We start from the raw sequence: 72,089 nt of genomic DNA, 5'->3' as shown, positions 1-72,089 counted from the left end.
CACACGTGCTGGTGGAGCAAGGAAGGGAAGAATCTTTCCATGCACACATGCAGGCAAAGCAATGTAGGGAGTTGCTGTGGGCCTGGGGGAAGATGTACTGTGGGGAGAGAGTGGGTGGGCTGGTGCATGACTGTGTGGGCCACCCTGCTGGAGCTCTCTGCAGGTAAGTCATGGCCTGCCAGTGCTAGAGCTATGATGCTGGCCCCCAGGGTGCCAGAGGCTGTCCTGCAAGTAGGTGTGGCCAGGTGTGGCCAGGCTGGGGCCCCAGGAGAGGCCAGCAGACCAATGGGAGCTCAGGTCCAACAGCTCATCTGATGGACAAGACATCCCTGCAGAGTTCAGGCCTGACAGTTCCCCTAGGGCTAAAGTCTCCTATGGGAGAAAGTCAAGCCTGGGGAGATAGGCTTCTTTGGCGGTGCTCCACTATGGAGGCTCCCACACCAAACCCTCTGGGCTCCACATCAGCTGGTGTGCTGCCCCTACCGCTTCTGCAAGCAGCTCTTCCTGCCAACTCAAGTGTTTGTGGTGGTCAAGGGGTCTTCTCCTGCTGTGATTCCAGAGGCCCATGGTGAGAATGGGTTTCTTGTTGACAGTTCAACTTACTGGTTCTCCCAAAATTGCTGGGGGCCAAGAATGAGTCCTGGTGCGTGGTAGCCCCATGTAGCATTCCTAGTTCCTTCCACTAAAGCCCAGCTTCTGTGTGTTTCCTCTGTCTGCTGTTGGTGCCTTCCCTCTGAAGATCTATTAGGAATGCGCCAGTCGCCTTGGTCTCTAGGTGGCAGCTCTTCCACTGGGCTGCATCTAGTTGGCCATTTTGCCCTCTCTCTTTTATATTTTTATTATCATCTAGTATGAAATAGTTTCTAATTTGCCTTGTGATTTGTTCTTTGATTAGGAGTTAAGAGATGTTTAACTATTTTTTCCAATAAATTGGAGATTTTGTAGATATTTGTATTATATTGATCTATTGATTTATTTTGAGATGGAGTTTCCCTTCTGTTGCCCAGGGTGGAGTGCAGTGGCTCAATCTCGGCTCACTGCAATCTCTGCCTCCAGGTTCTAGCAATTCTCCTACATCAGCCTCCCAAGAGGCTGGGATTACACAAAACCCGCCACCGTGCCTGGCTAATTTATTTATTTATTTATTTATTTTTAGTAGAGATGGGGTTTCATGTTGATCAGGCATGTCTGGAACTCCTGACCTCAGGTGATCCACCCACCTCAGCCTCCCAAAGTGCTGGGATTACAGATGTGAGCTACTGCACTCGGCCTGTTATTGATTTGAATTCAGTTGAATAGTGATCTAGTCAGAGAATATACTCTGTGAAATGACTTTTTAAAAATATTTTTGATGCTTGTGTTATAATCTACCACATGGGAGATCCTGGTTAATATTCCCATGTGCACTTGAGAGAATGTGTATTCTGTGGCTATTTAGTGTAGTCTTATGCAAATTTAAATTAGATTAAATCGGTTGATAGAGTATTCAAATCTTCTGTATCCTTATTGATTTTTTTTCTTTTCTTTCTTTTGAGATGGAGTCTCGCTCTGTCGCCCAGGCTGGAGTGCAGTGGCGCAATCTCGGCTCACTGCAAGCTCTGCCTCCCGGGTTCACGCCATTCTCCTGCCTCAGCCTCCTGGGTAGCTGGGACTACAGGCACCCGCCACCACGCCCGGCTAATTTTTTTTGTATTTTTAGTAGAAACGGGGTTTCACTATGTTAGCCAGGATGGTCTTGATCTCCTGACCTTGTGATCCACCCACCTTGGCCTCCCAAAGTGCTGGGATTACAGGCATGAACCACCGCACCCTGCCTATTCTTATTGATTTTTAATACACTTATATCAAATATGTAGAGATGTATGTTAAAATCTCCAATTCTAATCGTTAATTTGTCTATTTCTCAGTTTTTGTCAATTTTTAGTTCATGTTCTTGAAACTCTGATAATAAGGGCATACACATTTTGAAGTGTTATCTTTTCTTGTTGAATTAACTATGTTGATATTATGAAGTAGTCTTTTTGATGACAACTTTTATTGTAATATACTTTATCTTATTTTAAAATAACTACATCGACATTCTTATTCTTAAGTGTTTTCACATGTTTTTCTGTACTTTTACATTCTGCATATCCTTTTATACTTAAAATATTTTTCATGTAAATAGCATATAATTGGGTCTTGCTTCAGCTCCACTGGCTGAGGGAATGTTCTACACCCTTTTTGGTAGCTCTGACGGGGGTGCTAATCAGTACCAGTCAGGATGTGATCTGGTTTGGGGTGGTGTTTTGAATTTGATCTCTCTATTAAGGCCATTAAAAAACCCAAAAGTCCAAGGTGATTTTACTTCTTTTCATTCCAAACCCAACCTCCTTGCTGCCATTAGACTGAGATAATTGGTTTTATCAGAAGTTATATTGGGATTTTGGTTGCAGATTTGGCTCATTGTCATTAAATGCTTTGAAGGTGATTCAGGGTTCACCCTTTAGAAGTTCCCTGGGACCAAACATTGAGAGCCTGTTTCACCTTAAAACTAAACTATGAAACCTTAAGATTGTTAGACTCAGGTTTTGCTAGATGGTGAGGCTTTGATACTGTGAAGCCATGAGAACTCAGAACCGTAAGACTGAATTCAGGAAACTTCTTTTGCTTTCCAGCCCTACCCTTAGCCTTTGCTTACTTTGAAAAATCCCCATGTGAGAAAATTACTGGATAGAAAAGATTGTATCTGGGGCTCCTCTATTTTCAAATCTGGCATGCCAGCCCACAGGGTTGTCAAAAGCTGGACTACTTTCTTCTCAAAGTGATGTGTGCAACATGTGTGTCATATCCTTAAAAGAAAGCTTGCAGGCTTCTTTCTCCTTTGTTCTTAATGGCTAGGAATTAGTGACAACCAGAGCAACTGTCTAGGACCCAGAACAAAAGTTAAATTTAAGACTGGCAGAACTTCATTCCTGAGTCCCCTTGAGGAGCAGAGCTGCTAGCCCCTTAAACTACCAACCTGTAGGACTGTTTTGTGATAATGAATGAAATTTCATCTTCCTTATCCCACTGTAACTTGGCATCTCTTTGTTACAGCACTTCAGCCTGTACCCTGTGTGATACAGAGTATTATATAGATGATATGTCTTGCCTAACATATTGTACTTTGTATTATCTAGAGATTCATGACTTTAATTAAAATCTGATTAGGCCAGGTGCTCATGCCTTTAATCCCAGCACTTTGGGAGGCCGAGATGGGAGGATCACTTGAGCCCAGGAGTTCAAGACCAGCCTGGGCAATGTAATGGGACCCCATCTCTACAGATGTGTGCCTGTAGTCCCAGGAACTCCCAGCTACTTGGGAGGCTGAGGTGGGAGGATTGCTTGAGCCTGGGAGGTGGAGCCTGAAATGTACTGTGATTGCACCACTGCACTCCAGCCTGGACAACAGAGAGAGACTGTCTCAAAATAAAATAAAAAAGTAAAATAAAATAAAATAATAAATCCAACTAGTCCTGGAAAGTTCTAGGGCATTATCTCTTCACATACTGCACTTTCTTAACTCTTTCTGTTCTGTCTTTCTGGAACTCTGATTAGAAATCAGGCATTTTAATTCTATATTTGGTATTTCTCGACTTCTCTTCTGTATTTTCCATGTTAGTTTCTTGTGCTACATTCAGTATATCTTCTTGAGATCTATCTTTTAATTCACTTCTGTTATGTCTATTTCGCTCTTTTATCCATGTACGTAGTTCTATATTTAAACAACTGTTATTTCATTCCTAAAAGTTGTCTTTGTTGTTTTCCAAATCTGTGGGCTTATTATTTTGCTCTTTGACTAATTTTTATCTTAGCTTTATTTAAACTGTCTATACCTAGCTATTTTATATTGTGTGTCTGACAGTTCTAATATTTATAGTAGTAAAGTATCAAAATTGTATTTGTTGCTTCTAATGACTTTCACTCATGGTGGCTTATCTTATGTGTTTGGAGATCTTTGAGTATAAGCTCAGATACGGTTGGTTTTAATTTGTGGGGATTCTCAGAATCTAAGCTAAGGATACTTTCTTCCAGAGAAGATGTGTATTTGCTTTTATTTGAAGGCAGAGGTTGCTCTTAACTTTGGGTGACTATCCGTAAGGCAATTTCAGCTTTTGCCTTTACTTACTTATCTCTCAACCAGTTTGAGGTTATTCTTCATTTTTCTTCATTGTTTTTTTAAAAGAGAGCTTGAAGATCACCTTTTCTTCCTCCATTTAGAAGGTATATTTTTATGCAGTATTAATTTTTTTGTAGAAAATAGGCTTCCAGTCATGAAAATTTATGCCTTGTCCTTTTAAGTTTGTTTTTATATACTCTTCCTAAAGTTCCCTTTCTCTCCCCTAAGCTTGGCCAACTGTCATAGACTCAACCCAGTTGTGCCCAGATTCCTTCTTTGCTGCCATATACATAATAAAAGAACACCGTAGATGTTCTTCCATTGTATTAATTACTTCTTAAAAATGTAAGAAGTTATTTATCTTTTTTACCTTAATGTATGAATGGACTAATGGTGGATACATATCACTGTAACCCAAGGTCCCCAAGTTTATTGGGTACAACTGTGAAAAAGTAACCACGTGTAACTGTTGCACCTTGAGTTCTTGTTGTTTCAAAAAGTTCCAGGAAGAAACTCAGCCCCAGAAAAACAAAAACCAATGGGATCCAGACATGCCTGAATTGGAGATGAATTTTGGCGAACTCATTACCCTACTAAAAACCCTGCCCAAGGAGGAGCTTGTTCACTATTTTCTATACGTGCAACACATGTAGAAGAATGATCAGTGACTGCACTTGAGCTCCCTTGACTCCACCTCTACATACAATGACTCAGCCAGCCAGCCTCACAACAGCCCTGTTTTCACCATTGTTCCAGGAGGCATTGCTTTGGGGAACTATCTGTGGTGTCCTCCTTCCTTACTGCAAATAATAAAATCCCCTTGTTAAACCCTTCTTGGTCATGGTCATTGGGCTGTCACCTGCCAGGCAATTGAATCTACCCGTTGTGTGGGTAACACCACCTCTTACTTTTCCTGTACGTTTACCCTCCAGTACAGGGCCTGGTGCCCAATAAATGCTGGTTGAAAATTTTCTATCTTCCATATTTTCTGTGGCTTGCACATAATTGGAGACTTGGAGATAATGTGATAAATGAAGAAATCGCTAGAGTCACAAGAGAAACAAGAAGTTCAGTTTCTTCTTTGGAAATATTCCAAATACAATTATTTGTGGAAGGATTTCTGAGTGGTATGAAGAATGGAGATAAGGGGCAGGAAATTTACATTTTAATTTGCTTGGAAAAGTAAAAAAAATGGCTAAGCAAATGTAGATATAAAGAGCTTTTTGTTTTCAAAACTAGTTTTTGCCCTAAGATGATAAATCACTTGAATGTGTAAAAAGAAATATATGCAACTATAATGCTCCCTAGTGGTCACTTTCTGCCAGAGCAAAGAACAAAATTGAGGTGGTATTCAACAAATAGGTGTGTTGGGTATTCTGAAATGCAGAGACTGTGGTTTTTTTGAAGTCAAAGTTGCCCATGCAGAAATCTAAGAAAGTTTCCCTTTCCCCAGAAAACATTCCAATCACTCATAAATGTACATAATATTGGCCAAAGAAATAAAACCTACTTCATTATAAAAGACCACATACGTACTAAAATTTTTCTTTTTTTCCACCAACATATTGACATTTGCTGTCTGATAGAGAGGTTAATTACTCATGACTTATGCTCCCAAAGTGCTCAGAATATTATGGGGTTTACAACATCATCCACAAAAATTACTACCCACTGGGATGAATTCAATAATATGAGTTTGCATAAAATTAAAAGAAAGGAGAGAGGGCAGGTCAAGGATGGTATAAAGAGGAACTGGCCTTTGATTTATGCTATAAAGGGTGACTATACATCTATTAGGTAGAGCAGTAGAAGATGGGAATTCCAGGTGGATGAGGTGCACGGAGAAGCGAGAGACATGGCTTATTCAGGGACTTGGCAGTAGTGGCCTGAGCATCAGCTACATGTGGGGCGTTGACAGAAAATATTGGAAGGAGATGGCTACAGGAGTCAGACAATGTGAAGACACGGATGTAATACTAAGGAGTTTTGGTTTGTGTTGGAAATGGGGGTTACAGTAGATTTTAATCTGGAAAGTGATTAAAATTTGGTTTTAGTGAAGGATCCCTGGTGTTAGCATGGAGTGGGGACTAAAGGAGGGAATCGCTAATATAAGTCTGATGTGCTAATCCAGGAAGAAAACAATCAAGTGCCTATTCAGAATGTTGCAGGAGATGGAGAACAGGAGACAAATTCCAGAGAGCCTTTGTAATACACTTGGATTACATGTAATACACTTGAATGGACATGGAGACCAACTGAACGTAGGAGAGGGGAAAACAATGGGAGGTGACAATACTTAGAACTTATCTGCTTGGATAAAAATCCTATTAACATAGAGAAAGAATATAAGGGGAGGAGCAGACCGGAGCAAGGAGGGATAATGATCAAAGATAGTCTGTTTTGGGATGAGGTCGGTACGAAACATCTACAACAAACGTTGAGAAGGATTTTACTACATAGTTGAAATTATAAGTTTGGAGCTCAACAAAGAGGTCTAAGGTGATGCCACCTATGTGAGGGACGTTGGATGGGAGTTGAAAATATGGCATTATTGAGAGTGCCCAGGGAGAATACATGGAGCAGGGACTTCCAAAGTATGGATCAGGAAGCCCCAAAGTGATTAATGGATGGGTTTTAGGGGGTCTTTTAATTCCCCCAAATTATACACTCACCTATATGTTGTGGGTTTGTGCATTTTAAAGATAATTTCTTCCATCTTCTCAAAGCAACCTGTAATCTAAAAAGGACACGACAGGCTGATACAGGGCAAGAAGAGAATGGAGCCAAGGGCAGAATGATAAGAGGTTATTCACAGCTGGTCATGGTGGCTCACACCTGTAATCTGAGCACTTTGGGAGGTCGAGGTGGGCGGATCACCTGAGGTTCAGGAGTTTGAGACCAGCCTGGTCAACATGGCGAAATCATGTTTTTTTTTTTTTTTTTGTAAAATTTTGTAAAAATACAAAAATTAGCCAGGCGTGGTGGTGCACGCCTGAAGTCCCAGATACTTGGGAGGCTGAGGCAGGAGAATTACGTGAACCTGGGAAGTGGAGGTTGCAGTGAGCTGAGATCTTGCCACTGCACTCCAGCCCGGGCGACAGAGCAAGACTGTTTCAAAAAAAAAGAAAGAAAAAAAGGCTTATTTACATTTAAGACAGACGGAAAAGCAAGACTGAATGGAAAGGGGCACAGAGATACTGGGACATTAGGATAGGGTGATGCGAAGTTTCTTGTTCCAGTAGAAATTTGTGGGAAGAAGGAAGTAGTCAATATGTTAAAATTCTGTAGGAGGTTCAAGCAGAAAAGGGGCTTAAAGTTTGCATGCTCCACCACTGCACTCCCCAGACACTACTGTCTCTTTAATCTAAAAGGATGATGAGCATAGCCAATTCTGTTGGTCAATTTACTAAGGGCCACTCTCTTCACTTCTTCCCTACAGGCAGAGTCTCCCGCTGGGATAGAGTCTTAAATTGCTTTTGTGGTTTTCTTTGTTAGTAGAGATGGCCATGTGATTTAAATCTGATCAAGGGGAACTACAGAAAGACTGCTAGGGAACATTTTCTCACAGATGAAAAGAAAGAGGGCTGGGTATGGTGGCTCATGCCATAATCCCAGCACTTTGGGAGGCCGAGGCAGGCAGATCACGAGGTCAGGAGATCGAGACCATCCTGGCCAACATGGTGAAACCCCGTCTCTACTAAAATACAAGAAAATTAGCCAGGCGTGGTGTCGTGTGCCTGTAGTCCCAGCTACTCGGGAGGCTGAGGCAGGGGAATCACTTGAACCCATGAAGCAGAGGTTGCAGTGAGCTGAGATCGTGCCACTGCACTCCTGCCTGGTGGCAGAGCAAGACTCTGTCTGAAAAAAAAAAAAAAAGAGAACAATGATTAAGAAGAGCCGTCTTCCTTGTCTCCTGTTCCTCCTGTCTATGGAAGTAGTTGTGTGAGGATGTGATCCCTGGAGATGCTCTTAAAGACAAGAGGACACCATCTGAGGATGAGGGAATCAAAGAAAGGAATGAACTTACATATCTGAAGATATTATTGTGCATTAAACCAGTGCTGGAGGCCACCTATCTCCTAGCTTATTATGCGAGTCAATAGAATCCAATTTGTTTGGGGAAATTTTTAGTTGAGTAGTCTGTTTCCTGCAGCCATAAGTAAGATACAACAACAAAGTAGAGAAGGGAGCATAGACTATTCTTTCAAGAAGCCTTAGTGTGACTGGAAAGCAAGAAATGTGATATAGTTTGGATATTTGTCCCTGCCCAAATCTCATGTTAAATTGTAATCCCCAGTACTGGAGTTGGGGCCTGGTAGGAGGTGTTTGGGTCATGGGGGTAGATCCCTCATAGCTTGGTGCTGTCTTTGTGGTTCCGAGCTGGTTCTTGCAAGATCTGGTCATTTAAAAGTATGTGGCAATTTCCCCCACCCAACCCTACTTGTTCCTGCTTTGGCCTCATGACATGCCTGCTTCCCGCTCACCTTCTGCCATTATTCTGAAAGTTCCCTGAGGCCTCCTCAGAAGCTGAGTGATGTCAGTGTAGAGTCTGCATAACCATGAGCCAACCAAATCTCTTTTCTTTATGAATTACCCAGTGTCAGGGCTTTTTATTTTTATTTTATTTTTTTTGACACAGTCCCACTCTATTGCCCAAGCTGGAATGCAGTGGCACCATCTCGGCTCACTGCAACCTCCACCTCCAGGTGCAAGCAATTCTCCTGCCTCAGCTTCCTGAGTAGGTGGGACTACATGTGTGCGTCACCATGCCTGGCTAAATTTTTTTGTATTTTTAGTAAAGACGGGGCTTTGCCATGTTGGCCAGGCTGATCTCAAACTGACTTCAAGTGATCCACCCGCCTCGACCTCCCAAAGTGCTGGGATTACAGCTGTGAGCCACCATGCCTGGCCTCCACTGATTTATTTATAGTGTTTTTTGGTGCATATCTTTGTATAATTTTCTTAGCGGTTGCTCTGGATATTATAATATACATATGTGACTTATTGCAGTCAATGTATCAATACTTTATTACTTCAAGTAAAGCATGGAAAACTTACTTCCATTTAGGTTCCTTTTGCCTTTTCCACTTTTAAATATCATTGTCTTGAGTATCAGGAGGTGTTATAAGTCTTGTTTCAATGATGAAATATTATTTATAAAACTCATGAGGAGAGGAATAGATCATTGTATGTAGTTATATTTCTGTCCCTCTTCTTCCCCTATTAACTGGCAGAAGTGCTAATTTATATTAATGAATTAGCTTATAGTTATGCTTACATTAAAAATACACTCATAAAGATTTATTGGAATATGTCCCCAGTAACTCTATCCAGGATCAAAAATATTTCTGTTGAGTGGAATCAGGGGTTTTCAATGTCCTTACCTATAAAATAAAAAGGGGTGGAACTGATATCCATTCTAACTTCTAATCACATAGTTATTGGGCACATTTCTTCTGTGAAACAGAAATCGTAGCTTTGGGGAGAAATTTATAGTAATCTTATAATACTTCAAGCTGTGAGTTCCTCCAAATTTTGACTAAGGGTTTGCTAGTTTCATTGTTCTTTATTTGGGGTAAAGTTATTCTAATGGAGAAATTTTTCCCAACATCATTATTCTCTAGATGAAAGACAGGATGATTTAAAAGTTAAAATAAAACTGAGAGGCAGTCAGCACCACTAATCCTCACTTCCATACCTCTCTTCTCTTTTCATGGCTATTTTCTCCCTTTCGCTACCTGATAGTGGGAGTGTATGAAAAGAAACTGATCTGTCATTCATTCCAAATCTTTTGAATCCAATGGGAAAATTCTGATAACTAGAGTTTTAATAGTTACTTGGTCATTCTTACCTTCTTTGGGATAATTACAATTTCAAATGAAACCCTAAATTCATACAAAGTATCTCCTTTCCAATTTTATTTTATAGTTAATTTTGTACCCCAGCCATCTTTAGTAAATTCCGGGAGTTCCCTTTCTCTCCTTCTCCCGGGTGATGGGGCATCGGGGTCTTGACCTCCAACCAGTATAATCTACCAGATAGGGGGCAGTTCCTAGTAGTTTCCATTTCCAAATTCTCTGAGAATTGCTTCCAATAGGAGCCTCACATTGTTCTGAGTTACTGAGTAACAAAAGCAACTGATAAGTTTACTCTCTACTACAGAGCTATTCAAGTTGCAATGGTTATTTCTATGTTGTGTAAATTTCACCTCAATTTAAGAAAAAAGCAGCAACTCATGACTTTCCCTTTTAATCTTTCCTTTCTCTGAGCAGAAATAGTGTTAGTTGAACCAGATGAAAAATTTACAGCTGGCCAGGCATGGTGACTCATGCCTGTTATCCCAGCACTTTGGGAGGCTGAAGTGGGTGGATCACGGGTGGTCAGGAGTTCAAGACCAGCCTGGCTAACATGGTGAAACCCTGTCTCTACTAAAAACACAAAAATTAGCCAGGCATTGTGGCGCTTGCCTGTAATCCCGGCTACTCGAGAGGCTGAGGCAGGATAATAGCTTGAACCCAGCAGACAGAGGTTGCAGTGAGCCGAGATCACACCATTGCACTCCAGCCTGGGCAACAGAGTGAGACTCCGTCTCAAAAAAAAAAAAAGAAGAAGAACTTAAAGCTGCTTTTCAGAAACTGCACATGTAATTTACATTCATATTTCATTGGCCAAAGAAAGTTGCATGACACATCTAACTTCAATAGGGCAGGAATGTGTAATCCTCACATTGGATGAGGAAGTGAATATTTTGAAAAAAGAAAAAGTGAATATTTTGAAAAAGAAAAAATATATATACACTCTATAACACATGGACTCTAGCCTCAAGGAGCTAATTAATATGAGAGACAGATATTAAACAAATAAATAATGTATAATTCTAATTTATAAGTGCCATAGAATAAGGGAATGGTATGCTTAAGGTAGAGACCTATTTAATTAGAATGGCCAGACCAATCTTTTCTGAGGAGTTAGTAATTTAGCCAAGTCCCAATGGGTGATAGGAGTCAGCCATGTGATGCTAGGAGGCAACAGCAGAGACAGAAGCACCTGGAAAGACTCTGAGAACTTGGGATGCTCATGTAACTTAACTGAAGGACACTGTTGTAACTTGGGTTAGATGGTTCAAGGAAAGAGGTCTGAGAGTAGGGATGGGCTGGTTAATGCCAGGCCTTGTAAGCCATAAGTGTAAGTGAGGGTAGGCTAAACTGCTGTTAACAATTAGACCTCAAAATAAAGACTCAAACACAAAAGGATTCTATTTCTCATTCAAGTTCATATCCAAAGTGTCTGGTAGTTGGGAAGCTCCCTTCAATATATTGATGCAGAAACCTATGGCCCTGCAGTCATCATTTGGCTTTGCCATTTCCTGGGTCTAGTCACAGTTTTGCACCCTGCCAATGAAAGCAGAACTAGAGTATGAAAGAAGCCACTTGCTTCTTAAAAGAGTTGACCCAGGAGTAGTAAAACTCACCTCTGCTCACATTCTATTGGGAAAACCGGTCACAGGTGTGGCAGTTTAAAATATGTCCATGACTTTTTCTTAACAATCTCTTTAAAAGGTGGAGCCAAATTTTGCACCTGTTCAGTGTGAGTTTGATTTAATGATTCACTTCTAATGAATAGAAAAGAGAGGGGGGGAATGGTCTTTTGTGACTTCAGAGGCTGGGTTATAAAAGACACTATGAATTCCTGCTAGCTTTCTCTCTTGTGTCACTTGCTCTGGGGGAAGCCAGCTGCCATGTTATGAGTATACTCACCTATAAAGGGATCCACATAGAAAAGAAGTAAATCCTCTGGCCATCAGACAGCAAGAAACTGAAGCCTTCTGCCAATAGCTACATTAGTGAGGCTGGAGGATCTTTTAGCTCCAATCAAATCTTCAGATGACTGCAGTCTTGTCCAACATCTTGACTGCAAACTCATAAAAGACCTTCAGCCAGAATCACTCAACTAAGCTGCCTCTGAATTTATGCTCCACAGAAACTCCACAATAATAAGTTTTAATTGTTTTAGGCTACTATGTTCCAGGGTGACTTGTTATGTAGCAATAGATAACTAACACACAGATGGCATGTAGCCACAGAAAGGGCTGTAGCCCTGGCTTGGCAGCTGCTTCTCTGACACAACTCCATTTCTATGGTAGAAGAGATTAAGAGATTTTAGTAAATTGTGAGTTATCTTCTCCACCTTGTAATGAATTTGGGTTTTGATAAAAAAAAAAACAACAGTAACCTGCTGAATGATTTTAAAGACAGAAATGGACAATACACATGCTTTGTTGTGAAAACGATAGAACATGGTTAGAAAGGAAATGGGAAGACTAGGTAGAAAGCTCCTGAAATGGTCCAGGCAAGAATTGTTTGTGCCTTGAACCAGCATGGAAGCAATGGGGAGAAAGACATGTGCACAGTTAAACTATATTTTGAGAGTACTGTGGTAAAGATAAGAGAACTAAAGAAGGGATTAGAATTTTCACCACTTCCAAAAAGTGTGGGGGGAAAAGCCTTCTCAAGGCAAAGAGAAAGACCAAAGTACGAAGCCAAACAAAACAAAGACCTTTTGAAGCCAGGATGTGAAATGGTTTTAAATGAATGGAAGGAACACTGGCCCAAAGTGATTCTCAAATATTCCTATAGATCTCTGGAATTGTTCTTGATGTGGTTCTTGAGTTGGCATGCTGGATGTATTTAAAACGACAAAATGCTGCAGATGTAATAAACATTTTTATCCGCAGAGTCAAATCAGAGTCTGGAACCTAGGTGAGGATAAAAACTGCTGGATTTCCATCCAGGTTCCAATATTACACAGATTATCTCATATAATTCTCATAGCAACTCCACAAAAGAGATCTATTATAATTCTTATTTTACAAAAAAGTAAACTGAGGCCCAGAGAGAATAAGGGACCCAACCAAGATCACAAAACTTGTAAGTGGCAGAGTATTACTTGAACCAGGAATGTCTGACACCAGAGTCCTTACTTTTAACCACTAAGCTTCACTGTTATATGAAGCAGGTGGTCAATTAATGTTGAATGAATGAATGAGTCTGAGGATTCTAATTTTGCTCCCTCTCCTCACCTCTGCCTGGAACCCAGCACATCTCTGACACTTGAAACTGGATGAGCTTTGGCAGCGTCCTGAGACAGCTCCCTTGTATATTATACTGGCATTCTTAAGGTGGGTTGTTAACAATGACAATGAGAAGTCTGTCTAAAGCAATGTTAGGGACCAGTATTGACTCAGGGAAATCAGAACCTGATAGAAATACTATAGAAGATTTTCAAATGGTGTCAATAGCTAACAGACTGAATTGTGAGCATATGTGAATGTTTTGGAGCATTCTCAAAATCCTTGAGGGAAGGATTGTGTGTGTGTGTGTGTGTGTGTGTGTGAGAGAGAGAGAGAGAGAGAGAGAGAGAGAAATCCTAAAGATGCAGTTAGCAGTCAAGAGCAGAAATTTTGGTTATAGATGTAAAGGTCACTTCATTTGTGTCTGGAGACAGGAAGGATATGGTGACTTTGAATTACTGCACTGTTGGATTCAGGGAGAAATTTGTGCAGAACTGATAAGTCATTGATCTGAATAAACCTGAGTAGACTTGTATATAGAAACTTAGAATTGGAAGGACTTTAGCCCTGTTACTTAAATGTGGAATTCTTCTCTAGGTAGAAATAATAGTCATTTCTGTCATACTGTCTTCCGAGTGATTTTAAAATATGTATATATTCTGTGTTTAATTAAAAATTTAGCTTTCCTGCAGGATGCAAATGTATTATAAACGTATCTCATTCATTTATCTGATATTAACTGCAATTTGAAGTCAAAGACTTGGCCTATAGACAGTGGCCAAATATTTTGAAAGCATAATAATAATAATGTAATTATTATATAACAGCAACAAAATTAGGTGATCTTTTCAATTCAAAAGACCTTATTGAAAACAGTACTTAGTGTTTGTACATATGCTATCTCATTCAACCCTCATGGTGAGGCAGGTATTATGAACTGCATTTTGTATATTAGCATACAGAGGCTCAAAGAAGTTAAGGAACTTGTTCAAAGTTACACAGATAATAAATGAAAAAGCCAGGGCCAGAATTTATGGCCTATTGGCTGGGTGTGGTGGCTCATGCCTGTAATCCCAGCACTTTGGAAGGTTGAGGCAGGTGGATCACTTGTCAGGAGTTTGAGACCAGCCTGGCCACCATGGTGAAAACCTGTCTCTGCAAAAATACAAGAATTAGCTGGGCATGGTAGCGCACACCTGTAATCCCAGCTACTTGGGAGGCTGAGGCAGGGGAATTGCTTTAACCCCGGAGGCAGAGGTTGCAGTGAGCCGAGATTGTGCTACTGCACTCCAGCCTGGGTGACAGAGCAAGATGTTTTTTCAAAAAACAAACCAAAAAGCAAACCAAAACAAAACAAAACCCACCAAAACTTATGGCCTATTGAGCTTGCCTTCCCAGTATTCATTCCACCATCATCTAATATTTCTTCAATTTCAGATTTTCCTTGGGAAATCAGTGCTCCCCCACACATAGTCCATGACCAGCTTGGGTTGGGTTGATCACACCCCCAATGCCAATAGATTGTGCCCTATCCAATCCAACTAGCCTTAGTGCTGCCCACAAGTTCTCCTGTTTTACCCCTAGTCTATCTACTCCACCTCTAGCTCCTCCTCCCTCTTCTTCTCTCCGCCTCACTCTCATCAGGGTGAGAAATGTTAAGCAACAAGAGAAGTTCTGCAAGTTCTCCCCACATTATTTATCCATCCACCTGAATCTGTGCTTATTTTCTCTGCCTTGCCTCCAGTTATTATGGAGAGAATGTCTATATGCTTATATAAGGCCAACCCTTCTGTTTGTGCCCAAGATCCCATGACTTCAGCAATTCTCTTTCCCATCTTCCCACCCCTAATTCAGGTAATTTTTTTCTTCTTTGCCTATTTAATTCCAGTCAGCATACAGACATTCTATAATGTACTTCGTTATTGAAAAAAGAACAATAACTCCAAACCAACCCTCTCTATCCCATATCATTCTTTAAAATTTTTTGTTTAAAATTATTATTTCTAGTTTACACATAATAATTGTACGTATTTATGGGGTATAGTATGATATTTCAATACATATATACAATATATAATGATGAAATTAGGGTAATTAGTATGCTCCATCACTCAAACATTATTTATGTCTAGAACATTCAAAATCTGCTTTTCTAGCTATTTGAAAATAATATTTGGACACGGTGGCTCATGCCTATAATCCCAGCACTTTGGGACTTAAATGTGGAATTCTTCTCCAGGTAGGAAAAATAGTCATTTAGGTCACACTGTTTTCAGAATGATCTAAAAATATGTACATATTTTGTGTTTACTTAAAAATTCAGCTTTTCTACAGAAAACACAAATGTATTATGAACATTTCTCATTCATTTATCTGATATTAACTGGAATTTGAGTTCAAAGACGTGGGCTCTAGACAGTGGCCAAATAGAAAAACAGAGAAAAATTGCCTGAGCCAGGCGTGGTGGCTCATGCCTGTAATCCCAGCACTTTGGGAGGTTGAGGTGGGCGGATCACTTGAGGTCAGGAGTTCAAGACCAGCCTGGCCAACATGATGAAACCCCATCTCTAATAAAAAAACAAATATTAGCCGCGTGTGGTGGCACATGCCTGTAATCCCAGCTACTTGGGAGGCTAAGGCAGGAGAATAGCTTGAACCTGGGAGGCGGAGGTTGCAGTGAGCCGAGACTGCGCCACTGCCCTCCGACAGAGTGAAACTCTGTCTCAATTAAAAAAGAAAAGAAAAGAAAAGAAAAGAAAAAAGAAAAAAAATTGCCTGGGGGTAGGGAGATGGAAAAGAGAATTGCTGGATTCATGAGATATAGAGCACAAACAGAAGGGTTGGCCTTATATAAGCATATAGACATTTTATCCATAATAACTGGAGGAAAGGCAGAAAATAAGCACAGATTCAGGCAGATGGATAGATGATGTGGTAGGAACTTGCAGAACTTCTCTTCTTGTGGCTTGAAAGTTTTTACTCTGATGAGGCTGAGGCAGGCAAATTCCTAGAGCTCAGGGGTTCAAGACCAGCCTGGGCAACATGGTGAAACTCTGTCTCTACAAAAAACACAAAAATTAGCTGGGTGTGGTGGTGTGCCCCTGTAGTCCCACCTACTTGGGAGGCTGAGGTGGGAGGATTGCTTGGGCCTGGGAGATTGAGGCTGCAGTGAGCTGTGATGGTGCCACTGCACTCCAGGCTGGGCGACAGAGTGAGACTCTGTCTCAAACAAACAAAAAACCAACCAACCAAACCAAACCAACGAAAAAGAAAACACACAATAAATTGTTGTTTATTATAGTCACTCTGTAGTGCTAAAAACATTATAACTTGTTTCTCCTCTCTAGCTATACTTTTGAATCTGCTAACCAACCTCTGTCTATGTCATTCTCTTTACTTTCCTTGAAATGTTATCTGCAGTCACTGTCCCCTGTTTCTCTCCATCCATTCTCCATAGAATCTAATTCATTCAGTCAAATATCCTATCACACCCATGAAACTGCTCTTATCAATATTTTCATGACAAGGGTGACTGTACATCTTAATTTGTACAGAAAATACTGGCCCCTGCCTATTCTCTAGGAGTAATTTTTCAATTATTATTATTGAAATAATAATTTTTCAATTATTATTATTGAAATAATAATTTTCAATTGTTATTATTGAAATAATAATTTGAATATTATTGAAATAATAATAATTGAAATAATTATTTTAAAGTGACTTGATTTGGATGATAAATTATATGTTCAAGACTATTTATGAGCTCCACACTGATAAATCCAGCAGTCAGCTCTCAGTTCTGATTATAAGCACTTATGTATTTCCTATGTGTTAAGCTACTAGTATTTAACACACATTTTCATGTCTGTCTTTCTCTTGGCTTCAGGACCTCATGATCTCTTGGTTTTCCTACCTTTCTAGCAGTTTCTTATCTTCTTAACTGGCTCATTTCTCTTTGTAGACTTAATAGTGAAGGTTGCAGTCCTCCAGGGCTCAATCAATTAAATACTTTTCTTCTCTACCCCATCTATACTAATTTCCTTGTTAACTTCATCTGGTCTCATGGCTTTAAACATCATTTATGCACAATTGGCTCTCCATATGCATGGATTTCACATCTGTGGATTCAGCCAATAGTAGATAAAAAATATTTTAAAAATTGTGTCTGTATTCAACATGTACAGACTTTTTTTCTTGTATTATTCCCTAAGCAATACAGTTTAACAACTATTTACATACAATTCACATTGTTATATGTATTATACATGATCTAGAGGTGATTTAAAGTACAGTACATGGGAGGATGTGTGTAGGTTATATGCCAATACCACATAATTTTACATAAGGGACTTGAGTATCTACAGATTTTGGTACGTAAGGGGGGTCCTAGAGCAAATCCTTCACAAATACTGAGGACCACCTGTACTAATTATAACCTACATTTAAAATCTTCACCCTAGAACTTTCTCCCGAACTCCAGACCCAGAGATCTAACTATTTATCTAATAACATCCCTATCATAACACGCTCAAAAGTGAACTCTTGACACACCCCTACGAGGAAATCTGCTCTTATCCCAGTCTTCCTCATCACAAGTTCAAACTACAGTTTGCCTGAAGCAAAAACCTTGAATTCATCCTTGATCTTCACTTTTCCTCACACCTCATATCTAATATGTCAGTAGATCCTCTTCTAACAACAAATCCTACACCTCTCACCACCTCCACTATTACCCCTTGCATCTCTCACCTGGATAATTGCAGTATCCTCATAATAGGTCTTTCTACTTCCATCTTTGCTCCTACTTCCATCTTTGCTTCTATGGGATATATTCTCAATAGGACAGCCAGAACAATGCTTTTCATAAACGTCATATGACATGTCACTCTTCTACTCAAAATTCTTTAATATCATATTTCACTCAGCATAAAAGCCAAATTCCATGCAGTATCCCACAGGACATTTGTCATCTTGTTCCATTTATCTCTCTGATTTACTACTCTCCTTTCTCCCTGTGGCTCACTTTGCCCCATGCACAAGAACACCCTTGTGATCCTCCTGCCTCAGGGCCTTAAACCTTGCTGTTTCCTCTGCTTTGATTACTGTCACACGCATCCCTGAGTTGCTCCTTCACCCTCTCACTGAAGCCCTTTCTTTGCCATCATTTTAACAGTAACAGTTCTCTCTGTTTCTGTATTAGTTTCTTAGGGCTGTCTTAACACAGTACCACAAACTATGTGGCTTAAAACAACGGAAATTTATTCCCTAATAGTTCTGGAGGCAACCCAGCTGACATCAAGGTGTCATCAGGACCATGGCCCTCTGAGAATCATTTCTTTCCTCTTCCCAGCTTGAATATGGCCAGCAATCTTTGTCATTCCTTGGCTTGCAGCTGCATCACTCCAGTATCTTTCTCTGTCATCAGAGGGGGCTCTCCCAGGGTCTGTCTTCATGTGGCATTTCATCTTCTTATGAGGACACAAGTCATACCGGATTAGGGCCTACCTAATGACTTCTTCCTAACTTGCTTACATCTTCAAAGATCATATTTCCAAATAATATTACATTAACAGGTACAAGGAATTAGTTCTTCAATATTTTTGGGGGGAAATGCAATCCAATCTATAACATTTTTTAACTCATTATTCCCTGTCCCACTTCTGCCTTGAAATATTCTAACAGTAGTTACTATCATTTGACTTCCAAGACCTATTATTTATATATTATATTACTAACTGTAAATATAAGCTCCACAAAGACAGAGAGGTCTTTAACTGCTGTCTTAGTTTGGGCTGCTGTGACAGAATATCAGATACTGGGTTGCTTAAACAACAAACATTTATTTTGCACAAACTGGAGGCTGGGAAGGCAGGGTGCTGGCAGTCTGGTGTCTTTTGAGGGCCCTCTTGCTGCTTTGTAGATATCCGGCTTCTTGTTGTAATCTTACATGGTAGAAGGATGGAGATGAAGCAAGTTCCAGCCTGTCTCTTCTTAGGCACTAATTCCATCCTGAGGACTCTTTATTATCTCAATACCTTTTTATCTCCCAAAGTCTCCATCTCCAAATGCCATCCCACTAGGGATTAGAATTTCAACATTTCAACATTAAATTTCGAGGGGATACAGCACTTGGTCCAGAGTAACTGTCTTGTACATTGCTGTGACTGTGGCACTTAGAACAGTGTCTGGAACATGCTAAATAGTTGTATTAATTTAGTGACTGAATATTGATGTGTCTTTTTGCAGTGATTCTTCCAGTTGCCTTAAAATTTGGGGGAGGGAAATGGGCAGTTGCATGTACAGATTGAAAGAGCACATACATTCTATCTTCTCTTGCAGGGGTTAGGAAACTGTTGCCTATGGGCTGAATTTGGCTTGCTGTCTGCTTTTGTAAGTACAATTTTATTGGAATGCAGCCATTCTCATTTGTTTACATATTGTTTAATGATGCTTTTGTGCTATAATGGAAGAATTGAATAGTTTCAACAGAGACCATATGGCCCGCAAAGCCTAAAATATTTACTGTCTGGGCCTTTACAGAAAAAGTAAGTGTGCCAACTTGTGTTCTTTTCTGCTTTCATAAGTTTAACTATGGGGATTGTTGATGATTAACAGAAGATCAGATTTAAAAATTAATAAACATTTCTGAAGTGAAAATAAAATTAAGCAGGCTTTCAGCAACTCAGTTAATTTAGACCACTGGGTGTCTCTCTTCCCTAAACTTTACAAGTTGATGTTCAACCAGCCATCAGCCAACTGGGGCTGTGACATACCAGACAAATATTGACAGTTGCTAAGGCAACTGGGATAAAGTATTGGCTAGAGGATAATATAGGCGCCAGTCGTGCATGCCATGTTTCTCACATAGGGGAGACACAAAGAGAGAAAATGAATGAAAAATATATTTCAAGATCTCTCTTCAACTGTAGAGTAAGAACAACTCACAGTGGATGTTTAACTTAACCCCTCCTCTTTCAATTTTTCTGGAAATTATCACTTTGGGGACTTGGAGGCTCTTAAGTCAGCCAACATGCATCACAACAAGGAAATCTGTCTGGGCATCAACTCTTTTTTCCAGTTGTCTCTGGCATTTACTTTTCCAAATTGTATTGTAAGACCCAACTGGAAGACCATTTTTTTTTTTTTTTTGGCTTGGTTGATTGTGTCACAGAAGTGGTCTCTTTTCAGAGATTTCTTATTCACCACTGAAATGATTATACTGCTTTCTTTCTCTGCTTCCTGCAACATGGTATGAGGGAATTTTCATCTGTGGTTAAAATTGAGCTTTGGCCATTGGTTAAACTTGGGTTTTTGCCATTTTGCTAGTGCAAGGCTTTCCAACCATGGCATTATTGAGATTTGGGGGCAGATAATTTCTTGCTGTGGAGGGCTGTCTTGTGTAGGATATTTAGAATTATCCCTAGCCTTTACCTATCAGATGCCAGTGGCAGTCCTCCCTCAGTTTGCTATGATCAAAAATGTCTCCAGATATTACTAAATGTTGTCTGGGGACTAAAATTATCTCTGGTTGAGAACACTATACTAGTGAATTCTAAAGCTCCTATTCTTCAGATTATCCTTAAAATATCCTCAAGTAGAGCTAGGGTTTCAAAACACCAGTGGGAGAAGCTGAAAACATTAGACTTGTTCAAATTGTAAAGGAGAACCTCAGTTTTTCACAAAGTTGAGCAGTCCAGAAATTAAAGATATTGATTAATTCAGAGATATCAGTTAACAGAAACTGCTTTCATTAAGTGAGATATAAAAGAAGATCTCCCAGAGGATATTTTGGTGTCATCTTCTGCATGGAACGTTTAGAAATCCTGCTACTTGAAATCTCTTGGATAGTGAGAAGTCACTCACTATTGTCTCTGAACATGCCCATGCTTTGCTGTTCCAAAGCTTTTTCAGTGAATGACTTTGGCTCTCTGAGTTTGGAGCAGATGGGACTGATTATGGCATGGCATCTAGGAAACTTCTACATCTGACATTTTTCTTCTAGAAAACCATCAGCCTATTCACAGCCCTTGTGAACTGCCCAGTCCTTAAGTCTCCCCTTGAAGTCTGAGTAATTCCACTTTCCCCACTGGACAGGAGGGGCTGGCTGAGGTCATTATGACGATTTATAAGCAGCATGTTGGGCTGTAACTCCCAAAGGAACTTGAAATATTGATTTTATGCATGTCATGCTAAAGATTGAGCAGTTGTAATCTTGCTTTGTATATTACTTCTTGAAGACTTTAAACAAGATGGCTTTGCCACCAGCATAGCTGACACATTCTAATTAATCTTTGTAAAAAGAGTTTGACATGTTTAAATGAGCTCATCCAAAAAGCATCAGTTATCCTTCTGGATATTGAGAATAAATTGAAATGAAACATGATTTAGAGAGAATAGAACGCTCACCCTCATTTCTTAATTTTTCTTGGGTAGGTCAGTCATCTGCAAAGTGGGTTATCTTTTATAAAGTCTGTGAAAGTGTGTTATATAACATGTTTTCTATGCCTTATAATACAGAGAAACAGGTATACTCTCAGTCCATGATGACAATTGATGTCTATTTAATGAATATTGTATTCTATAAGTTATCCAATGAAGACTGCTTAAGAGCTTTCTAGAAAAGGGCAAATGCCACACAACCAGAAGGATGCCTTTCTATTCCTTTGAAAAAGTAAGACAGTTAAAGGTTTAAGTTGTTTGTGGGAAACATGACTGATGGTTCAAATGAACTTATTATATGTTATCTCTTTTGAGCTTACAGATTGCATATTTTTCTCTCAAATGCCAGAATCATTAACTAAAATGTAAGCATTTTTAAGGTACCTTAACAAATAAAATGGGCAGAAATATACATGCCTCAGTGGGTAGTTTTGAACATTGAATGAGACAAAGTATGTAAAAATGCTCGAAATGGAACTTAACCTAGTTAGAACTAGAGCTACCCTATCAAAAGGGAGGAGAGTCAATCAGGCCTAAGAAAGGGTCACATGCTCCTCCTTCAATAATTCTAGGATCCTTGTTTCCGCAAAAGGAGAGGTCAAAGTCATGCTGAAAGGAGACATCTCATTTTTCATTATACCAGAATAGCAGATTGTATTTTTTGGTTTCGGTTTGTTTTTCGAGGAAAATCTTGCCCTGGGGTGCTCTCTCTTTTTAGGTAAACTTTTGAAATCAGCTGACCCTCTCGAAGACAAAATATGAAACTCAAAACATTTACTTTCTGCTTCATCCACAGGAATCTGCTCTAGCCCTGTCCGCATAAGTCAAACAGAACCAAGTAGAGTGGAACCTTCATTAACTCAGCCCAATGCCTGAGGCACCTGAGTTTGTAGAGGTTAAGGCTTTATGGGGAAGGCAGAGTTATCTGAGAAAACGGATTGGACATTGGAGTGGAGGACTTGAAAGAGGGTTGTGTGAATCAAATAAAAGAATATTAAAGAAATATATAGAATTCATATAGGACACCTTTCTTTTAAGGATTTCCTTTCCTAGTGAACCACAAAGGAATGAGTAAGTTGGATAAAATTAACCTCTCCTCCTATTACCACATACTGTTCTTTTGAGATCTACCCTGCTTTATCCTTCACTTGTTCCCATCATAGTCCAGGAGATATTTGGCATGAGGAAGAAAGATAAGGTTGTTCTCAAGGGGGAGGTATAGTGTGTTATGTCACTCTTGTGGTGATAGAATTGGGAGTGCTAAGTTCCCCTATTTTCTCTTTCACTCCACTGTAAATTGCCAAATGAAGATATCACAAGTATTGGGGTAATGGCGGTAGGTTAGAGACCCAGAAGCTGATAATGGCAGCAGAGGAGTTCTTTCTAGTCTGGAGGAAAAATATAATTGAATTCTTCCAATATCCTTCAGAATTTAACAATGACTATCTTCTGTGATAGGAAAGGAGGATGTTGTCATATTTGAGTTTCAAAATTGCTCCGTAATGTTAGGTTATTAATTCTCAGATGATATACTACATCTTCATGGAATTAAGTATGAGGATCTTAGACATCAAGATCCTTGGGCATTTTGCATATCACCTTTATGGGAATAACCTTACACATGCTGGTTGCTTAAGAAATATTGTCTTTTAAAATTAAATCAGGATAGAGAGAAGTTTGCCCATAGAAACTTTTACCTTATTAGCATCATAAAGAATACTTGTAAGAGGAGTTACTCTCTGAAACATTTGATATGATCTACAAAGAACAGAAACATATCCAAAACTAAGATAATTGTCTTATCAGCTACTTGTCATTTTTTCTTTAATTAAATGATTCATATTGCTTGCTCATTTTTGCATATGGTCAAATTTTTAAAAATCTAGCTATAATATTTTAGTCTCTGCATCACAGTTAGGGTACTTAAGCATTATAGAGAAAACGTCTACAAGATAACAAATATTGACTCTTCCTGATTATTGCTTCTTTAATCATTCAGGGGGTTAGGTCTAGAATGCCAAATGGGCTTTTTCAAATAGCAACCATCTGGATGATCAAAATTTTAAATTTATATTCAAACATCTTAGGGTTGTGTAGACAGCTTGTGACCCCAAATAGTAACTTACTTCAGGTGAGGATTTAGAATTTGCAAACTGCTTTTACAACACTTTCCCCTAGAGTTTAAGAGGTTACTACCTTCCTTAAATTACTATGGGTTTAATCCTGAGCAAAATTAAAAATCTGATGGCAAAGACAGACCTATAATTCACAATGATGTGAGAGTCCTTTGTTATTCAGGCAAAGGCAAAGAGAATAAACAGTATCAATTAGAATAATGCTGGTCTTAAGTTTAACAACTCAAGTAAATGATCCAATTCTCACAACTTGATGGACAAGTTGGAAGAAAGAGGGTCAACCTAGCTAGCCAAGCTCACAAAGACGGAAGGGGCAAACTGGGAAGATCATGGCTGGAAGATATATATCAGAAATTGTGCCAGGGTAAGGCTAGGAATAGGAATCAATAGAAACAATGTACATTGAGGCACATAACTAAAAGGAGAAGTGCTGAGAACCAGGAAAGGGAACGTGGAGTCCTTGATGGGAGGAAGTATGAGCTCTGTACAGATTTCTGAGATGATTGTTAATGGAACTTTTTACAAAAGCATTTTTTTTTAGAAAAAGGAGGAAATAATAGTCATAAAGTTCTAGTTCTCATTTGTTCATCTAATTAATACCTTTATCCACCCTTCTAATTTCTCCATTTAACATCCTTCTAGTTTTTCATCAATTTATACCTCTTTTTAATCTGACATTTGTTGAGTGCTCATTTTGTGCAGAATATTGTTTGACATTTTGTAGAGATGCGAAGGGTTAAACACACTCCATACGGTATTATCTGTGACCTATAATGATGACTATGATAATTTCAGATCGAGCATGAAGCTGCTTGATGTACTCTATTATTGATGGATCAAGGTTCTTTCTTAGTTGTCCTTATCTAGAGATTTCTCCTATGTTTGCCTTCTACCTCTCAAGTTTAAGGATGATCCCAAAGATGATTTTCTAAGCTTGATGAAGGCAGTTGTGATGGTTTATCCTAGAAAAGAGGCCATCAGGGAGTACACAGAGCAAGTTCAATGTCATCCAGTGGACCAATGGCCTGGGGAGTGCCTACGCTTTCGAAAAACTTTTGAGAAAAAGAAAGCAAGGCATTGATACGTTGGAGAGAGAGAAGAGAGGGGAAGGCAAACATGAAAATCTTGGAAACAAAGAAACACCTTTTTAATATTAATCTAGGTGGTCCATGGTGAGTTGTATTGTTACCAGCCCTTTAAAACATTCTCATGTAGCTAGCCGGGAAATCTGAATAGGCTTTTATTCTTTAGAAGATACAAATCCTGAGCAATTTAGAATTTGGCCAAGTGCCTATAAAAATCTCTAGATGACTAATAAAAGCACATTTCATTTATAGGTTTACTAGAAGCCCATGTACGAAATGCTATATACACCTAGCTAGCCAATGTGGGGTTGAGGGCTCGTAGCAGAAATCAGGGGGCCTTGGCTGTTACTATATTATTTAGAGTGAAACTGTAAAGTCCAGGGACATCCAAGTCAAACAATGCCATTTTCCCCCCCTCAGAATACAATAGAATACCTTCTCTGCACTTTTGCAAAGTTAGTCTTCAAATAAGAGAAAACACGGAACTAACAAGTAGATGGAAAATGAAGAAAAAGGTGTGTGACTCTTATGAGATTTGAGGATCTTGTAAATTCACAGGCCACTTATATAGAATTGAAGAAATGTATAAATCAATACAAAGTTTTGTGAGAAGAAAAATGCCCGTTAAAAGGTAGGGCTTTGTGTCATTAAGGAGGACCATAGAAAATAATTCTTGGACCTTGTGTTTAGTCTGACCTTGAGCAGTCTGTATTGCATTAACCATCTTGGTGTGTGCTGAAGTTCAACTGTTTTGTTAAAGAATCTGTGTCCAACATTGTAGGAATTTACCTGTGGTGGCCAATCCAATAATGACAAGAGGTGTGTGGTCAGACTTTGGACATGCCCAAGTTTTAATTGAGTGAAGGTATTAACTAATTAATATATTTTTCTCAGGTACATTGTACAGATTGATTTAAAAAATGTTAGTGAGGCTTTACCAAATGGATGAATTGTTTTTAATAGATCAAATGGGCAATAACTAGTTAGTAACTTGGGTTACAAACAAATTGTTTGACTGAAACGACCCATTTCAAAAAATAATCTGACCAATTCAATGAATCAGTCTATGCTTTATATTTCTAGATGCACCTCGATATCTCATCTGAGCAGACTGCCAAAGCAAATGGTCCCATAGAAAGACAAATAAAATTGTTGATTGGATTTCTTTATTCTTTTCTTTTCTTTTCTTTTCTTTCTTTTTTTTTTTTTTTTGAGACAAAGTCTCGCTCTATTGCCCAGGCTGGAGTGCAGTGGCGTGATCTCGGCTCACTGAAGTCCCCACCTCCTGGATTCAAGCAATTCTCATTCCTCAGCCTCCTGAGTAGCTCAGATTACAGGTGCATGCCACCACGCCCAGCTAATTTTTGTATTTTTGGTAGAGACGGGCTTTCACCATTTTGGCCAGGCTGGTCTTGAACTCCTGGCCTCAAATGATCTGCCCCCATCAGCCTCCCAAAGCATTGGGATTAGAGGAGTGAGCCACCGCACCTGGCTGGACATGGTTGTAACAGCTGGTTTCATAGTTGGCTTTTCTACATCTCTACCATTATCTGGGATGTTGTGTAGATACAATTTTAATTAATATTTTCATTGCTGATTTTGTCACTCCTTGCCTAGAGAGACCAGGATGAATCTGAAGGCTATGGTGGTTATTTTCTAATCCAAAAACCAGAAGCAGTACTATTACAATGAGATGAGCCTTTAGAATGATCATTATAATAAAAGAGAAAAAGAGGAGGAAGGGCACCACAAGCTCTTGGTGGCTGTGGTGTGTCATGCTGCTAAGAGTCTGGGCTGTAGAGTCAGGCACCCCTGGGTTGGACTCTGTTCCAGTCTCATCAATAAATGAGGCAATAGTACTCATCTTGTACTTGTAGGAAAAATAAGTTTATAAAAATGATATGACACATAGTAGATACCCTATAAATGTTAATATAGATGGGACCACAGAAGTTGCTGAATTCACTATCCTCATTTTGTGGACATAGAAGCCCAGAAGCTAGGCAACTAGGACATGGCTTGGTTTTTTGATCCCAAGTTCAGTGTTTGCCAATATGTTCCACTACCACGTTTTGCCTTGGTTGAAGAGGTAGGGTGGGAATTGGGAAAAACTTAGTAAATATAAATAGCATTTTATGGTGGGTGGGTCTTGAACAATAAAAATGATTTCAAAAGATGACGTTAAAGGAAGGAGGACACTCCAGGTAGATAATATAGCACCAAGAAGGGTATGGGCACAATATAACTTGAGCCTTTCTGTCAAAGGGATAAAGAGCACTACATGATGTTTCTGAATACACTATTGAACATAGGCTTGGGGATTAGATGGTTCTCCTAATGAATGAGGTCTTACAGGGGAGATCTCTGAAACCCCTAACTTTCTATATACTTCTGGAATTGTCCAGGTGTGTATTTAGTAGGTACAAGAGATCCTCCTTTCCCATGGTTGTTGCAGAGAGAACTACGTAATTATCTGATCTTCACATGAGAAATTGGCATCTGAGGAGGCTTCAGCTGAGGAGCTGGCTTACAGGGAGGAGTCTGAAATGTTTCAGACTCAGCTCTAGGGATCTTCTCTGGAATTTGGGAGGAACCAATCGTGGGGCTCAGTTCTAAGGAGTCCACTCCTATGAGCATAAAGTGGTAAGCAGAAAAGGAAAGGCAAACCAACCAACCAACCAACAAACAAACAAATCTAGATAATTTAGTCCAGGGAATCAGGGTTTAAAGAAGAACTCATACAACCCACAAGACTATAAGCTTTAGGAGGGCAAGGACTGTATTCGCCTTGTTCACTGCTTTATTCCCAGTTCCAGCAAATGACTTGGAATATGGTAGATGATCACTACGCTTTTGTTGAATTGATCAATTATTTAATTAATACAGAAAAGAAAGACCACTACCTTAATTTCAGGGGCCAGTGAAAAGCTCGGGACCGTATTCCTAACAGTTCTTGGTCACAAAATTGTTGGCCAAAGTCAACGGTTTTCCTTGGCAAAGATCTGCATATGGCCCCCATGCATCCTGTTGGGGAAGTTCCTCAGGTGGTGACCAATATCCAGGCACAAATCCTTTATAGCTTAGTAGCTGGTCACTCATTCATTCATTCTTTCAAGTTTCTTGTGCAACCGTTACTTGTTTCTCCAAATGGAGTACATGAAACCCAGAATATAGGCAATAAGGCAGAGTAAATACATACATTTTGGATTCAGAATGTGAGGATTCAGATTCTGGCTTTACCACATAATAGGTTTATGGTGCCATGCAAGCTATTTTTCTTTCTAAAGCTTCATTTTCCTCATCTGTAATTTTGAAATAAAATAGTACTGACCTCAAAAGTCTGTTGTAAGAATTAAAGCAAATAATCTATGTAAAGCACTTTGCTTAGTGTCTAGAACCTAATAAGCTTGATAAATGTCAGTTTCTTCCTCTTCCTCCACTTCCTCTTTTTCATCTTTTTTTCTAAATTTCATATATTCTAAAATAAATGTTGGATTTTTTTTCATTTCTGAAAGTGATATGAGCGTTCCAATTGATGATGTGTCCTGGGTTAATTGACAGAATTTTAAAATTTCTTTTTGATAGGTACATTAATAGTATACCTTACAATCGATGGCACCTAAATTGAGATAGAATTTGGAATCTTTTTTTTATTATTACTGCTAATTTGACTACATGAAATATGCAAGAAGATGCAAGAGACCTCAGTGTAAACATTGTTCATTTTTCTGGAGCATCAATTTTACTTGAAGATTAAGGAGAAGTCAAAACTTACTTGCATTTTTAGAAGAAAATGTGAGAAGCTATGGAAACTTTGGCCTGAAATGTTGGGTTTTTGCTGCTAGATGGTTAGATAATAAGTGTTCAGTCTGTTCAGCTGTTTGGAATACTGTGCTGAACAACCTTAAGAAGCACTGTGTAAAACAATGGTGAGGAAACCAGACAAGGTCCTTGCTCTCATGGAGCTTAGGGTTTAGTGGGAAACACACATGCAAACAAGTAACAGAGATAGGGTGTTTCAGCTGCTATGATAGTAGTTGTTACAAAGAGCAGTTGGGCACAAAAGAGGGTGGGTCAGGCCCATTGTAGCCAAAAGGGTGCTGGTGAAGAAGGCTTTTTAGAGAAGGTGAACTTAGAGTGGATTCTTGAACCATGAAATGGATTTTGGGGAGATAACATGGCACACTTAACAGGATCCTTGTGGTCTTTATCCTCTTTTCTGGGGCTGTGATTTTCTACAAATTATTGGGGAAGATTCTCACTGCTCAACTTTCAGAGGAGCTAGAATGCCCACTTACTGGTATCTCCTGTATCAAAGTCCTCCCAGGATCTTGTAGGTGGCCTTGCTTCAGCAGGACAAACCTGGGTCAGCTTGGAGCATACTGACCCATATTTAACCCAAGCTAAGAACTTTATAACTTCTTCCAAACTTCTGATTCTATGCTACAAGCAGAGTCTGGTTCTCGGATTTTGCTAATAAAAGTCCAAGCCACATTTTCTGCTTGGATTATAAAATATTTGTTGCCAAGTTCCTTCCAGTAGGACCTGTGGGCTGTTCATTCTGTGAAACCTTGTCATTTGAATGGAATTGTATACTGGGCTGAAATTCACACCATTTTTTTTTTTGTCCTAAGGAGAAAGACACACATTCTTTAGGAAGACTGGTACAACATTGCCATCTTTACCCTTTGCACCTCCTGATTATCCCCAGAACAGCTGGCTTAATGTAACAGTAATTCACGGTCCTCAGCTGGAAGGCTGCAGATAATCCTTCATTATTCAGAGTTCAGCAAGTGCCAGCGGCATTATTGAAGTAGTAATTGAATTTTGTGAACCCTCTGTGGTCCAGACAGCATAAGAATGCCTGCAAGAACTGTGCAGTGTGGTTAAGATGAATACATTTCCAACAATATTGGATCGTCAAACTAAGCCCTATAGCCCATAGCCAAAAGGACATACTGTTTTGATGATTTGACTTGTGATGTTAAACATTTTGGAGTGAAACCCATTTGGAAGGATGACAACATGTACCTACAAGGAAGACATTGTGAGAGAAATCTAGTACTGCCCAGAAATCTCCACCAAAGCTTCATTGATAATCTCATCAAATACAGATATGTATGTAACAAATTAGCTCTTTGTATAGTTAAAGATGTTCTTACCTCATTGTTGAATTGAATCTTTGTGTGGAAAAAGGAAAGAAAAATCCCCAAATAATTTTCAATGAAATGTGAGTTATCACTACACCAGCAATTAAGTGCTTTCCAAATGTGACATTCACAGAATGATCTCAACAGTCTCACTACTTTGCAATGCTGTTACTAAAAGAGAACATTTATAGTTTGGGAAAATAGCACAAAAATGAAACTGTTGGAATTGTTTTGGTTGCTGAAAATATACTTGGCCTCAGCGTCTGTGGCACTGTGTAAAGGAAAGAGCTTTGGCTCTGAGCTCAGACAGACCCTGAGTTTGAATCCTAGCTCCTTCATTTACTGTGTCCTTAATAGGTCATTAACTTCTTTGAGTTTCTTCATCTTTCCATGTAAAAATGAGGTCAATAATGTCTACCTTTGAACATTAAATGTGTAGAATAAGGGGCAATGCTTGGCTCTACTAAACACTTATATCAGCAGCTGCCATTTGCAGACCTACTATGTGCCAGGCACAGTCAAGCGCATATGAATATATATTATAATACTATGAGGTTGATATTTAGGGTGACCAACTTCTCCCAGTTTGCCTGGGACTGTCCTGATTTTATAACTGAAAAGTCCTGACTCCTAAAACGAGATAAACTGGAGCAGTTGGTCACCCTATCCATACATGGTCTCATCTTACAGATGTGAAAACTGAGCTCCAGAGGCTGTGCAGAGTGCCCGGTATCCCATAACTGGGAAAGAGTAGGCCTGGCATTCAGACCCAGGCTTGGATAATTCTCAAGTCTGTGCTGTTTCTGCAGCCCTAAACTCTGCTCAGTCGATGTTTCTTGCCTTGCTGTATTACTAGAATGTTCCAAAATTTGCAAATATTTGTACATCATATCACATTTTCTGACTGCCTTTAATTATAACTTCGGGAATGCATTCATGTGTGTTTATGTATGTTGGAGAGCTCTCCAGGTGATAGTGATAATGAAAATGATAGCCTAACATTTATTTCAAAGAACATTCTGCCTTCTGCCAATGCAGAGACCATTCATTCATATATTTATTCATTCATTCGACAGGTATGCTCAGTGAGGTCTTACTGTGTGTCATGGACTTGGGCAGGTACAGAGGACTAAAATGCTGGCCTCAAGATACTCATAATGGTGGTATAGAGAATTGGTTGTAAAATACTGTGAGAACTTTGATGATAGAGGCAAGTCCTGATACTCTTGCCCCTGCAAACACGTTATCTCCCACCTCTCCTTCCATTCTGTACTCTGGCCTCATGGATCTTCCTTAATACTCCCTGATACTTTTTTTGTTTTGTTTTGTTTTGTTTCACAATAGGTGTTACCTCTCACTGAAAGATTCTTTCTCTTTGTCATTCTGGTGAAATGTCACCTCTTTAGAAAGAATTTCTTTTCCTCAAGCTAAATTAGCCACCCAGAAGTTTTCTGTGTTATCACCGTGTTTTGATGATCTTCACAGATTTATTTATGCATTATTTGAAATTCACCTTCTTTGTTTGCTGCTTTTTTGCCTGCCTTTCCCAACAGCATTATGTAAATTTCAGGAAGAAGAGATAACGTGTTTATATTGTTTATTTTACTCATGGCTGTGTTCCCAGGATCTAAAACAATGCTAGGCACATAGAAGCAATCAGTAAGTAGTTTTTGAATGAACAAAGTGAATCACTTAACAAATGCTTCAGCTACTGGAAGGAGCAGCTATCTCTATATGAGTAAGTAGAAGTGCAAGGAGAACTATGCCAGAAGGGACATAAGTCAGCCTTAATTTTTGTTTTTCTGGTGATAAAGGTAGTATATTCTCAGTTTAAAAAAAAAGTTGGTAAAGAAATGACAGAAAAGAACAAAAATGAGATTAGCCTGATGTTAGTCTAAATCACTAATGAGATTTTGTTACATATTCTGTCCTAGGTCTCTTTTGATTCATGTTCATAGATACTTTTGAACAAAACCAAATCACTTTTTTCCTAGTTTCATGCCATTCTGGGGTATATTTTTGGATATCTTTTCTTATATTCTCAGTTTGAAGGTTGCTTTGTTTTTCATCCTGACGGGTATACTATAATTAATGTAGCCAAATCTACACTGTGGAATCTTTGTTTCTATTTTTTTTTTTTTTTTTTTGCCATTATGAACAACACATGGTAGAACAGTCTCAAGATAGATCATCTTTGTCAGGAACCATGTGTTAGCAAGTAGAAAGTAAAAGGACTTTGGTTTGAATTCTAGATCGACCAGTTTTTTTTAACATTTTTTTTTTTTTTTTTTTGTTTCCTCATCCATAACATAGGTACATGAAGAATGCCTACTTCATAGGACTATTGTGCCAGTTAAACAATATAATGCAAGTACAGCTCTCAGCACAATGTTGTTGTGCAATAAATATTTGCTGTCCTTGATAATTTCATGTGAATAAACTCCTAGAAGGCAAAGTTGCTTTCTAATCCGTCTTAAAGGACAAACAGAAACTAGCTAAAGAGAGGAGCAGGAAGGAGGGGGCAGACCCAGGAAGTGAAGTTGGTAATAGTAAAACTCTTTCGAAAAGATTTTTCCTTACAAATTATAGAACTTGAGAGCCACACTGCATCAGCAAGAAGCTTCCAAACACAAAACTTCTGTTAACTGTGACTCTGCCCACTGTGCAGCCCAGTTTGTCATGCAGTTCCCCATGATCAATGGAAATATGCTTTTCCGGGTACTTGGCAAGATAATACTGATCAAGAAAGTGCTGGCCATTTAAGCTGTGCAATTGGGAGGATGGGATGCCCTTTGATTAGATAAGGAAGCCACAGAGCTGAATTTCGTTTGGTCAGATAACAAGTTTAAATTTCAATATACAGAGGTATCTAGTGGGCCATCCAGAAAAAAAAAGATCAGAGCTTGAGATGAGGGTCTGAGTAAGTAGTGTGGAGGCTAGTTGAGGCTGTGATGGAGAGGAACGTCTAACTCAGTAATACTGAGTTGTCTTTTGTTTCCCTTCTGATAAGAAGTTGTAAGCTCATCCAGAGATACTCATTTTGCTTTCAATAGATGCTATTGATTGATGTCTCATTTAATTCATAAATTTTAATTTTATTTTCAGTAAACAACAATGTTCAACTTTTATGCACCAAAGTAATACAGAGTCACACAGCAATAAAGTCGTGTTTATTTAGTGATATCTGACAAGTAGAGAAATCAAACATAATATTTTACAAAATGTACAATTTATATTTTTATAAATACGTTAAAAGAGAGAAGCGGAACATGTGTGGTGGCATTAAAAGAATGTCTAGATTTAATTTTGCAGCCTACCTTGTAGCCTGACAAACCAGATACACGTATGTATACACATATATCTTGATCATGAATTTTCATAATTATGGCCCAAGGATAAGTTTTGGGCATGTCTACAATAATTCCAAACTCTCATAAAATATGTGGTTTCTCACCACCAGTCATGTTGATTTTGCTCTTTTTTTCTCAAAATTCCACAAAATGCATATTAGAAACAGCTATCAGAGGATGTAAGCAAGTGCTTTGGGCCTCAGTTTACTCATCAGTTAGATGAGAGAATCCCTGCTAATATGCTCTGTTTCTGCTTAATTAAAAAACTTGGGGGCCTCAGCAGCATCCAATATATAAATGTCTGAGGGCTATGAGGGACCAGTCATCTTTGTATTGGGAGTTTTCTGTTTAGCTTCTATTGGAAAGGAGTCAATGTGTCTTAAATGGAGAAAGTTTATGACACCAGTCCACTTAGCAAACATTTCATTACTGTAGATACAACACGTTTCCTAGTGTAAAACTAAACAGAAAAGTAATAGTCATCTCTGGACGTCATGTTGAAGAGCTGCATGTTTCCTTGGATTTGGAGCTTGGAAGTTCAGAGCTGGTTTACCCAAAAAGGGAGCCAATAGAGAATCTTCCCATTAAACCTCAATATATGGTTGAAATACTTGTACAACGAAATGTTCAGTATGATTCTAGACTTCACTGACTCATTACAGTGACATTTTCTTAGAATTGCACTAGTGCACAACAAAATATGATGAGTGCAATGTGATACAGTCTACAAAGTAAATTATATACCTGTTTTCTTAAATTTATAGAAATTTGCATTTGTAATAAAATCACAGGAAAGTAAGTCATTCCTAAGCCATATCCTGAGCTTACCTTGATTCCAGATTTACAGTTAATTACATTTTTTGTTAAATAAAAGACAGATATAAAGGTCCTCATATGATCACATTAGGAAAATACATAGGATTCAAGGATGAAATAGTGATTCTTCATTACTTTTCTCATATTCCTTTGATGGTGGGTGGTGCAGCAGCTACAGGTGCCCTGTAGGTGTGCTTCTTGAGTGACAGTTACATTTTCCCTCTGGTAGTCTTCAGCTCCAGCTCCTGGAGGAAGGCCTCATTATTCTTAGGACAGTTGGTGTGACAGGTGCAGGTCCCAATGACCATCACTGGCTTCTTGACTATTTGCCCTGGGGAGCACTGAAACTCTGCCTGGATGGTTTTGGTATTGTGGGGAGTGCAGCAGCGGCCATCACTGCAGACCCCACAGAACCTGGGCTTGTAGGTGTGCAGGCTGGTGCAGTTCTTGAACTGCAGGTGGATGGCTTTGAGTGACTTCTTGGTGCGGAGACACTTTTTTCCTTTCTAAGAAAGAAAAAAGAAGTGATGTATTGAATGGCTACCATTCCCCTGAGGGACAATTTTAGAGTATGGAATTACCTGCTAGTTGCCCACCCAATATCTATTGGTCTTTCTTCTTTGCTATCAGAGCATTAATTTTGCTTGAGCAATGTAGTCAGCTAAAAGCATTTGCTTCCACAGACTATCTGGGACTTGGGATAACCTTGTGGCAAAGTTCTGGCCAAGGATACATAAGCCAAGGCAATCTGGGAAATCCTTTGCCCTTTGAGTAGGTACAATTCTTTATTGTTCCTATATTCATTTTCCTTTCTTCCTGGAATGTGAACACCTTGCCTAATCGTACATAATGGTCTTTTGACATTGAGGAGATGAGCACGAAGGTGAAAGCATATGTATAATAACAAAACCTATCTTTTAAGACCCTGTAACATGCTTTGGTGTCATTTTTAGCCAAATGGATTTTTACACGTGATACAGTTTGGTTCTCTGTGTTCACATCCAATCTCATTTCAGATTGTAGTCACCACATGTCAGAGGAGGGGCCTGGTGCGAGGTAATTAGATCATGGGGGAGGATTTTTCCCTTGCTGTTCTCGTGATAGTGAGTTCTCACAAGATCTGATGGTTTAAAAGTGTGGCACTTTCCCTCTCACTCTCTCTCTCTCTCTCTCTCTCTCGCTGCTTTTCTCTCTTTCTCTCTCTCTCTCTCTCTCCTGCTGCCACGTAAGATGTGCTTTGTTTCCCCTTCACCTACTGCCATGATTGTAAGTTTCCTGAGGTTTCCCCAGCCATGTGTAACTGTAAGGCAATTAAACATCTTTTCTTTATGAATTACTCAGCCTCGGGTAGTTCTTCATAGCAGTGTGAAAATGGACTAATACAACATGTTATAAAAAGAATGTGTATAAATCTGGCATTATTTTATGTTTCAAATACTCTTCAGACATTAACTCAACCTTATTAACAGTATTCATTCATACAAGAAATAATCATTCATAGAAAGAACAATTGCCCAAGTTTTACAGATGAAGAAACTGAGTCTCAAACACATAAAGGGATCAGAAAACATCTAATATTTGAATTTGTCTGATACAAAGCCCATTCTTTCTATTACATGATGACCCCAGGAAATTCCAAGACATGGAATTTGCATGAAGGCAAATAAAGTGGAGAATGTATTCAAGATTGTATTAGTAATGATAAATGAAGAGGCCCAATATTGATAATTCAGCAAAGAATTGACTATATTTTATTTCTTACTTATATTTCTTCATCTACTAATTTCCTGTAGTTATCCACTGTTCACCTTCATAGGCATGACCCACAGCTTGTCGGGTGATTAGACTTGGAATTATCTTAAATCAGTGGCTCTCAAACTTCAGTGCACATCAAAATCATCTAGAGGATTTCTTAAAACAAGTTGTTGGACCTCACACCCTGAGTTTTGGATTCAGTACATCTGATGTGGGACCCACACCACAAATTTGCATTTTAACAACTTCTTAGATGCTGCTGCTGGTTTGGGGACCACCCTTTAAGAACCACTGTTGGCCGGGCGCGGTGGCTCACGCCTGTAATCCCAGCACTTTGGGAGGCCGAGGCGGGCGGATCACAAGGTCAGGAGATCAAGACCATCCTGGCTAACATGGTGAAACCCCGTCTCTACTAAAAAATACAAAAAAATGGTGGTGGGTGCCTGTAATCCCAGCTACTGAGGAGGCTGAGGCAGGAGAATGGCGTGAACCCGGGAGGCGGAGCTTGCAGTGAGCCAAGATTGCACCACTGCACTCCAGCTTGGGCGACAGAGCAAGACTCCGTCTCAAAAGAACCACTGTCTTAGATTTAAGAATCTCTTGGAGACAAGGAAGTAATGATTGTTATACTAGTACAACTTTTATAAAATGTATACTATAAATAAACATCTTTAAAATAACATATCCAAATATTAAAGAAGATTCAAGTTACAAGAAAAAATACAAATTTTGCAAAATGACACAATAGAAAAAGCCACATCTTAGAGGCATTAAATGGAAATAACTTGTTTAATAAAGAAGTTGCTGTGCTATTGAAAATATTTAAGGACTTCTTTTTTAATTTAATATTTAGCATGTATTCTTGTCAACACCCACAAAATGGTACAGGATAACAACATTCCTATGTGTGTATGTGTTTGTATGTGAGACTGCTTATGTGGGTGAACCTATATGACCATGTTAGATATATGTTTGAATTCCCCTGAGTGTGAGGAAGTGCATCTCCTAGGATATAATTTTAGGGATAAGGTGTTTCTAGGTGTTCTTTCTAAACTGGTGGAAGAAACATAAAGTTAGGATGGACCTCAAAAAATTATATAGCTAAGCAGCCATATAACTAATGCAACTACTAGGGACTCTTATTTTATCAGTAAATAGAAATCATAAGTAATGGTGGCTACTGTTAACAGAGTACTTAATCTATACCCAGCATTTTGCAAATTCATTTTATTTAATCACCATGACAAGTTAAGGTAGGTACTTTCAGCAGCCCCATTATGTGGGAGAAGGAATTGAGGCTGAGAAGTTAAGAAAGTTGCCCAAGATTACATAGCTGGTTCATGCGGAAAGACAGAATTTGAAGCCAAGCTGTCTGGCTCTACAGTTGACCTCTTGCGCATTAGATGATATGGCGTCAGTGTCAAGATATGTAAATCTTGAATTGCTAAGGGCTGTTTTAGTTTAGTCTTAGGTTTGTATAAAGATCCATATAATGGTTCAAATTGGGTATTGCATTTTTCTAATACAGGGCTCTGGTAACAAGGCCTGTGATGTCATCAGCAACCAATCAGAGCTTCTGATCTGCACGTCTCACATTCAGTGTTAACATACTGAGTTGATATAATTCCAACAACCAAAAAATAAAAAGATACGTGCTGTTTTATTTGGCCCATATTGCTTTATGCTGGCAGATGTATTATTTCCACTAGGTTTTTAAAAATACCAACAATAATTCCCAGACAGTCACTCGCTTATTTATCAATAGTTGTTTATCACGCATATAATATGTGCCAGGTAGAGAGCTGAGGACTGAGAGGTAAGACCCACATAGCCTCTACCCATACATAGAGAACCTGACGAGTAAAGAGAACTGAGGTCAGAACTGACCTCTCTAGAATCAGCTGCGCTTGACAGCTGTAGCCAGTTTTCTCCAGAAATGGAATGGGATTTGCTAGACCGTTCTCTATTGGGAAAAGCATTATAGTTTTCCGGCCCCTCTCCGTCTTTACCTGAGTGTAAAGCAACTGTGAGTTGCTTAGAGTATTTCAATATGTTAAAGAGAAAAAAGAAGATAAGCTGGCTTCAGGAACCCCACTGCCTTTTCTCTGGGGTTAACTCCCAGCTATAGCTGCTCTCTCCGTCACAGAGTGACACACTGACTTTCTGAAGCCCGGGCTCCAAAGAGACAGGGCCATTACCTTCAGGATGAGAGGTTTCCATCAGGCTCCTACCTTATCTGTTGGCTGCTCTGGCTCTTGTTCACAGGGCCGCACCATGCAGAGCCGAGTCTGTTTCAGCATCTCACATTGACGGTTCCTATTGGTGACCCGGGTGGAGAACCCCATACCACAGCTCTTGGAGCATGCTGTCCACTCTGTGGTCTGTTCAATGCAGTTGACACTTGAGTCAGAGACTTCTACTCCTAGGGTGGCTTCTGGCCTGTAAGCTATGGGATGTATAAATAAAGACAGCCATATTGGGTAAAATGTGAGGATTGGAAAGTGGTCCTTTTCAGCCATTATTAGAAAGTGGGTCTCATTTAACTCCGTACCTACTAAACACCCATGCTTCCAGGACACAGAACTGAATTTATTTATTTATTTATTTCTGGCATGGCTGATAATGTCTGCCCTCAGAAACAGTATACAATTCTGGATACTGCTAATATAAGTAATCTGGCTAATTAATGGCTTCTAAAATAATCCTCTACTGTCTCTTGAGATTTTTTATTTAAACTATTTCATTGATAAGAGAAAACAAAAAGAAGAATAAAAAAAGGTCCTGAAGTGCCATCTGAGCCTTACTACAGCATCTAGAAAGATGACACTTTTCAGTGACACCTGTCCAGGGATGAGTAGCCTTCTTTAAGGAGGTTAATCATGAGACAGCCTAGGGAGTGTACAGAATCCAGAAAAGAAAGAGGATTTAAAATTTTGTCTTTGTAGTGCTAATGAAGGTCAAGTGGGATGGATTAAAATACAAGTAGTAGTCATCCAATAAGACAAAAATAAGACAAAAGAGTGAATTTGGGAGGTCCTCTTCAGGAGAAATTGCAGCAACCTTCTATAACTTAGTTTGAGTTTATAAATATGTTTGATCTAATGTCTACAAATGTGTTTGATCTCAATGGGCAACCTGAAATCCACAACTGAATGGCCAGAAACTGAGGCCAGTTTCTCTTTTCAAATCCAAGAGATTGCAAATTCTTCATGTTTGTATTTACCCTCTACTATGACCAGCCTGAGTTTCTCACCTGCAAGGGTAAGGCCTCCCAGTGAATCCTCCTCATCTGGGCCACAGATCCACTTTTCACAGCACTCTCCAGGCACCTCAACTTTTCTTGGAGCTGGGCAGTTAGGCTCAGGCAGTAGCACATCCAGCTGACAGCGGGGCACACAGCCAATCTGCCCATCTCTGCAGGTGCACTGGAATTTGCAGCTTGGCTGAAATTTCTCTCCACTGCGGTAGATGACCCCATCGAACACACAGTTATCTCCCTCTACCACTAGAATATTGGGGAAGCAAAGTGGGAAGCAAAGTGGAAAGCAAAGAGGAAGAGGAAAAACAAGAACACAATACAGTGAAGAAGCTATGTAAGATTTGGAGGACATGCTCCAAAACCCAAGTCCTTTTCTAGTTCAGGCGATCCGGTTTCTCATGTATCTACTGTAGGGTGATGTCCTCATGGAGGCCTCTCAGAGCAAGAGGAAACCTTCAAGATCATCTGGTGTTGCCACTCATTCTATGGATGAGGAAAGAGGTGTGCAACTGTGAAGTGATGCCCCCAAGGTCCCCTGGCCATTGTTCTAAATGTTCAGTCATTTTGCAAGAACCTCCTTAGAGTTTCCTACTCCGGCAGCTTAGACTTAAAAGGAGAAAAAGTGTACTTTATATTTTCCAACAGGTTAGCTGATCAAATTGGGAAGGGCATTAAGATTCCTTGACACTCAAGCATAATAAATCATCAGTAGCTTAGAGAAAAAAGTAAGAGCCCTCCTGTCCAGAAAGGAAGCGACAATCTTCAACTACAATGTTGTACCGTGTGAAAAATTGATCCCCGATTGATTATGTTTTATAAGACTGGATTGGCTAGTTGCCTGCATTTTATTTTACTTGCAGCCAGAGAAGGGTTACATAGTTGTCCCAGGAGACTAGCAGCTGCTTTGGTTCAAATGGGACAATTACAGGTGTGAAAACAAACCTGCTGGGTTTTCCCCAACTGCAGTTTGAGAAACAGTGAGCGTGTGAGTAAACCCGAGCTTCCATCAGCCCCAAGTAGCCCCCGAGAAGTGTCCGAAGGAAATGACTTCACTGGCCCTTAACTCTGCGTGGCTCCCCCTTTGCTTAGATTCTTGTCTAGGAAGCCAAGTGAAGAATGCCTTTCAACTCCAGGGCAGGTTTCCTTTCTGGCTGTGGCGCTCCCCAAAGCCCCAGGTGCTCCCCAAACCATGCCTGACACACAGTAAGTGCTCTATACATGTCACTTACTACATTATTATTATTTGCTTATCGCCTCTGGGAAGGGGAATAAAAAAGAGAAGGGAGGAAGCAGCTTCACTTAGCTGCAGAAGAAGAGGTCAAACAGCAGAGGGGGCAGGATTACCCATGCAGATGCCAGTCTGGTTGCTGGGGTCCGCGCTGCGGTCACAGTAGAGGCCACTGCTCTCGTCGCATGGCTCCAGATCTGAGCAGCTCTCGCCACGCTGGCGGGCGCACACCAGACAGCAGGAGCAGCCGTCCAGCACCGCGCGCACCCCGGGCGCGCAGGTCGGCGGCGTAACGGGGCACTGGCCCGGGCACTGGGGAGGGCAGCGCTGAGTCGCAGCGACCTGAAGGCAGGCGAGACAAGAAGGAGAAATCACTCAGCTGGGACAGAAGACGCAGCGAGCCCGGTGACCAAATGGGGGCCACCCAGGAGGGCAAAGTAACTTGGGGGCATCTTAAGGGTGTGCCACTTACCTGTCCCAGGAGATGGAGAAGCAGGAAGGTCAGGCAAAGGCACTGCTTTCGGAGACAAAAGCTCGTGCTCTGCACACGCTGCATGCTCAGGCTTTCCCCTCTCGCTTTTACCAAACGAGACTTTCTTCGCTGTAGATTGGCACTGCTCGCCTTCCCCCTGGTCCGGTGCTTGCCGATCACGCCCAGCACAGGTTTTATAGCGCGCTCCTGGGACGCGCACAAGCCGGTTGGCTGCAGTGCAGGGAGGGGGGAGATCGGCTGGGTGGGGAAGTGGAACGAACCCCGGGGTTGCCATGGCAATTGGCCGTGGGTGCTGCTCTCCTTAGGGCGCGGCGCCGGGGCCTGCGTGTGCCTGTGTGTGGCGACTGGCTTTTCCCAGAGGGTAGGGAGGGGCTGGGTGGAGTTCCGAGGCCAGGACCCAGGGCTCACTCGAGCGCGTGGGAAGGAAACGCCCGTTTCCTCCTGGAAGTTGCTTCGCCTTCTCCCAGGGCGAAGACACCACCGCTCCCCACCATCCTCCTCCACCCTGACCGTTCCAACCAGGGCTGCAAGCGTGGGGTCCCCTTACGGGATGCCTGCAGTTTGGGGCCATCTGTGGGGGATTGGCAGAAGGCCCAGGGGTTTAGTCATGAGGGAAGCACATGCAAGTTTGTCACCGTTTAGGGCACTCATTGAATGTGTTGAGAGGGAGGGGAGAGAAGCAAGGGAGGAAAGGAGAGAAAGAGGAGAAAGAGAAAAGTGTGTGTGTGGGGGGGTGGGGGAGAGGGGAGTGGCAGGGGGAAGGGAACCTAGAAAAAAAATCGATATGTGAGGAGGTGGGGGATGCTATTGGCCAAATGGCAAAATTCTTTTGACTCTAATCCTTCTAGCTTCACTCAGTCTTAAGCCCCAAGGTCCACAGGTTTGTTAGAAATAAAAGTGAAACACACACACACACACACACACACACACACACAAAGAAAACATCATAAAATAAAGAAGTCTTCTTGGCAGAAGAAAGCCTTGAAGCACCTGCTGTAGCAGACCAAATGTGAGACGGCACACCTGAAAGTCCAGAAACCTTTGACAGTTTTCTAAGTGGGTCCAGTTCAGCCATCATCACCACCATGAAAACCTCCAGCCAGGGAAGAAGTGAGGAAGGAACTGGCTTGACTCGGCTGACCCTTCAGCAAATCAAATCCTTCTCTCACCCGGCATCCACTTTCAAGAAAAGATTGCTGGGGCATGCTTGTCATCTCTCATGGGAAAGAGAGAGCAGTTTTACTGCTCCAAAGGTGACATTGTTTGAAGGATTTAGAACAGTTTCCACCCATACTTCAACACTGCTGCTGCCCCTAGGAGAACTATGCCCAGCTCTTTTGAGGATAGCTGCTTTGGAAAAAAAGCAAAAAACAAAAAACACTTTTTAAGGAAAATTATACAGGCCTGTGATGTAATTCTAGGGTTTAAAAAGAAACAAATGGCCTCTACCTCATCTGTCCCCAGCATGAAGGAAATCAAAGGCAGCTTGCGGAAGGGGCCAGGTCTGCCTCTGCAACACCCGCAGCCCCTTCTAGATAATTCTCTCGGCAGCCTGAAACCACTATGACACACTTCCAAGCCTCCAATAGTTCTGCTTTCTTTGAGGTAATAAGACTGAGTAGTACTCAAACTTAACTAGAGATGAAACAGTTCATTTGCACTCTTCAGTAGGACATTTACATACTCTTCAAATTGATAGGCTTTGGAGGGTGGAGGGTGGGAGCAGGAAGAAGATCAGGAAAAATAACTAATGGGTACCAGGCTTAATACCTGGGTGATGAAATAATCTGCACAACAAATGTCCATGACACACATTTACCTGTGTAAACAAACCTGCACATTTACCCCTGAACTTGAAATAAAAGTTTAAGAAAAAGATAAAAGAAAAAAAAAAAAAAAAACTGCTAGGTTTTATGAGCCATGTGGCCTAATGATGCCTCCACCTGGCTGCAGATCGAATCAACCAGCATGTATTTTGTTAAAAATACAGATTCCTGAGCCCCACTCTTGACCCACTCAGTAGGATTCTCTGGGGTGGCTCTTGGTAGACAGCATTTTAATGTACTTTGAAATGGAGCAACTAGAAGCACTGCTAATAGGGAGGCAAAGAGCATTGGCCAAGTGTTCCAAGCATTAATAGACTGAGATAGAACAAGGAGAAATTGGCAACATGGAGATTGGGCTAGCTCTTCTTGGAAAGTGTGGGGTAGGGGTGGTGAGAGGGAAAATGTAACTTTAAGACAAGGATTAACATGTCAAGAAGTCACTGCAAGTGTAAAACTGCTACTCAGTTTTGATTGCAAGAGATGGAAACCAAACTTGAACTAGTTTTTGCAAAAAGAGGACTTTACTGGAAGGATGCTGTGATGTTTCACATAGTGACAGCACATGAATGGTACAGGAGGCCTCAGAGGCAACTGGGATCTAGAGAGAGGAGGGCCAACAGGACTACTTCCACATAAGGAAAAAACGGTCCTTTCAATCTTCTTACTTTATGACCTTATTACCACAGAAGGAATGTCCCTGTCTCTTAGGCCCAACTTTAAAAGTTTCAGGAATGAAATTGGATGGGTTCACCCTGGACTAATCAATGGGGACAAGGAAGGTGAAGTATGGGGATTAGCTAGAACCTCATGGTTGAAATGGAGAGAAAGAACAGTTCTCCTGGGAAGAAAGGACTGTTCCTTAAAAAGAAAGCAAGCTTGGTGAGCAAAACAATACACATCCACTCCATCATCTGCTATAAATGCTCTAGGATGAGGATCTTCATCTTAAAATAATTGTAAATTGAAAGTGATACCATCTGATGATAATCATGTCATGTCATGCTTCACCGCCTCCAGGACATAGTCTCTGAAATCCTTCATGCCGGGATAGATGTTATCCGCAGTGCAAGCCTGGGATGCCGAGCTTATCTCTTTTATCTCAGAACTCACTGGATAATCATTATAGTCACACCATTTAGTGATGGGGATATTGTTGGAGAAATGTGTCCTTGGGTGATTTCATTGTTGTGTGAACATCATAGAGTGTAGTTACACAGATGCGGATGGTGTAGCCTACTACACACCTAGGCTGTATGATATAGCCTATTACTCCCAGGCTACAAACCTAGGACTACAAACAGTACAGAATATACTGTACTGAATACTGTAGGCAACTGTGATACAATGGTAAGTATTTGTGATTTAAACATATCTAAACATAGAAAAGGTGCAGTAAAAGTATGGTATAAAAGATAAAAAATTGCCCACCTGTATAGGGCACTTACCATGAATGGTGCTTGCAGTGGGTGTCAGTGAGTCAGTGGTGGGTGAATGTGAAGGTCTTGGGCATAATTGCACACTACTGTAGCCTTTATAAACACTACACTTAGGCTAAGCTAAATTTATTCAAAAATTTCCTTTTTCAATGATAAATTAACTTTAGCTTATTGTAACTTTTTTACTCTATAAACTTTTAATTTTTTAACTTTTTGACACTTTTATAATAACACTTATCTTAAAACACAAATACATTGTACAGATGTACAAAAATATTTTCTTTATATCCTTATTCTACAAGCTTTTTTTTTTTTTTTGAGACAGAGTCTCTCTCTGTCACCAGGCTGGAGTACAGTGGCACAATCTTGGCTCACTGCAACCTCTGCCTCCCTGGTTCAAGCAATTCTCCTGCCTCAGCCTCCCGAGTAGCTGGGACTATAGGCGCACACCACCACACCCAGCTAATTTTTGTATTTTTAGTAGACACAGGGTTTCATCATGTTGGCCAGGGAGGTCTCGATCTCTTGACCTCGTGATCCACCTGCCTCGGCCTCCCAAAGTGCTGGGATTACAGGCATGAGCCACTGTGCCTGGCCTCTACAAGCTTTTTTCTAGTTTTAATATTTTTATTATTTTTTGTTTGTTTTTGTGAAAAATTAACACACAAACATACATATTAGCCTAGGTCTACGCAGGGTCAGGATCGTCAGTATCACTGTCTTCCACTCCACATCCTGTCCCACTGGAAGGTTGTCAGGGGTAATAACACACATGGAGCTGTCATCTCTTCAGATAACAATGTCTTCTTCTGAAATACTTCCTGAAGGATCTGCCTGAGACTGTTTTATAGTTAACTATTTTATGAGTAGAAGAAGTATGCTCTAAAATAATGATGAAAAGTATAGTAAATACATAAACCAGTGACATAGTCACTTATCATCATCAAACATTATGGACTATACATAATTATATGTGCTGTACTTTTATATGCCTGAAAGTGCAGTAAGTTTGCTTACACTAGCATTACCATAAACACATGAGTGTGCTACAGTGTCATGACAGCTACGATGTCACTAGGCTATAGGAATTTTTCAGCTCCATTATAATCTTATGGTACCACCATTGTACATGTCATCCATAGTTGAACAAAGTATTGTACTTGTCTGTTTTGGTGGCTGCCTCCCTCTCCTGCCTGGGAGTCCTTGAGGATACAGAGCATGTCGTATTTACAGTAACATCCCCAACATCTACCTCAGGGTCAGGCAAGTGGTCAGTTCTTGGGCCTTTTGAGATACTGCAAACTTTACTTTAAGTTTTGCCGCTTTTCATTGCTCTGCATAAGATAAGATAAGAAACAAACTGGAGGCTGTTTGTTCTTCAGCAGCAGCTAAATTGGTTCTATCAGCCACCACCCACCAGCCTGTGACATGAAACTTCTCTGGGTCTTGCTTGGCACTAAAAGGATGAATACAGGCTGGTGATCTTCTCCTGTTTGAAATAATCCATGTGGCAGTTGAGGTCTCTGGGATAAGTCAGGGGAGACCTTACTAGAGACTCTTTTTTGAATTGCTGGGCTTGGTAGCTAACCATGGGGTTATGAGCTGCAAGGACTTTGTCCAATTTACTTTTCCCACCTTCATTTTGTCCTCTCCTTTTATCCCCTCATCCCAGATGTGACATCAGGGGCTCATTTTTGCCTTTTCTTTTTCACATAGCCTGTTAATTGATTTATATTCTTATTACTTCTCAGTCAGTACTCTTATCCAGAACACATTTAGAGAATTGCCTACATTTTCTAAAGGTACAATGTTGTTTTCAGTGCTATCGTGTTATCTTTCTTATTAGTATGAAAAATTTAAAAAATTGGTGCTAAGTTCTGTAGCAGGTAGTTGAAATAGCACAGCCCCTGCCCCCATATTAAAAAAATGAAACAACCTCATAGAAGTAGAGAGTAGAATAGTGGTTACCAGAAGCTGGGGGAAGTCAGGAGGGGAGGACATGAGGAGTCAGTCAGTGGGTACAAAGCTACAGTTAGGAGGAATAAGTTATCCTGTTAAATTGCACCATAGGGTAACTATAGTCAACAATAACGTTTCAAATACTAAAAATGCTCATCATCACTGGCCATCAGAGAAATGCAAATCAAAACCACAATGAGATACCATCTCATGCCAGTTAGAATGGCGATCATTAAAAAGTCAGGAAACAACAGGTGCTGGAGAAGATGTGGAGAAATAGGAACACTTTTACACTGTTGATGGGACTGTAAACTAGTTCAACCATTGTGGAAGATAGTGTGGAAATTCCTCAAGGATCTAGAACTAGAAATACCATTTGACCCAGCCATCCCATTACTGGGTATATACTCAAAGGATTATAAATCATGCTGCTATAAAGACACATTCACACGTATGTCTACTGCGGCACTATTCGCAATAGCAAAGACTTGGAACCAACACAAATGTCCATCAATGATAGACTAGATTAAGAAAATGTGGCACATATACACCATGGAATACTATGCAGCCATAAAAAGGATGAGTTCATGTCCTCTGTAGGGACGTGGATGAAGCTAGAAACCATCATTCTGAGCAAACTATCACAAGGACAGAAAACCAAACACTGCATGTTCTCACTCACAGGTGAGAATTGAACAATGAGAACATTTGGACACAGGATGGGGAACATCACACACCGGTCCCTGTCATGGGGTTGGGGGAGGGGGGAAGGTTAGCATTAGGAGATATACCTAATGTAAATGATGAGTTAATGGGTGCAGCACAACAACCTGGCACATGTATACATATTTAACAAACATGCACGTTGTGCACATGTACCCTAGAACTTTAAGTATAATAAAAACAAAGTTTCAAATACTTCAGAATAGCTAGAAGACAGGATTTTTAATGTTCCTACCACAGAGAAATCAAGAGCATTTGAGGTGATGGCTATGCTATTACCCTGATTTGATCATTATGTAATCTATACATGTCTTGAAAAATCACACTGTACCCCTTAAATACGTAGAATTATGATGTATCAGTTTAAAAACAACATACAACTAAAAAAAAGAAACAAAAGTGGTGATAGTGATGTTATCACCTTCAAGACAACTCCCTGTCTCTTTTTTTTCTCAGTGATTGCATTCTCCATAAACTCAGAGGCATTCATCGTGTCTTCAGTTAGTCATTGTTTAACCAAGCCACATGTACTTAGCTTTCATAATGTGCCTCATAAATCAACCCCACAGCTCTTTAATAATTTTGTTGCTCTTTTCTGAATTTCATTCATATGTCCCTTTTCTGGGGCCCCAGGGAGTTGATAGAACACAAGGTAATTTCCATTGTATGTTAGCCAGGCCAGGCCTAAGTGATGTCCAGTTATATGGCTAATTTCAATCACACCCTCTTGCTTTTCTGACAGATCCCTTGACTTCTTGCTTTTCCAACAACACTGAGGAGCAGAGAAGAAGCTGTGATGGGAGGTGAAAAGTTAAACATAAAAGTTAAATGTTTCTTTGGAAACATTTTCCTACTGCCGGTATTTAAAAACATTTTAATTCTCAAGTGAATTTCTTAAAGACAAAAACCCAGGAGGTTAAGTAAAAAGTCATTCAAGCTAGCAATTTGCTAGGAATGAGAGAAATAAGTTAATTGCTTCCATTAGATAAGGTCTTTCTTATAGGGAAGTAGGCTCTGTGGAAATCAAATAAGTATTTACATGTTTTCTGAACTGGAGAGGAGTCCATCAAGCTTCTATGCATGCGGCATTCCCAGCTTCTGGGCACCAGCATTGCCCACTTCCATGCTCAGCTAAACAAAGTGGTCCTGAGCAGTTGTTTTTTTTTTTTTTTTTTTTTTTTAAAGAAAAAATATGAATTCTTCATGACTTGTAACAGCATGGTAGGGTAAACTCAGTCCTGCTCCCTTGACCAGAACTCTTTAGACTAGGAATTCGTGCCAGAGACAAAGGCACATACATATGGACTCAACATCAGATTAACTAATAGCTTGTCCAGAGTGCTCCATATTGGATGATGGCAGACCCAACTCATAAATGCTGGTGGCCGAGTATACAAAGAGCAAGGAAGGCAGCATCACTTAAACACAGGAGAGGTCCTGAAAATTTTCAAATTATTGTCCCTCGAGAAAGAAGAAAAACATTTAGGCTCTTTTTTGAGAGAGTTCCTATTCCCAGATGATATCTTAGAGCCAAAAAATACAACCTCTCCCACCAAGTTTCTGGATTTGTAGCACTTTTTAACTTAGACTTTTGGAGAGGCATGACCACAGAACTTTGTTGCATTTAACGATGTAAATGTTCACAATGTCCTATTAACTTATTGATAGCTACTTAATACTTCATGGTATAAATGTAAGATGAATAAGATGTTTTGTATTCTCAAGGATTTTTTTAACCTCATAAGAAAATGAAGTAAATAATAGCTACCACATGAGGCAGAATGTGATAATTCCTATAAATAAACATAAGCAAAGTAGAAGAGAAGCTTAGAGGAGGATGAAATTAATTTCATTGCTGTGAGAATATGAGTGTGGTGGAGTCTGCAGAGGGAATGTTGAGAAAGACTATAATTCCATGTTTCATTGTTTGTCTTTTTACGAAACCACATTGCCTTGGAGACTAAATGACATTGAGTTGGATCAATTATAGATAGAATTTTTTCGTGTGATTACTAAAAATGATTTAAGATTTTAAAGAAATAATTTTAAGTTTTATTTTAGAATCAGGGGATACCTGTACATGTTTGTTACATGGTTATATTGCATCATACTGAGGTTTGAGGTATAGTTGATCTTATCACACAGGTCAGCCTAGTACCCAACAGTTAGCTTTTTAACCCTTGCTCCCTCCCTCCCTTCTCCCTCTGGTAGTCTTTCAGTATCTATTGTTGCCACCTTTATGTCCATGAATACCCAATGGTTAGCTCCTACTTATAAGTGAGTACATGAAATATTTGGCTTTCTGTTCCTGCCTTATTTTTTTAAGGATAATGGCCTCCAGCTGCATCCACATTGCTGCAAAGGACATGATGTCATTCTTTTTTATGGCTGCACAGTATTCCATGGTGTATATGTACCACATTTTTTAAAATCCAGTCCACTGTTGATGAACACCTAGGCTGATTCCATGTCTTTGCTATTGTGAATAGCATGGCCATGAACGTATGAGTGCATGTGTCTTTTTGGTAGAATGATTTATTTTCTTTTGGATATGTACCCAGTAATGGGGTTGCTGGGTCAAATGGTAGTTCTTTTTTAAAGTTTTCTTGAGAAATTTCCAAACGGCTTTTCACAGTGGCTGAACTAATTTACATTCCCGTCAGCAGTATATAAGCATTCCCTTTTCTCTGCAGCTGTGCCAGCATCCGTCATTTCTTGACCTTTCAAAAGTGGTCATTCTGACTGGTGTGAGATGGTATCTCATTGCAATTTTGATCTCCATTTCTCTGATGATTAGTGATGTGGAATATTTTTTTTCATGTTTCTTGGTTGCTTGTATGTTGTCTTTTGAGAAGTGTCTGTTTGTGTCCTTTGCCCACTTTTTAATGGGGTTATTTGCTTCTTTGCTTGTTGAATTGTTTAAGTTCCTTATAGATTCTAGATATTAAACCTTTGTCAGATGCATGGTTTGCAAATATTTTCTTCCATTCTGTAGGTTGTTTGTTTACTCTGTTGATAGTTTCTTTAGCTGTGAAGAAGCTCTTTGGTTTAATTAGGTCCCACTTGTCAATTTCGTTCTTTGTTGCAATTGCTTTTGAGAATTTAGTCATAAATTATTCCCTAAGGCCATGTCCAGAATGGTGTTTCCTAGGTTTTCTTTTAGGATTCTTGTGGTTTGGGGTCTTACATTTAAATCTTTAATCAATCTTGAGTTAATTTTTGTATATGGTCAAAGGTAAGGGTATAGTTTTATTCTTCTGCATATGGCTAGCCAGCTGTCCCAGCACCATTTATTGAGTAGAGAGTCCTTTCCCCATTGCTTATTTTTCTCAACTTTGTTGAAGATCAGATGGCTATAGGTGTGCAGCTTTACTTCTGGGTTCTCTATTTATGTTTCATTAATTTATTTGTCTGTTTTTGTACCAGTACTATGCTGTTTTGGTTACTGTAGCCTTATAGTATTGTTTGAAGTTAGGTAAGGTGATTCCTCTGGCTTTGTTCTTTTTGCTTAATATTGCTTTGTCAATCTAGGCTTTTTTTGTTCCATATGAACTTTAGAATAGATTTTTTCTAATTCTGTGAAAAATGATTTTGGTAGTTTGATAGGAATAGCATTGAATCTGTATATTGCTTTAGGCAGTATGACCATTTTAACAATATTGATTCTTCCAACTCATAAGCAGGAATATTGTTCTAATTGTTTGTGTCATCTATTATTTCTTTCAGCAGTGTTCTGTAGTTCTTTTTGTAGAGACCTTTTACTTCTATGGTTAGATGCAGTTCTAGTGGTTTTTTTGTGTGTGTGTGTGTGCGTGGCTATTGTAAATGGGATTACATTCTTGATTTGATTCTCAGTTTGAATGTTATTGGTGTATAGAAATTCTAGTGATTTTTGTACATTGATTTAGTATTCTGAAACTTTACTGAAGTTGTTTATCAGTTCCAGGAGCCTTTCGCAGAGTCTTTAGGTTTTTCCAGGTATAGAATCTTCTTTTTCTATCTGGGTTCCCTTTATTTCTTTCTCTTGTGTGATTGCTCTGACTAGGACTTTCAGTACTATGTTTAATAGGAGTGGTGAGAGATGGCATCCTTGTCTTTTTCCATTTATCAAAGAGAATGCTTCCAGCTTTTGACTCTTCCGTGTGATGTTAGCTGTGGGTTTGTCATAGATGGCTCTTATTATTTTGAAGTATGTCCCTTTGATGCCTAGTCTGTTGAGAGATTTTATCATAAAAGATGTAGAATTTTATCAAAAGCCTTTTCTGCATTTATTGAGATGATCATATAGTTTCTGTTTTCAATTCTGCTTATCTGATGAATCACATTTAATGATTTGCATATCTTGAACCAACCTTGCGTCTCAGAAATGAAGCCTGCTTGGTCAGAAGTAACTTTCGATGTGCTGCTAGATTTGGTTTGCTAGGATTTTGTTGAGGATTTTTTTTGTCAATGACTATAAGGGATATTGGCCTATAGTTTTCTTTTTCCATTGTGTCTTTGCCAGGTTTTGGTATCAGGATGATGCTGGCTTTGTAGAATGTGTTAGGGAGGAGTCCCTCCTCTTCAATTTTTTTGTAATAGTTTCGGTAGAATTGGTATCAGCTCTTCTTTGTATGTCCAGTAGAGTTATTCTGTGAATCTATCTGGTCTGGGGCTTGTTTTGGTTGGTAGATTTTTTATTACTAAATCAATTCGAGTACTTAATACTAGTCTGTTCAGGGTTTTAATTTCCTCCTGATTTAATCTTGATAGATAGTGTGTTTCCAGGAGTTTATCCATTTCCTGTAGATTTTCTAGAGGGTGTGCCTAGAGGTGTTCACATAAGTCTCTGAGGATCCTTTGTATTTCTGTGGGATCAGTTGTAATGTCATCTTTGTTATTTCTGATCATGTTTATCTGGATCTTCTTTCTTTTTTTCCTTGTTAATCTATCTGGCAGTCTACTAATCTCATTTATTCTTTCAAAGAATTGACTTCTAGTTTCACTGATTCTTTGACTGGATTTTTGGGTCTCAATTTCATTCATTTCTGCTCTGATTTTAATTGTTTCTTTTCCTTTGTTGTCTTTAGGGTTAGTTTGTTCTTATTTTTCTAGATCCTCTAGGTGTGATGTTAGATCATTAATTAGAGATCTTCTAATTTTTTGAGGTAAGCATTTAGTGTTATGAACTGTCCTCTTAACACTGCCTTTGCTGCATCCCAGAGATTTTGGTGTTTTGTCTCTGTTTTCATTTATTTCAAGAATTTTTTTTTTGATTTCAGCCTAAATTTAGTTGTTTACCCAAAAGTCATTCAGGAACAAGTTGTTTAATTTCCATGTAATTTTGTGGTTTTGAGAGATCTTCCTGGTATTGATTTCTATTTTTATTCAGCTGTGATCTGAGAGTAAGCTTGGTATGATTTTGACTTTTTTGCATTTATTGAGACTTGTGTTATGGCCAAACGTGTGTTCAGTCTTGGAGTATGTTGTGTGTACAGATGAAAAGAATGTGAATATATATTCTGTAGTTGATGGGTAGGGTATTCTGTAGATGTCTATTAGGTCCAACTGGTCAAGTGTAGAATTTAAGTCCAGAATTTCTTTGTTAGTTTTCTGCCTTCATGATCTGTCTAATGCTGTCAGTGGGGTGTTGAAGTCCCCCATTCATGTATAGAATTTTGAAACCTAGAAATGTAGGCTGAACAGAGACAGTATGAACAAAGGCATAAGAATGAGAAAATTGAGGACTTGTTCAGGAAATGATAAGGAGTTTAATTCATCTGGAGGGAGGAAAATAATGGGAGAAATGATATGAAAATAGACTGCAGCTGTCAACTGTTAGAGGAGTCTAAATGACAAACTGTACAGTTTAGTGGCTTTTCCTCTATCTATCTATCTATCTATCTATCTATCTATCTATCTATCTATCTATCTATCACGTATCTTCTGGCAAGGAACTGCATGATCAAGGCTGTGTTTAGGAACATTATTCTTTAGGAATTTATGTTTGATTACAGGAGGAGGTGATTGGAGGTAAACATTGCAGTTGACACATTTTGCAGCAGTTTTAGGAGAGATAATGAGGACTTGAACTAGCAGAGTGGCAATGAGAATGGAAAGAGGAGGTAGGAGGTTGGAGGTAGAGGATATATTACCCTCGTTGGTGCTCTGGCTAGATATGAAAGGGCAGGGTAGTGCAGATATAAACATAACACCAGATTTTGATTCTGGGTAACTAAATAGATTGTGGTAGCATTTTGCTGGAAGCCAGACAGCTTCTGTGATGAAACATATCTGCCATCAGACTGCCTGGGCCCAAATCCTTAGATCTTAGATTCTTTACCTTACCAATCTGGGCTTCAGTTTGTTTTTCTGTCTGTAGGATGGAAGTGCTAATAACTCTTTCTTCCTAGGATTGTTAGGCTAAATGAAATATACACAGAAAGTCCTGTAGCCCTTCTGAATTGGGTCCTGTGAGAGAATGAAGTCCTAATGCTTTGAGGAATCCACTGCAATAAATTAATTTCTCTTTCCTGCAACTTTAGTGGTATTTGCATGTAACACACACCATAGGGAACTGTGCAACGTCTCAGAAAGAAAAAGTTAGGAGGGGCTTGTTATAAGATTTGGGCTTGGGTTAGGTGATTTCGAGGATACTTCATGGAAGTTGGGTTCTGTCCTGAATTGAGTACTGACAAGAAACAAAAGTAAGTTAATGATTGGTTATCTTAATTTTATTGCAGAGGCAAGATAAAGTAACCACAGATTTTGTGTTTGGAGAAGAGGCAATAGTTTCTTGTGTTAGCTGGAATGGGAGTTTGGTCATTTTTTGTGGTTGTACGATGTCTTTATTTTTATCGACATCAGGCATGATTATAGAGTGTACTAATCAAACTTCCACTCTTTTCCATTGTCTTTCAGAACTTTCCAGAGTAGAACTGAAGTTTCAGAAGAATACTTTCTTGTTGGAGCTACCCCTTTCTAGTTGGTCTTCTGCAAACCAACTAGAACAGTGGCTTTCAAGCATTTTTGTCTATGAACAAATATGCATAAATGCATGTTCACATGTACACATACCAGCCCTTTATAAAAGGTTTTTTTTTTCTTTTTCTTTTTCTTTTTTTTTTTTTTTTTTGAGGTGGAGTCTTGCTCTGTTACCCAGGCTGGAGTGCAGTGGCACAATCTTGGCTTGCTGCAACTTCAGCTTCCCGGGTTCAAGTGATTCTCATGCCTCAGCCTCCCGAGTAGCTGGGATTACAGGCACCTACCACCACACCCAGCTAATTTTTGTATTTTTAGTAGAGACAGGGTTTCACCATGTTGGCCAGACTGGTCTCGAACTCTTGACCTCATGCGATCCACCTGTCTCAGCCTCCCACAGTGCTGAGGTTACAGTCATGAGCCACTGTGTCCAGTCGATAATATGTTAAGGTCGTTTAGTCCATGTTTAGGCTTTTGCTTTTTAACAAAGGGAAGCCATTGAAAACTTTTATATAGTAGAATAAAATGATTTCCAAATAACCCAACATGATGAGTAACTGGATGGAACATGAGGGCATGTAAGGAGACCAGTGAGAAGGCCATTCCAATTACTCAGCTAAGAGATAATGATGGTGTGGGCCGGAATCTGGCAGTGGAGATGGGGAGAAAACATTTTAGAAATAATTGCAAAGTAAATATTTTGTATTTATGACTTTTAGTTGAAGTGACAGAAACAAACCAATATTAGCAAAGCAAGCCTAATCATAAGATTACAGGACTGCCTCCAAAGAAATGTAGGGATATAGCTGAGACTTAGAAAAGACCTGGAACCAAGAAAATGGAAAGTCAGGAAACTCATGTGGAAACTTCCCTTTATCGCTCATCTCTTTTTCTAAATTCTCTATCTAAGCATACTGATTTAATTTATGATATGTACATAGGGTGAAAGATAGCCATAACACATCTCCAATTTTTGACATCTTTTCTGTTTAAAAGAAAGCATGTAAAATTGAATATATAATTTATTAGTTTTAATTCTAATTTATCAAGAGGGTGAATGAGGTTGGTCTGAGGTCAATCTTTATAAGTGGATTCAGGAGGAAGTTTTATGGTTACAATAAGATTCTGGGGACCTATCACATTGGATAGAAATATGGTTGGAGTTAGGAATACACATGAGAAAGTTACTCTCTAAAAATTTCTATTTTCTCATGAAGAAGTAGACTGCTGATAGTAAGAGAAGGTGGTAGAGTTAAAGATTTGAGGATACTGGTAAATAATTGAAATTACAATTGCAGAAAGAGAGAAACTGAGTAGAGGGTCTTAGTGTGACCACAGGTAACATTGAGAGCTCTGCTGGGATTAACAACTTTCAATTTGTGGTGGTACAAATCTGCAAATTGACAGATACAGAAGGTTTAAGTATCAGGTGATGACAATGATGGAACATGGATATTAAGAATGAGAAGATGTGTGAAGAGAAGAGACTCATGGGTAGAGTGAAAGTAGAAAGAACAGCATGTGTAAATGCCCTGAGGTAGGAGGGGTTTGGTAGGTTTGAGGCTCTATGAGAAGTCTAGGAGTGGGCACACTGTATTTGCAGGTTGGAGTCACCAGTTGGCTTTTTTAAAGTTTAGCACCTTGTACAGTGCCTCTAGCACCCAACTTAATTTTTGCATATAGTAGATGCTCAATAAATATTTGTTGAATGAATCTAGCCTTATCTGTGTTATATCTAGCAATTTTCCTTCAAAGTTTCTGTCCTGTAGATGGCATCCTTCCTTAATTTACAGAGGTGACATGGGTTTTTATCTCATACTGAAATTTTACATGAATATTCTGGGTCTCAATTTCCTCATCTGTAAAATATGCATTTATTAGTAAGATCTATCTCATAGGTAGTATATTAGGATGTTCTTGCATTGCTATAAAGATATACCTGAGAGTAGGTAATTTACAAGAAAAGAGGTTTAATTTGCTCATGGTTTTTCAGGCTGTGCAGGAAACATTGTGCCAGTATCTGCTTCTGGGGAGGCCTCAGGAAGCCTTTACTCATGGTGGAAGGTGAAGAGGGAGCAAGCATCTCACATGATGAGAGCAGGAGCAAGAAAGAGAGAGGGGGAAGGTGCCACCACTTGTAAATGACCAGCTCTTGTGAGAACTCCCTGTCACGAAGAAAGCACCAAGCCATGAGGGATCTGCCCCCATCATCAAAACACCTCCGCATGTTCTCACTCATAGGTGGGAATTGAACAATGAGAACTCATGGACACAGGAAGGGGAACATCACACTCCGGGGACTGTTTTGGGGTGGGGGGAGGGGGGAGGGACAGCATTAGGAGATACACCTAATGCTAAATGACGAGTTAATGGGTGCAGCAAAACAACATGGCACATGGATACATATGTAACAAACCTGCACATTGTGCACATGTACCCTAAAACCTAAAGTATAATAAAAAAAAAAAAAGAGAGAGATTCGATTGAAAAGAAAAAAAAAAAAAAAACACCTCCCACCAGGTCCCATCCCCAGCATTGGGGATTACAATTCAATATGAGATTTGGGTGAAGATAAATACCCAAACTATATCATTCTACCCTTGGACCCTCCCAAATCTCATGTCCTTATCACGTTGCAAAATACAATCATGCTTTCTCATCAATCCCTCAAAGTCTTAACTCTTTCCAGTGTTAACTCAAATGTTCAAAGTCTCATCTGAGACAAAGCAAATCCCTTGCACCTATGAGCCTGTAAAATAAAAAGCAAGTTAGTTACTTCCAAGATACAATGGGGGTGTAGACACTGGGTAAACATTCCTGTTCCAAAAGAGAGAAATTTGCCAAAAGAAAAGGGGCTATAGGCCCCACACAAGTCTGAAATTCAACAGGGTAGTCATTAAATCTTAAAACTCCAAAATAATATCCTTTGATTCCACGTCCAGGGCACACTGGTGCAAGAGGTGGGCTCCCAAGGCCTTGGGCAGCTCTGCCCCTGTGGCTTTGCAGCGTAAACCCCCTCAGCTGCTCTCACAGGTTGTTGAGTGCCTGTGGCTTTTCCAGATGCAGGGTGAAAGGTGCTGGTGGATTTACCATTCTGGAGTCTGAAGGATGGTTGCCTCCTTCTCACATTCCTCCACTCTGTGTGGGGTCTCCAACCCCACATTTCCCACCCGCCACACTGCCCTAGTAGAGATTTTCTATAGGGACTCTGCCCCTGAAGCAGGCCCCTGCCTGGTCACCTGGGATTTCTCATACAACCTCCAAAATCTAGGCAGGGGCTGCCAAGCACTTTTCACTCGTGTACTCTACACACTTGTAGGCCTACCACCACATGTAAGCAGCCTACAGTCTCCAGAGTGGTGACATAACCAATGCCTGGGGCCCTTTGAGCCACAGCTGGAGCTGGAGTGGGTGGGATGCAGGGAGCAGTGTCCTGAGGCTGCGCAGGGCAGCAGGGACCTGGGCCTGGCCCATGAAACCATTCTCCCCTCCTATGCCTCTGGAGCTGTGATGAGGGGGCTGCCTAGAAGATCTCTGAAATTCCTTTGATGCTTTTTCCCGGGTATCTTGGCTATCAGCCTGTGGCTCCCTTTTAATTATGCAAATATTTCTAGCAAGTGATTGCTACACAGCACTTGAATTTCTCCCCCGCAAAAGCTTTTTCTTTCTCTGTCACATGGCCAGGCTGCAAAATTTCTAAACTTTTATGCTCTGCTTCCCTTTTCAACAGAAGTTCCAACTTTAAGTCATTCCTTTGCTCCTGCATCTGAGATAGGCTGTTTGAAGCAGCCAGGCAACATCTTAAACACTTTGCTGCTTAGAAATTTTTTCTGCCAGATACCCTTAATCATCACTATGAAATTCCAGCTTCCACAGAGCCCTAGGGCAGGGGCACAATGCAGTCAGGCTCTTTACTATGGCATTACATTTATGACCTTTGCTTCAGTTACCAATAAGTTACACATTTCCATCTGAGACCCCAGCAGCCTGGACTGCAACTGCCCATTTCACTGTCAGCATTTTGGTCACAACCATTTAACCAGTCTCTAAGAAATTCCAAACATTCCCTCATCTTCCTGTCTTCTTCTGAGCCCTCCAAACTCTTCCAACCTCTGCTTGTTACCCAGTTCCAAAGCTGCTTTCACATTTTCAGGTATCTTTGTGGCAATGCCCCACTCCTTGGTTCCAATTTTCTGTATTAGGCCATTCTTGCCTTGCTATAAATAACTATCTGATACCAAATAATTTATGAGAAAAGAGGTTTAATTGGCTCATGGTTCTGCAGGCTGTATAGGAAACATAGTGCCAGCATCTGCTTCTGGGGTGAGGGGTTCTCAAAAAGATTTCTTACTCATGGTGGTAGGTGAAGGGGGAGCAGATATCTCATTTGGTAAAAGCAGGAGCAAGAGGGAGAGAATGCTGGTGAGAAGGTGCCACACACTTTTAAATGACCAGGTCTTGCTAAAATTATCACAAAGACAGCATCAAGCCATTAGAGATCTGCCCCCATGATCAAAACACCTCTGACCAGGCCTCATGTCCAGCACTGGGGATTACAATTCAACATGAGATTTGTGTGGGGACAAATATCCAAACTATATCAGATAGTGTGAGATTTCAATCAAATGAAACATGTAGGCCAAGTACAGTGGCTAACGCCTGTAATCCTAGCACTTGGGAGGCCGGGCAGTTGGATTGATTGATCCCAGGAGTTTGAGACCAGCTTGGGCAACATGGCAAAACCCCATCTCTACAAAATATACAAAAAATTAGCTGAGCATGGTGGTGCTTGCCTATAGTCCCAGCTACTTGGGAGGCTGAGGTGGGAGGATGGCTTGGGCCTGGGAGGTTGAGGCTGCAATGAGCCATGACTGTACCTCTGTACTCCAGCCTGGGTGACAGAGCCAGGCCCTGTCTCAAAAAACGAACACACACACACACACACACACACACACACACGGCACTTTGGCAGTTGTCTTAGTCATTAATTAGTACCTATTATTTAATGTAATCACTAATTTTATTTGGTCATTATTTCAGCCTTGAGATTACATGCCTTCATGTTATTGTCTTGGCCAGAAATATTTCCATTTGTATGGGTCATTGATAATTTGAAGGACACCAAGCACCCATCTTAATCGTATCTGAGTCCTTTGAGAAGCTAGCCCTTCCCAATTCTGAATCTAAGTGTTTTGAGTGAGATGCCTAGTCCAGTGGCAGGATAGCCACCTTGGAGGCTCGTGTGGATACTCATGTTTCATCCTCCCTGATTATAGTGGGCCAGGAAGTCCAACCAGGGCTAATAAAATGCACAATAATTTGAGAGTTTTTGGAAAAGAAAAATAGCTTTGTCTTTCCTCTATGGAAACTACATCAGGACACAATCACTTTCCCCTGCAATAGTGTGAGGTGAGGGTGTGAGATTTGTATTTGTGAAAGACACTGTTGCTACAGTGGGAGCCGAGAGAGCCTTTATGGGAAGCCTGAGTGATCAAGCAGAATACTGAGGGAAGAGATGCTTAAGAATTGACTTCTGGGTGATATTTTTTGAGCTCCTGGATAAAACCTGTCTGAAACTAGTTATGTTCTAGATATTTTCCATTATGTGAGCTAGTATATTTCATTCATTGTTTAAATGATTTCAAGTTGGGATTTTGTTATTTGTAATACACAATCCTAGTTGATATACAATTTTCATCAAGAATGTGATTTATGTGAAGTACGCATTGGCAGAAATAGAATTATTCTTTCAATATTCTTATCAGAAATTCCTTTGCTAGGCTAATCAATGGATATTATGCCAGTAAGTACTGATTATGCCAGTAAGTACTAAATATATTCATTTATTTCAGTATAAGTCAAACTCTACGACAATATAGTCTTTTGAAAAATCAATGTCTCTCTTAATAATTAGGCTGTGATTCTCATTGGCCATTTCTGGGTAAATTATTTCTACATACAAATTAGTTTTTATTCTACAGTTTATTTCCCTTTTAATGTAAAATAAGAACATTACAGAAATCTATTTTATTCACTTCAGAAAGCTGAGTTCAACACTTTGCTATTTAATATCTAATATTTAATTTTTATATTTCCATTATATTTGAAGTTTGAGAGATCATGATTTTTATTACTCACAGAGGGAACATTTGAGGTGGAAGGAATTTTGAATCAGCTACAACTGGGTTCCAGTCTCAGTTCTGCTACTTACTAACTTGCTTAGTGAACTCAGACTAGTTATTTAACTCTGAGCCTCAGTTTATTTATTTTTTTCAAATAGGGAGTGATACTATCATCTTCCAGAGAGACATGCAGTGAGGAATACTGAGACAGCATACTTAAAGCTTTTATACTAAGGCATCTAAAAGCCCATAACCTGTATTTTCTTTTTTTTTTTCTAATTAGTACATTTAGATTTGTCCCCCAAAATGTTTACTGTGAAGACATGCCAAGCAGATACATTGTTCTTTGCATTAAAAATATTAAATGTTTGGTTGGGCGGAGTGGTTGACCCTTGTAATCCCAGCACTTTGGGAGGCTGAGGTGGGTGGATCACCTGAGGTCAAGAGTTCGAGACCAGCCTGGCCAACATGGCAAAACCCCATCTCTACTAAAAATACAAAAATTAGCCGGGCATGGTGGTTCGCACCTGTAATCCCAACTACTCAGGAGGCTGAGGCAGGAGAATCACTTGAACCTGGGGGGCAGAGGTTGCAGTGAGCTGAGATTGTGCCATTGCACTCCAGCCTGGGTGACAAGAGTGAAACTCCGTGTCTCTCTCTCTCTTTCTCTCTCTCACTCTCTCTCTACATATATATAATGTTTTTCTTTATTTACTAGATTCTAAACACTCCATGGGAAGGGGCTAATTGTATTTAGATTAGATCTTGTTCAATGCTAATTTGATGTCAGGTTTACGAATTACTTCAGATAGTGTATCTATGAATGGTTGTAGGAATACCCATATTTCCTACCACACTATGCATTTACAATTATGAGGAGTATGGAAAGCTGTTGAATCCCTCTCCTTACCATAATATCCATACATCCATTTACTTGTATATTGTTCTAGTTTTTGCTGGAGAGCTTCATTTATTTTTTAACTTCATTTTATTTTGTGTTGCTAACTGTTAGCTCATAATAAGAAAATTGAAAAAATATCTGTGCAATCATACTGCAAACTGTGACCCATCCATTTAATGTGAGCTGAGACAGAAGTAGCTCCCCATTAGTTTTATTCTCATTTTTGAAGGCTTCTTAACATTTGGATCCCATGTCTGAAGGAAGAGTTTTGTTCTTCACAATTTTTTTGGTATAAATGTCTTGAATGGTTTTCATGTAAAATAAATTTTGCTCTTCCCCTGGATCTCAGTCCTAACTTTGACAATCAGAAACCATTTTGAAACCTTCCAATTACATACGTTGCCCAGTGTCCTAATGGCCATGACCTTTTCATGCCAGTTGGATCCTTCCTCAGTTCCCAGCTGGACGGTGAGCCGGAGTAGCTAAGAAACCTTCTTAAACAGAAGGATAAACATATCCACATTTGAATTTGTCTGAATACTCGTATAATTACATGAATGACTTAGCTATCCTTTTTACTAAGTTGAATTCAGAAGGGAGAAGTAATGCTCTGAAAGTTAGTGAAGACAGAAGTAGAGAAACAAGACATTATCCAAAATCATCTGAGATATCTCTTTATATGGAATGATAGTCACAATTCGTTACCAAGAGTCAAGGGGGCATGATGGTTAAAATCATGGGCTCTGGTGTCTTCTGGGTTTGAATCTAGATCTGCCACCTATTAGCTGTGTGATATTGGAAAGCCTCTGTGCCTCTGTGAAGTGGAGAAAACAAACAGGACTTACTTGATGGGCTCTTGTAAAGAGAGGTAAAGATAAATAAGGTAATAGCACTTATAACAGTGCCTGTCATAATGTAAATGCTCAAAAATGTACGCATGTAAGCTTTCGTTTGTATTGTGTCTCTGGGTATTTAATTTAATGTTATTAACAGATACCATTTAACAGATATTTCAAATAAATTCAAATTATGTGATGAAAGACCAGGTAAACATAATTTTAGGGTTCTAGTAAATTTAATCAAGTGGAAATCAGTGAGAAGATATTTTATAATGATATATATTAATTGGAATTATGTTGGTTGGATCACACACAAATTTTTCAGGAATCTTCACTTCAGAAATTTCTTCATAAGCACAGAAAAAAGTATACTTTAAATATATGGCCCAAAGGAAAAAGTGACAAATGCATTTTGATTTCCAAAACAGTGCTTTTGTTATTTCCCTGAAAATTAAATCTGAAGCCCCACTTGAGCTATTCCCATTCTCTCCTTACCTCTTTCTTAACCAAGATTCTTGAAAGAATCGTGTCTACTTGAGGTTACAGCTTATCACCTACAGTTTTCTCCTGGATTCACCATCACCTCATTTCACTGTTTCTCTGCAGCTGTTTTGTGGAAGCCATTTGAAAGCCTGAACTGCTAAAAACCCCAAAAAATCTTTCTTACTTTTGACTGATTGATGCTTCAGACCATCAGGCCATGTTTGCTTTTCTTTTCTTCCTGAAGCTCTTCCTCTCCGTTGGTTTCCTTATTCCTACCTTTTCCTACATCTCTATGTACTTCTTAATCTTTTCAGATGTCCTATTTTGCAGTTATGTTTTCAATTACCGTATTCTTCAGAATTTGTTTCTTGAACACACTGTTACACTTGCTCTTCATTAATTTGATCCAAGCCAAAAATTTCAAGTAATACCTAAATTGTCTCAATTTATGTCTTACTTGTTTATATTTCTGTCTCTTAGATACCATGGTGCCCCATAAAAATCTCAAGGTCAATATGACCCAAAGTAAAACTTATTATTTTTCTTCCCACTCCAAAGATAATTCTCAATAATCCTTATTTACATGTATAATTCTATCATCAATATGCTCACCTAAGTCAGAAACTTTGAAAACATACTAGCCTTTCTTCTCCACAACTCCTAGTATTTCTCATCGGTTCCCAAGACCAATTGATTTGGCTTTTAAATGACTTAACTCTATCCTTTTCTTCATACCAAGAGCCCTTGTCCTTAGTTTTCATTGTTCCCATATTTTGCTTACATTATTAACACAATTTATATTGTGGAGTTAGGAAGGAATACAAAGGTAACTGAAGAACACTGAATTCTTGGAGAAAAAGAAACCTATATATGGAGAATCTCTAACATAATGTGAAAAGAGTGTGGTAAGTTGGCATCTGATTGTTTGATAAATTTTACCGTAAGATGAAATCTAAGGCTGCTGATTATTGAAATGTGATATTCCAAAGGTCAGATGATAATTTTGAGGAAATGGTGATGTTTGAATATTCCCAAGGGATTTTCTGTTCTATTGAATACCTGTGTCACTTAATTCTGTCTCAATTTAATTAATTTAAAAAGTGTTTATCAATTATATACTAAAAATTTAGCAGGCACATTTGCAGAGCTGAAGCCATCATCTTACTCCCAGACTAACCTCTGTTTTCCCTGTCTTCATAAGTGGTACCTACAGAAGGCTATTCTACCACCCTAGAAACCTCAAAATTTTCCCTGCTGTCCCATCCCAGAATCTTCATTTTGATTCCCTATCACCCACAGCTTAGTTCAAGGCTTACTATTCATTTTCTTGAGAGCTGTGTTCACATTTTTGTTGATACTGGTTCTTTAGCACTCTGCTTGACATTTACTATTTTTACATAAATATTTGTTTATTTGCATTTTAAAATCCTAGACATTGTCATCTATGGTCTGGACTATTTCAATAACCTTCTAGCTGGACTTTATACTGATAGCATTTTTCCCAGTTCAACTCACCCTTTATGTTGCCAACACAGTTATCTACCTGAAAACTGAATTAAGTCTGTCTTTGCCTCCACTGGCTTTCAAATGGCTTCAAGCTCAAAGTTCAATATCCTTCACTGGCTATTCCAGGCCTTTTATAACTGGTTCCAATTTACATCCACAGTCGCATTCTTATCACTTTCTTCTTTCTTTCTTTCTTCTTTCTTTCTTTCTTTCTTCTTTCTTTCTTTCTTCTTTCTTTCTTTCTTTCTTTCTTTCTTTCTTTCTTTCTTTCTTTCTTTCTTTCTTTCCTTCTTCCTTCCTTCCTTCCTTCCTTCCTTCCTTCCTTCCTTCCTTCCTTCCTTTCTTCCTTTCTTTCTTTCTTTCTTTCTTTCTCTCTTTCTCTCTTTCTCTCTTTCTTTCTCTCACTCGCTTGCTCTTGCTCTTTCTCTTGCCCTTGCCCTTGCTCTTGCTCTTGCTCTTGCTCTGTCGCCCAGGCTGGAGTGCAGTGGCACCATCTGGGCTCACTGCAAGCTCCGCCTCCCAGTTTCATGCCATTCTCCTGCCTCAGCCTCCCGAGTAGCTGGGACTACAGGCATACACCACTATGCCCGGCTAAATTTTGTATTTTTCATAGAGACAGGGTTTCACCATGTTGGCCAGGTTGGTCTCAAACTTCTGAGATGATCCACCTTCCTCGGCCTCCAAAGATTACAGGCGTGAGCCACCGTGCCCGGCCCTTTCTGCATCTTATGCCCCAGTTACTTCTTGCCATTCCTCAAATAAGCTAGGCCTTCCTTCATATGTTTCTGTACGAGCTGTTCCCTTTGCAAAGAGGCTGTTTTCCCTTAGTCCACCTGGCAAATTTCTTTGAACTCACAGGTCACCCAGGCAGCTGGCCTTTCCTTCACAGCCCTGTGTTGTACCTCTACAGTGTATAACTCACTCTTGCCTATTTACCCCATACTTTGTGAACATCTGGAAAGCATGAATTTTTATTTATTCACTTCAGAATTTTCTAAGCTTTTTGCATAGTGGGTGTGTAGTTGTTCCTAGGAAAAATTTATTGAATGAATAATCAAATCATGAGATAACTATTTTAAGTTATGCACAGATTTTAATATCTTACACAATTATGCATAAGTACATTTTTACAGTTTTGTTTTTTTCTCTAGTCACAGAGATGTTTAAGTGAGTTCTACAGAAAAAATAAACATTGTAATCGTCCAAGATTTCAACTGAGATTGTTTAGTGACCCTGTTATCTAGGCACTCTAGGCTCTGAAAGGAAGAAAAAAGAGAGAAAGAAGAAAGAGGAGGAAGGAAAGAAAAGACAGAGAGAGAAAAAGAGAGATAAAAGAAAGATTAAACAAAAATGGTAGAAAAATGATAAACTGGCATGGGCATAAATATGAACTGGCTCCAATGAATGAGACCTTTTATCATGAAAGTTCTGAGTTGTTGTCTCCTTAGGGGCCATTCCACAGTGACCCAACCCACTTTTTCATCCACAACTTCAACTTTGCTCAATCAGTCAGCATAATTAATCATTACTAAGAATGCTTCTTTGGTTTCTTTTCTGTTTGTCATTCTCTTCTTTCCTTTGTTAGGATACTTTAACCCTTTATTCATCCTCCTCTATCAAAATCCTACATAAGCACTCAAGATGTCACCACCTCCAGAAAGACTTTCCTGATTCTCTCACTGAATGAAAATTTCCTTTTCTCAACTCATCTAACACTTTGCACCCCTTTTAAGGCCCTCGTCACAACCTGCCCTCTACTGTGGTTATTTGTGTACTTAGCTTATCTCACCTATTAGGATTTAAGCTTCTTAAGTTCAGGAAAAGTCTCCTATGTCTCTCCTCCCCTCTTTTATACCAGTGCGTGCTATAATTTTGACATTTAGTAAGTATTTCCAACATAAAATGGAAACGGGTCATGGGCCTTGATATAGTTTGGATATTTTCACTACCCAAATATCATGTTGAATTGTAATCCCCAATGTTGGAAGTGGGGCCTGGTGGGAGGTAATTGAATCATGGGGCTGGATTTCTCATAAATGGTTTAGCACCATCCCTTTGGTGCTGTTCTTGTGATAGTGGTTGAATTCTTGAGCGATTTGGTGGTTTAAAAGTGTGTGACATATCACTCCGCACTGTCTCTCTCTCTCGCTCCTGCTTCCGCACATGTGATGTGCTGGCTTTCTGTCTGCATTGCTCCTCAGAAGTTGAGCAATGTCCATGACGTGCTTGTACAGCCTGAAGAACTGTGAGCCAATTAAACCTCTTTTCTTTACAAATTACTCAGTCTCAGGTATTTTTTTATAGCAATGCAAGAATGGCCTAATACAGGCCCTGTTTGGCATTAATAAGCGTCTTGGGGCCTGAACTATCAGATAAATGTATGTCTCTGCCTTAATCTGTGCTAAATTTTATGCAATGTCTCTGTCTTATTTCCGCTTAGGAGTAAAAATCTGTATTTCAGGGCTATTAAAGAATATATTATTAAAACAATAAGATACTTGTAAAGATTTTTGAAGTACCAATCTTCAGACTTCTTAGCCCTCAAACATTATAGTATTGAAAGAGGCAATACGTTATTTTGTCAGGAGCACAGACTCTGGATCTAGATCTACTTCGGTCTGAATCCTGGCTCTGCCACTTACAAGCTGTGTGACCTAAGTAAGATCCTTAACTCATCTGTTCCTCACGTTCAGTAACTATAAAACAGGAATAATAACAGTACCTATCTTATAGGGTTGATGTGAGAATGAAATGCGTTAATGTATGTAAAATACATAGGACAGTATACGGCACGTGGTTAGTGTCCGGTAGATTTTAGCTATTACTTTACTAATATTATTTGCTCTCAGTTGCATATGTCTGCTCCCCCCAACCCCCACTCCAAAAGCAAGAGCTTCTGAACAGTCAACACCCTATTTTCTCAGACTTTGTATTTCAAGTGACTCGCACAGTCACAGGGCCTGGTACAGAGTAAACACTGAAAGAGAAGAACCTTGAAGAAAATTCTTCCTTGCCCTAGAGGTGAACCTGAACTTGCATGCTCCCTGCCATGGGTATCCAAATAACTTTCTTTTCTTGCTCCCATCAACCTCATATTTAACCCTGCTGGTTTTCATTTATTTTCTAATTCAATCATAATGAATTTTAAAATCCATTCTAACTTCCAGGGATCTCTAGAGACTTGCTTCCTCAGTCTGACATCACATTCATTTACATTTCTTATTTTTTTATTTCCTTGTATGAGGTCTAAGAACCGTTCCAATAAAACACTTTGAAGATTGCATTACACATACTGTGTGCTATTTATTCCTGGCTAGATGTTCAAATTGACAAGCAGGAAATTGCTTATGCCTTGATCATCGATTACAAATGGTAATGCTCTATCTGTTATAATAGAAAAAAAATGACATGGACTGTTCTTTTGTAACCTTGTAAGCTAATAGTTGAAATGGAAAATACATGTACAAAAAATAGCCAATTCAAGTTTAGGGAAATGTTAGAGGCCATCCAGCTTTGTCAGTTTCCCAAGATGGTAAGTTCTTCTGTATCCTCATGATAAGTCCTCGTGTCTTCTGCCTGGATTGTCTCAGGAAGGGTGAACACATTACTTTTAAAGTTCTCTTTTGCCTTTGGTGGGCAATTTTATTTGGTAGGCAATTGTTTCTTATAGTACTCTCAAAAACAATATAAGGTAGAAAAAAATCACCATCTTCCATGATGGCCCTCAAATATTTAAAAACAGGTATTTTATTTCTTGACGTGTTATATATCAATAGATTGTACTAATGGAGCTCAAGAACTTTTAGACCTGGATGGCACATAAACATAATTTAATCCTATTATTTTGCAGATAAGGAAATAAAAAATGAGAGGTTCAGTAAATTGCCCAATGTCACTCATTTGTTCATTCAGTTATTATTGGGTACTCAGCAACTGGCTTAAGAAATTCACACATGAAAGTTCATTATAACATATATAATTTTATAATTTATTATAAAAAATAAACTATGGACACATTTATAGTTTAGTATATAAATAATGTTGAAGACCTTGGTGAGCCACAGCTAATCCATTCCCCTCCCTCCATCCCCAGAGGCTACTGCAAATCTATGTATATTATTTAACATTTGAACATATTGTATCAGTTGGTGTTCCAGCAGGAAAGCAGAACCACTCTGAGTGATATGGGATAAGGAATATGTGATGGAGATTAGGTTTTATATGGTTGTAGAAGCTGTTGAAGAAGTGGAAGACTATTGCCTCTGTCTCTGGTCGTGGGCCTGAAATTACTATAGTTTAGTAAGGTCAGTAGTGAAGAAGACAAGATAGACACGGAGTGGGGCAGAGTGAGAATAAAATGGAACATAAGTCAGTATTTCACTGCCTCTGACCTTGATGATGAAGGTAATGTAAAAGAAGCTGGGTACCCTTTGCCATGGAGCAGCACACAAACTTGGCATTGTACTCAGAGAAGCTGAAGGAGGAGCTGTGGACCTGGAAAAGCTGTGCACCTAGAGGAGCTGCACGCCTGGAGAAGCTGCGGGCCAGGCTGCTGCTGTATGCCAACAAGGCCAGCAGCAGTCACAACAATGTGAATGAGATGTAGTGGCTTCTGACTTTTACACTGACCTTTGGAGCAAAATGTCTCTTTCTTCTCTTTTGCCTTTCAAAGCATTTGGAATATTACCTGCCATCAACCGTGATTTACTACATGTATATACATCCGTAAACAATATGTGAAATTGTATTTCATGTTTTCAAGCTTTTCATTAATGGCATCATCTATCTGTCCTACTGTAACGTTTTCCCCTTTCATGTTATGTTTGTGAAGTTTAACTATGTTGATAATTATTGTTGTTATTTGTGTTTTGTTTTATTTTGCATAGTATTGCATTGAAGAATTTGGCATGGTTTCTCTACTCTCCTTGATCAATATTTAGATTGTTCTCAAATTTTCAATAGTCAATCAATGGGGCAACAGTTTTGGACGTGTCTTTTGGAGCACTTAGGTGAGATTTCTCCAAGCTATAGGATTAAAAATACCTTATTTGATCATAGATTCTGCACCTCTTCAGTTTTACTAGTTATTGCCAGTTTACTTCTGAAAATTGTAACAATTTACACTTTCACTAGCAGTGATTGACACTGGTGCTTCTCAATGGAGGTGGGGGGTGATTTTGCCCTCTAGGTGACATTTGGTAATGTGTAGAGATATTTTTAGTTGTCACAACCAGTGGGGGTGGGGTCATTCTATTGGCATCTAGTGGGAAAAGGCAAGGTATATACTGCTAAACATCCTTTTCTTTCTTTTTAAATTTCTAGATAACAATCCTATAAACATAAGTTTACATTTCCAGAGATGTTCATATAATGAATATGAAGGAGTCTTGGAACCAGCCCCCCTAAGTTAGCTCCACTACATACAAACCACTTGGTTATTAGCAACCCAGAAGGGTTACAATGTGTATTCACCAGGCAAAGCACATTTGCAAGGCTCAAGAGATCTATGCACGTACTCTTGTCAGGGAGAATTTGAAATGTAGCTGTTGTAAAATCTCATTGATTATCGATGAAATAGCTATTAGAAAATCACCTGTGGCTTGTGTTGTATTTCTGTTGGATAGTGCTCATCTAGGTAATGGAAGCAAAACAAGTAGCAGTTTAATAAAGGGTTAATAAAATGTTCCCAATAGACTGCTTGCCAGCAAGGTAACAGATAAAAAAATCTAGTGGGAAATTATTTTATGGTCATGTCCACGGCAAATGAGAAACTGCATTCTAAAAATCTGGGTAATTACCATTTGCTAAACGTCCTACAATGTGCGGGACATCCACCACAATACAGAATTATCTGGCCCCCAGTGACAAGTGTCCAGCTTGGGAAACACTGCTTTACCTCCTTGCAGTGGGCACTGTCATTGTTTTATAGTTTGTCCAATCTGATGAGTGTGAAATAATATATAATTGCTTAAATTATTCATTTCATTGAAGTTTAAAGTGTTTTTCAAATGTTTATATTAGCTATTCAGATTTTCTTATGGATTTTCTGCTCATATCTTTTGACTACTTTTCTATTGATTATTTTGTTTTTGGTTGTGTTTGTGTGCGCGCGTGTGTGTGTGTGTGTGAGTTCTTTATATATTTTAAATACTCAATTTTTTGGATACATGCATTAAATGTATCTTTTCCAAGTCTTGGGCTTGTCTTTTTATTTATGCTTTTGTTTTCTATTTTTTTGAAAATGTATTTTAAATTTTATCGTGACAAATCAATCCGTGTAGCTTGTGATTTCTTGTATCTCGTATTTACAATTTATAAAGCCGTTTTCTTTCTAAAGTTTCTTAAGTAGTGCCTATTATTACTTCATTTTCACACTGCTGTGAAAAACTACCTGAGATTTGGTCATTTATAAAGAAAAGAGGTTTAATTGAATCACAGTTCTGCATGGCTTGGTGGGCCTCAGGAAACATAATCATAGCGGAAGGTGAAAGGGAAGCAAAGTACATCTTACACGGTGGCAGGAGGGGGGCGGGCGGGTAGTGGCACACATTAAAACCATCAGCTCTTGGGAGAACTCACTATCACAAGAACAGCAAGGAAGAAATCCACCCCTGTGATCCAATCATCTCCCACCTGGACCTTCCTCCAACATGTGGGGATTACAATTCGAGATTAGGTTTGGGTGGAGACACAGAGCCAAACCATATCAGTGCCTTTCATATTTTAGTTTTTCATCAACGTGAAATTTATTTTTTTGTATGTAATAAAGTAGAAATCGGATTTTTAATATATGAATAATAAAATATCTTGAGAATGAATTTTTGGTTATTTTCATCCTTTTTGAAATTTTCATTTCCATTTATTTCCTTGACAGCCCTTTTTCTCATTATTATTTTAAAAATATTTCTGTGTTGTGTCTGTTTCCATCTGTTTGAAAGAGTCTTTCCTTTGCTCTTTAAATTTTTGCAATTTCTGTGGTTTACTCTTACTCCTTCTTTCTCTCCTTATATGCTCATTCTAGATAAATATTACTACTATGATTTACATCTCTAGTCCAGCTCTGTCTTTTGAAAGCCATTCCTATTTGTGCCCCCTAGATATTTCTATCTCAATGACCACAGATACCCTACAAACAGCATTTACAAAACTACATTTATTATTTTTCCTCTGCTCCTTTTTCTATTTTCCCATCTTTATGGCTGTTCCATTGATCATCCAGTCATCCAACACTTGGTTCATACTGGAACTATAGACTCAATCCGAACTCATAGAACATTTGTCCTATCATATCATTGACTGGCTATCAAGGAGTTAGATCCCAGTCTTAGAACTGTGCATTCCTTTCTTCCTAGTTTATTTAGGTTGATCATTGTCTTTTGCGTTTTGGTCGAAAGCCCCAAAATAAACAGCTCCAATCATTTGCCACTTAAGCAAGAGATTCTTTCTACCACCAACAGAAGGATTTATTTTTAAATGGTACCATATGAGTCAGCTGAAGAAAAGTTTCCAGTACATCAACAGTCAGGGTCCCATCCAGCACTCCCTATTCTCTGAATTCTGTGTAGTTGTTTTGCATGCAGCATTTAACATCTGCAGGTCATCCAAGGTTGGGGCTCACTAGCAGAGATGACCTACAGATCTCTTCCCTCATCCTATTGACTCCAATCAATTTATTTGTGTGGCTCAATTTTATATACTATATTGGACTGTGGCTTAGACTAAAAATGGCACCATGCTAGTTTCAACATTTGAAACATTTGCTCCTTTAACCACTCATAAATGGGGCATGAGTGGTGAAAAATGAGAATGTAGTGCTTACATTGTTCTGAAGGTGAAATGAGATGATTATGAAGTGCTTTGTTCACTGAGAGGCACACAGTTAAGTACTTAATGAATTGTTGTGAATATTATTATTATTGCACCTACAAACTCTTACTGCTTTTGATTGTGTATCTTATCGCTAAACTAATACGCCTTTCTCAGATAAACTCTGTGGCTGATTCAGTCCTATATCCCCGAAAGCCTAGCTTAGAGCCTGACCAATGGAAGGTATTCAATAGTTGGGGATTTAAACGAATTATAAGTATCAGTGCCTTATTGAAAATGAATTTATAAGACACTTTCCTGGAAGCAGTTTTTAGTAGAAGGAGAGGGAATGGATGAGGAGACTGGGTACATGAAAATGAAGGGGGCACCACCATTGGGAGAAAAAGAGCCAAATGTCCACCATATTATGTGCGTGAACTCTGAGATATTAGATCTTAAGATGCTTTTGATGTATTCTGTACACAGTATTGGCACAGTTTGCTAACAATTTGGAAAAATAGAGTATATCCCTATTAAACATCATATAGTAAAATGAATTCCAGATAGATTAAATGTGTAAATGGAAAAAATACAGCCATCAAAT

General features: G+C 39.4%; 1 protein-coding gene and 1 non-coding gene across 2 annotated transcripts; both read right to left on the bottom strand.

Moving 5' to 3' along the window:
- Nucleotides 1–33,164: 33,164 nt before the first annotated feature.
- Nucleotides 33,165–41,098, bottom strand: CCN3 (cellular communication network factor 3). The gene is made up of 5 exons (XM_055287117.2): nt 40,904–41,098; nt 40,548–40,773; nt 39,198–39,449; nt 38,176–38,390; nt 33,165–34,695 (listed from the first exon to the last, which is right to left on the bottom strand). Exons 1-5 carry the CDS (start codon nt 40,985–40,987, stop codon nt 34,399–34,401), a joined length of 1,074 nt encoding a protein of 357 aa, XP_055143092.1. The 5' UTR covers nt 40,988–41,098; the 3' UTR covers nt 33,165–34,398.
- Nucleotides 41,099–69,357: 28,259 nt separating this feature from the next.
- LOC129487082 (small nucleolar RNA SNORA32) lies at nt 69,358–69,479 on the bottom strand. The gene has a single exon (XR_008659208.1). It is a non-coding gene; the product is annotated as a small nucleolar RNA SNORA32 (small nucleolar RNA).
- Nucleotides 69,480–72,089: the final 2,610 nt, after the last annotated feature.

The sequence above is a fragment of the Symphalangus syndactylus genome, chromosome 7 (assembly GCF_028878055.3).
Source record: "Symphalangus syndactylus isolate Jambi chromosome 7, NHGRI_mSymSyn1-v2.1_pri, whole genome shotgun sequence".
NCBI classification, from domain to species: Eukaryota; Metazoa; Chordata; class Mammalia; order Primates; family Hylobatidae; genus Symphalangus; species Symphalangus syndactylus.
The sequence above is the reverse complement of the archived record's forward strand: the minus strand, read 5'-3'. Positions and strand labels throughout refer to the sequence as shown.

What these genes read in the sequence shown, in the direction of transcription:
- CCN3 (XM_055287117.2), bottom strand. Translation starts at nt 40,987, where the DNA reads ATGCAGCGTGTGCAGAGCACGAGCTTTTGTCTCCGAAAGCAGTGCCTT. An exon ending in TTCTCCATCTCCTGGGACAG is followed by an intron (nt 40,774 to 40,903) that starts GTAAGTGGCACA and finishes GCCTGCCTTCAG; the next exon opens with GTCGCTGCGACTCAGCGCTG. An exon ending in CAGAGCAGCCAACAGATAAG is followed by an intron (nt 34,696 to 38,175) that starts GTAGGAGCCTGA and finishes TTTCTTTCTTAG; the next exon opens with AAAGGAAAAAAGTGTCTCCG.